Genomic DNA, 72,089 nt, shown 5'->3' with positions numbered 1-72,089 from the left:
ACCAGGGTGAGGTGACACAATGATCCTGGGTGATGGTACACAATGGTCCTGGGTGAGGGTACACACTGGTCCTGAGTGTGTGTACACAATGATCCTGGGTGAGGCTACACAATGTTCCTGGGTGAGGGTACACAATAGTCCTGGGTGAGAGTACACAATGGTCCTGGGTGAGGTGACACAATGATCCTGGGTGAGGGAGCACAATTATCCTGGGTGAGGGAGCACAATTATCCTGGGTGAGGGTACGCAATGATCCTGGGTGTGGGTACACAATGGTCCTGGGTGTGGGTACACAATATTCCTGGGTGAGGCTCCACAATGATCCTGGATTTGGGTACACAATGATCCTGGGTGAGGGTACACAATTGATCTGGGTGAGGGTACACAATAATCCTGGGTGAGGCTACACAAGGATCTAGGGTTAGTTGACACAATAGTCCTGGGTGAGGGTACACACTGGTCCTGAGTGTGTGTACACAATGATCCTGGGTGAGGCTACACAATGTTCCTGGGTGAGGGTACACAATGATCCTGGTTGAGGCTACACAATGATCCTGGGTGAGGGTACACAATAGTCCTGGGTGAGAGTACACAATGGTCCTGGGTGAGGGTACGCAATGATCCTGAGTGAGGCTCCATAATGGTCCTGGGTGAGGGTACACAATTGACCTGCGTGAGGCTACTCAATAGTCCTGGGAGAGGGTACACAATGATTCTGGGTGTGGGTAATCAATGTACCTGGGTGAGTGTACACAATGGCCCTGAGTGAGGCTCCACAATTGCCTTCACTCAAGCATTGTCTCTCAAGCTCATTCATTCTGGTGATGGGGTCCATTTCCATCCGCATTCCCTATAACTCACGTGCTCCACTTGCTGCATTTCCAATGATAAAGATAGTTGTAGCGTCTTTTTAAAGTCCAGCTGGACTTCAGCAAGTCGGCGCTTTTGCACGGTTACGTTATTTATCCCACATACCCATCCATCTCTCAGTTTCTCACTCAGGGTTAACCAAAATTACATACCTCTGCCAGTCATTTTAATCTCGTCAAAAAGCTTGAATTGAATTCCCCAATTCTCTGAGCTGAGTAAAACCAATAGCATCTCGGAATTAGTGGAGGCTTGGTGTTGTAAAATTCCTTAACTAAATCCATCAAATCTTGAAAGGTTTTAGTATCCAGTGCCTCTGGGGAAGTTAGACTTCTAATAACTGAAAATGCTACAGGTCCACAAGCAGTCAGAAGGATTGCTCGTTGCTCTTCATCTGTCCCAATGTCATTTGCACAAGAAAGATACCGCATTCTTTCCATATACAGGGCCGAGTCTCTGACAGCAGGATCAAACAAGTCAAGCTTCCTTATATGATGCCTTAAATATTTAACCTGACTGAAAGATGACTATTGAGAGTGAATTTTCTTCAGGTGCATACTGTTTTCTCAAGTTGCCACTGAAATAACAGCACAGAGGCCTTTATTTACACGTGCATGGTATACGGGCTCTGACCAGCCAGCTCAGAGCCAGCCCCGACAGCAAGGAGGCTCTCTGAATCTCCTGTTTATGTTTGTCATCCAGGGATCCCTGATTGATACAGGTTAACAGCTCCAATCAAGGGTCTAATAGTCAATGAGATCCACCTGGCCCTTTGTCCAATCACTACACAATATAGATGCTGATTTACGTTAGGGCTCGGGTGTCCTTGGAGAAGGAGCACGCGGTGTCCACCAACACCCTGGAGCTGTTCAGGGAGAGGTGGGCGCCGCAGGGAGTGGAGTGCATTATTTCTCCCTCCAACTCTATTTTGATTTAGTCCCTACCCTCCCCTTCACTGTTTTGATCACACAGCACTGCCCTTTGATGTGAAGGGCAGTGGTTGTCACTGGCCACCCGGGTGTTTTCCTATCTTCCTGGTGGTGGAATTTGAATAAAGATTCGTGCACTTTGTGTCTTCACTGTGTCTCACACCTATACACACACACCATGGGTGCTAAAAGGAAAGAAAAAGGAAAAAAGGAAAAAAAGAAAAAAAAGATGAAAAAAAAATATAGGTGCTGATTTACGTTAGAGCCCGGGTGTCCTTGGAGAAGGAGCACGCGGTGTCGACCAACACCCTGGAGTTATTCAGGGAGATTTGGCGCCGCAGGGAGTGGAGTGCATTATTTTTCCCTCCAACTCTATTTGATTTAGTCCCTACCCTCCCCCTCACTGTTTTGATCACACAGCACTGCCCTTTGATGTGAAGGGCAGTGCTTGTCACTGGCCACTCGGGTGTTTTCCTATCTTCCTGGTGGTGGAAATTGAATAAAGATTCATGCACTTTGTGTCTTTCACTGTGTCTCACACCTATACACAAACACCATGGGTGCTGGGGAAAAAATAAGCACTACCGCACTTAGGTGGTAGTGTGGGGGTTTAATAATAATAATACTGATTGGAGCCCGGGTGTCCCTCGAGAAGGAGCACGAGCTATTCAGGGAGAGGTGGGCATCGCTGGGAGTGGAGTGCATTATTTCCCCCTCCAACTCTATTTTGGTTTAACCCCTACCCTCCTCTTCACTTTTTTGATCACGTAGCATTGCCTTTTGATAAGAAGGGCATTGTTTGACATTGCTGAAAATGTGTTGCTGGAAAAGCGCAGCAGGTCAGGCAGCATCCAAGGAGCAGGAGAATCGACGTTTCGGGCATAAGCCCTTCTTCAGGAATGAGGAAAGTGTGTCCAGCAGGCTAAGATAAAAGGTAGGGAGGAGGGACTTGGGGGAGGGGCGTTGGAAATACAATAGGTGGAAGGAGGTCAAGGTGAGGGTGATAGGCCTGAGTGGGGTGCGGGCAGAGAGGTCAGGAAGAAGATTGCAGGATAAGAAGGCGGTGCTGAGTTTGAGGGTTTTGACTGAGACAAGGTGGGAGGGAGGGGAAATGAGGAAACTGGAGAAATCCCTTGTGGTTGGAGGGTTCCTAGGTGGAATATGAGGCGCTCTTCCTCCAACCATTGTGTTGCTATGGTCTGGCGATGGAGGAGTCCAAGGACCTGCATGTCCTTGGTGGAGTGGGAGGGGGAGTCGAAGTGTTGAGCCACGGGGTGGTTGGGTTGGTTGGTCCGGGTGTCTCAGAGGTGTTCTCTGAAACGTTCCGCAAGTAGGTGGCCTGTCTCCCCAATATAGAGGAGGCCACATCGGGGGCAGCGGATGAAATAAATGATGTGTATGGAGGTGCAGGCGAATTTGTGGCGGATATAGAACGTGGAAAAATACAGCGCAGTACAGGCCCTTTGGCCCTCGATGTTGTGCCGATCCAAGCCCACCTAACCTACACTAGCCCACTATCCTCCATATGCCTATCCAATGCCCGTTTAAATGCCCATAAAGAGGGAGAGTCCACCACTGCTACTGGCAGGGCATTCCATCAACTCACGACTCGCTGAGTAAAGAATCTACCCCTAACATCTGTCCTATACCTACCACCCCTTAATTTAAAGCTGTGCCCCCTTGTAATAGCTGACTCCATACGTGGAAAAAGGTTCTCACGGTCAACCCTATCTAAACCCCTAATCATCTTGTACACCTCTATCAAGTCACCCCTAAACCTTCTTTTCTCCAATGAAATCCGTGTGGGCGGCACGGTGGCACAGTGGTTAGCACTGCTGCCTCACAGCGCCAGAGACCCGGGTTCAATTCCCGACTCAGGCGACTGACTGTGTGGAGTTTGCACATTCTCCCCGTGTCTGCGTGGGTTTCCTCCGAGTGCTCCGGTTTCATCCCACAGTCCAAAGATGTGCGGGTCAGGTGAATTGGAGGCTAAATTGCTCGTAGTGTAAGGTAAGGGGTAAATGTCGGGGTATGGCTGGGTTGTGGGTCGGTGTGGACTTGTTGGGCCGAAGGGCCTGTTTCCCCACTGTGAAGTAATCTAATCTAATCTAAAAAACAGCCCCAAGTGCCTCAGCCTTTCCTCATACGATCTTTCTACCATACCAGGCAACATCCTGGTAAACCTCCTCCGCACCTATTCCAGTGCCTCCACATCCTTCCTATAGTATGGCGACCAAAACTGCACACAATACTCCAGGTGCGGCCGCACCAGAGTCTAAGACAACTGCAACATGACCTCAGGACTCCGGAACTCAATTCCTCTACCAATAAAAGCCAGTACACCATATGCCTTCTTCACCGCACTATTTACCTGGGTGGCAACTTTCAGAGATCTGTGTACATGGACACCAAGATCCCTCTGCTCATCCACACTACCAAGTATCTGACCATTAGCCCAGTACCCCATCTTTTTGTTACTCTTACCAAAGTGAATCACCTCACACTTAGCTACATTGAACTCCATTTGCTACCTTTCTGCCCAGCTCTGCAACTTATCTATATCCCGCTGTAACCTGATACATCCTTCCTCACTGTCAACAACTCCACTGACTTTCGTATCATCCGCAAACTTGCTCACCCAACCTTCTAGCCCCTCCTCCAGGTCATTTATAAAAATAACAAACAGCAATGGTCCCAAAACAGATCCTTGTGGAACACCGCTAGTGACGGCACTCCAAGATGAACCTTTGCCATCAACTACTACCCTCTGTCTTCTTCCAGCCAGCCAACTCCTAATCCAAACCTCCAACTCACCCTCAATGCCATACCTCCGTATTTTTTCCAGTAGCCTAACATGGGGAACCTTATCAAACGCCTTACTAAAATCCATATACACCACATCTACCGCTTTACCCTCATCTACCTCCTTCGTCACCTTCTCAAAGAATTCAATAAGGTTTGTGAGGCACGACCTGCCCTTCACAAAACCATGCTGACTATCCTTGATCACATTATTCCTATCCAGATGTTCATAAATCCTATCCCTTACAATTCTCTCTAAGACTTTGCCCACAACAAAAGTGAGACTCACCAGCCTATAGTTACTAGGGTCATCCCTACTCCCCTTCTTGAACAAGGGAACCACATTTGCTAGCCTCCAGTCTTCTGGCACTATTCCTGTAGACAACGAGGACATAAGAATCAAGGCCAATGGCTCTGTAATCTCCTCCCTTGCTTCCCAGAGAATCCTTGGATAAATGCCATCAGGCCCAGGGGACTTATCTATTTTCACCCTTTCCAGAATTTCCAACACCTCTTCCCTACATACCTCAAAGCCGTCCATTCTAATTAATTGTGACTCAGTATTCACATCGGCAACAATGTCCTGTTCCTGAGTGAATACTGACGAAAAGTATTCATTCAGTGTCTCCCCAATCTCCTCAGCCTCCACACGCAACTTCCCACTACTATCCTTGACTGGACCTATTCCTACCCTAGTCATTCTTTTATTCCTGACATACCTATAGAATGCCTTTGGGTTTTCCCTAATCCTACCAACTAAGGACTTTTCATGTCCCCTCTTTGCTGCTCTTAGCTCTCTCTTCAGATCCTTCCTGGCTCCCTTATAACTCTCAATTGCCCGAAATTGAACCTTCACGCCTCATCTTTACATAGGCTGCCCTCTTCCCTTTAACAAGGGATTCCAATTCCTTATTAAACCACGGCTCCCTCACACGACCCTTTCCTCCCTGCCTGACAGGTACATACTTATCAAGGACACTCAATAGTTGCTCCTTGAACAAGCTCCACATATCAATTGCGCCCTTCCCTTGAAGCCTACTTTTCCAAGCCACGCATCCTAAGTCGTGCCTCACCGCATCATAATTTCCCTGCCCCCAGCTATAACTCTTACCCTGCAGTGCACACTTATCCCTCTCCATCACTAGAGTAAAAGTCACTGAATTGTGGTCACTGTCCCCAAAGTGCTCACCTACCTCCAAGTCTAACACCTGGCCTGGTTCGTTACCCAGAACCAAATCCAGTATGGCCTCACCTCTTGTTGGCCTGTCTACATATTGTGTCAGGAAACCCTCCTGCACACATTGGACAAACACCGACCCATCTAACGAACTCGAGCTATAGCTTTCCCAGTCAATATCTGGAAAGTTAAAGTCCCCCATAACAACCACTCTATTACTTTCACTCTTCTCCTGAATCATCCTCGCAATCCTTTCTTCTACGTCTCTAGGACTATTAGGAGGCCTGTAAAAAACTCCTAACAGGGTGACCTCACCTTTCCTATTCCTAACCTCAGCCCAAACTACCTCAGATGGCGAGTCTTCATCCATCGTCCTTTCCACCGCTGTAATATTATCTTTGACAAGCAATGCCACACCTCCCCGTCTTTTACCCCCACCTCTGACCCTACTAAAACACTTAAACCCTGGAACCTGCAACAGCCAATCCTGTCCCTGTTCTACCCATGTCTCCGTAATAGCCACAACATCGAAATCCCAGGTACCAACCCACGCTGCAAGTTCACCTACCTTATGGAAGTATCCCTTGGAGGGAAGGGGGGAGGTGTGGGCGCAAGTTTTGCATTTCTTGCGGTTGCAGGGGAAGGTGCCGGGAGTGGAGGTTGGGTTGGTTGGGGTTGTGGACCTGACGAGGGAGTCACAGAGGGAGTGGTCTTTTCGGAACACTGATAGGGGAGGGGAGGGAAATATATCCCTGGTGGTGGGGTCTGTTTGGAGGTGGCGGAAATGACGGCGGATGATACGCTGTATATGGAGGTTGGTGGGGTGGTAGGTGAGGACCAGTGGGATCTGTCCTGGTGGCGGTTGGAGGGGTGGGGCTTAAGGGCAGAGGAGCGGGAAGTGGAGGAGATGTGGTGGAGGGCATCACCGACCACGTCTGGGGGACATTACGGCCTTTGAAGAAGGAGGCCATCTGGGTTGTACGGTATTGGATCTGGTCCTCCTGGGAGCAGATGCGGCGGAGACGAAGGAATTGGGAGAATGGGATAGCGTTTTTACAGGGGGCAGGGTGGGAGGAGGTGTAGTCTAGGTAGCTGTGGGAGTCGGTCAGTTTGTAGTAGATGTCCGTGTTGATTCGGTCGCCCGAGATAGAAATGGAAAGGACTAGGAAGGGGAGGGAGGAGTCTGAGACGGTCCAGGTGAATTTGAGGTCGGGGTGGAAGGTGTTGGTAAAGTGGATGAACTGTTCAACCTCCTCGTGGGAGCACAAGGCAGCGCCGATACAGTCATCGATGTAGTGGAGGAAAAGATGGGGGGTGGGGCCAGTGTAGTTGCGGAAGATGGACTGTTCCACATATCCTACGAAGAGGCAGGCATAGCTGGGGCCCATGCGGGTGCCCATGGCTACTCCTTTTGTTTGGAGGAAGTGGGAGGATTGGAAAGAGAAGTTGTTCAGGGTGAGGACCAGTTCAGTCAGTCGAAGGAGGGTGTCAGTGGAAGGGTACTGGTTGGTACGGCGGGAAAGGAAAAAGCGGAGGGCTTTGAGTCCTTCGTGATGGGGGATGGAGGTGTACAGGGACTGGATGTCCATGGTGAAGATAAGGCGTTGGGGACCGGGGAAGCGAAAATCATGGAGGAGGTGGAAGGCGTGGGTGGTGTCCCGAATGTAGGTGGGGAGTTCTTGGATTAAGGGGGACAGGACCGTGTCGAGGTATGCAGAGATGAGTTCGGTTGGGCAGGAGCAGGCTGAGACGATGGGTCGTCCGGGGCAGTCAGGTTTGTGGATTTTGGGCAGGAGGTCGAAGCGGGCGGTGCGGGGTTGTGGGACTATGAGGTTGGAGGCGGTGGATGGGAGATCCCCTGAGGTGATGAGGTTATGGATGGTCTGGGAGATGATGGTTTGGTGGTGGGGGGTGGGGTCATGGTCAAGGGGGCAGTAGGAGGAGGTATCTGCGAGCTGGCGTTTAGCCTCAGCGGTGTAAAGGTCAGTGCGCCAAACTACTACCGCGCCTCCCTTGTCTGCTGGTTTGATAGTGAGGTTGGGGTTGGAGCGGAGGGAGTGGAGGGCTGCACGTTCCGAGGGTGAGAAGTTGGAATGGGTGAGAGGATTGGAGAAGTTGAGGCGGTTAATGTCGCGGCGGCAGTTGGCTATGAAGAGATCGAGGGCGGGTAAGAGGCCAGCACGGGGTGTCCAGATGGATGGGGTATGTTGGAGGCGGGAGAAGGGGTCGTCAGAGGGTGGGCGGGAGTCTTGGTTGAAGAAGTAGGCACGGAGGCGAAGGCGGCGGAAGAATTATTCGATGTCACGCCGTGTGTTGAACTCGTTAATCCGAGAGCATAGGGGAATGAAGGTGAGGCCTCTGCTGAGGACTGATCTTTCATCCTCAGAGAGGGGTCGGTCTGGAGGGATGGTGAAAACAATGCAGGGCTGGGAGCTAGGACCTGGTGTGGGCTGGAGCTGGGTGTGGGGGCGGGGACGGAGATCGGCATGGGGGCGGAGTTGGGCGTGGTGATGGAGATCGGTGTGGGGGCGGGGTTAGGTGTGGGGGCGGGGACGGAGATCGGCGTGGGGGCGGGGTTAGGTGTGGGGGCAGGGTTAGGTGTGGGGGCGGGGTTAGGCATGGTGACGGAGATCGGTGTGGGGGCGGGGTTAGGCGTGGGGGCAGGGTTAGGTGTGGGGGTGGGGTTAGGCGTGGGGGCGGGGTTAGGCGTGGGGGCGGGGTTAGGCATGGTGACGGAGATCGGCGTGGGGGCGGAGGCGCATGCGGCGTGGTGGTTGTGCAGGTTATTGATGTCACTGGGGGCGGAAGTGGCTGCGGCGACCACAGAGACAGAGTTATTCCCGATAGCCGCGGAGGCCGCGAATCTGTCAGCGATGGTCTTCCTGGCGATCGTGGAGGCGGTTGTCTGGGCGGCGATCGCGGAGTCTACGAGGTCGGTGGGGGCGGAAGTGACATCATGGTCCGCGGCGGCGGTTGTTGCCGCGGGCGCTGTAGCAGCCGCGTGGTTAATGGCGCCGACTGATTTCGGAGGCGGATGGAAGATTCTGAAACAGTTGAGGAACCCAGAGTGTGGGGGTAAGTACATGAAGGATTTGACATTGGCCACTTGGGTGTTTCCTTTCTTCCTGGTGGTGGTACACCTGTTGTCTTTCACTATGTCCCAAACCTGCACACACGCACAACATGAGTGCTGGGGAAAATAATAAGTTAGGTGGTAGTAGAGTGGGTGGGTTTTGAGGGTGGGGGTGGGATAGTCTACAACTACAGGTAGTAGGTTTAGGGTGAGAGGGGAAAGATATAACGGGCAGTTTTTGCCCGCGGTGGTGCATGTATGGAATGAGCTGCCAGCGGAAGTGATGGAGGCTAGTGCAATTGCAACATTTAAAAGGCATCTGGATGGGTGTATGAATAGGAAGGGTTTAGAGGGATATGGGCCGGGTGCTGGCTGGTGGGACTAGATTGAGTTGGGATATCTGGTTGGCATGGACGAGTTGGATCGAGGGGTCTGTTTCTGTGCTGTACATCTCAATGTCTCCATGACTCTATGTCATACAACTGATGCAGTTTATTGAACAAACCTAGATTGCTGTTAAGTCTTTAATCACTTTGAATGGGTTTCAGGTTTCAATTCATTAATATGTAAATCCCAGAACTTCTTTCAGGTCACATTCCTGAGATAACTTAAGGTTTTATTAAAAAAACTCAGACAATGTATTAAAGGTGTGAGGCTAGAGTCTATCTATATTCCAATCTTGAGTCAGACTGTTTCCAAAGTCGGAATTTATAAGACATCACATGGAATGACTGGTTACAGATTGTGTGCTTATTGAACAAAATAGAATGTATCTGCAAATCCAAATCTGCAAACACAAATTCACCCCCTAGACATATCTGTGTGTCTGCAAGTGTGTGAGGGAGAGAGAGCATGAGAAAGAGAGAGAGAGAGAGACAGAGTGTGTGTGAGAGAGAGAGAGAGTGTGTATGTGTCTGTCTGTGTATGTGAAAGCGAGAGAGAGATAGAGAGAGTGTGTGTGCCTGTGTGTGTGTTTGCTATATCAATTGACTCATTTATTTTCTCCTCTGGAATATGATGCTAATTTCAGAAATGCTGTCCATAAAATTTACAAATCACCATGCACAACCACGTTCACATCCTTCTGTTACATACCCTGCAGTCTCTTTCTCACTAGTTTGCTCTCCCTCATGCTGGCACCCATAGCTTTCTGCTCCAACCGGCCTGAAAGAGTTTATTATCTCAAACAAATCAGTGTCTTCAGCTCCTTCCTATTTTTGTGGATGGTCCCAACGGCTATGGCCAGTAATCCACATTGCACTGTACTGAGCTTAAATGATGTTAGACCGAATATTGTTAAAGATAGGTAATAGTTCTCGATTTGAGCTGTCCTGGAGTACAGGTGCAGAATATAGAACTGGCACTCTCCCATACTTCAGATTTAACTTAGAACTAGTGATACTCGAAACATTTAGTTTCATGTCATCTCGAGTATCCTAGCTAATTTGGACCAATTTCTTGGAACCTCTTATTTTGTACTTACACCCACCTGTGTCTGTTTCGATTTCACTGACTGGCTGCTTCTCGTCCGCCATGCTCTTTTCTGTTCAGTGGATTTCTGTGAAGATATGAAATAGATGATGGTAACACATGAAATTAGCATTTTATCTACTTAAGATGGTTGCCCAAGTAATTATATTTTACTTTGGCAACGCTTTGTCTCTGAGCTGCACTACACAATATCAATTTTATGCTTAAATACTTCCTTCAATGACCACACATAAAAATTGAAACCAGATTATTTCCCTTTGTTACACCCATTTGCTGGAGCAGTATGCTCTTAGATACCTTCATGTTAATTCTCCAACATTGAAAATTCCTTCTTTAATCTGAAGAAAAGCATGTAATTTACAACACTTTATGGTTTATGGAATGCTTTGGTTTATTTCGTTTTAACTTCCAAAGTTGAATAATGCTGTTGGCAGACTTTTAAGTAGACCTCTCAAATGTTAATTCTTATCTCTCTCCATGACTGTAACACTGCATTCTGCACTCTGTTCCGTTACCCTGATGCACTTTGTATGGTACAAGCTCCTTGTATAGCACATAAACCAATGCTTTTCACTGTATCTTGGTACATGTTTCAACAATAAATCAAAATCAAGCTCAACCTGTCTGTTCTACCCTTACAGCAAGGAATGCAGATTGTACTCTTTGCCCAAAAAGCCCAGATTTAGATCATCTCCAGTTTGAAGCTCCTCCTCCTTCTGTTTTTTGATTCTGACCTTTCTCCTCTGATCACTTTGGTCAGAATGACCCAACCTCTCAATAGGCAAAGTTCATTGCTTGACTTAGAATTAAATCTTAAAAATGTGTTGCTGGAAAAGCGCAGCAGGTCAGGCAGCATCAAAAGAGAAGGAGAATCAACGTTTTGGCCCGAAACGTCGATTCTCCTGTTCCTTGGATGCTGCCTGACCTCCTGCGCTTTTCCAGCAACACATTTTTAAGCTCTGATCTCCAGCATCTGCAGTCCTCACTTTCTCCTTAGAATTAAATCTGTCTTGTTTGAGGTTGTTCTCTCATTAGAAGTGTTAACACTTTTAAATTAGGATTTGCTTATATTTCTCCAGTAATGCTTAATTCCAACTGAAAGCACAATGCATTCTAGATGAAGAATTAGTAAGCCTGACAATACAGGCATAAGATACAAAAATAAGGTTGTTGCAAGAAGCCTTTAGACCATATTAGTTTGCCATCAGCTGGGGTAACGATTAACTCTAGCAACTACAATTTATAAAGGATGAGAAGGTTTTAGAATGGATATGGAAACAATTGATGAGAATGCACCAGTCTGTCTTAACATTGGTAGTTGGTAAATTATTGGAGAGGATTCTGAGAGACAGGATTTATGATTATTTGGAAAAGCATGGTTTGATTAGAGATAGTCAGCATAGCTTTGTGAGGGGCAGGTCATGCCACAGAAACGTTATTGAATTCTTTGAGGATGTGACAAAATACATTGATGAAGGTAGACCACCTGAATTAGAAGGAGACCCCCTTCCAGTGAGATAGGGTGGTGGTGGGAACCAAAGCGAGCGTGAGAAAAGGGATTAGACTGAGGTTAGTACAGTAGACAAGTTATAAATAGGCAAGGTAGACAAGAGTTTGGCAAAGAACAAGGTAATACTGATTAATTAAACTGCACTTACTTCAATGCAAGATGCCTGACAGATAAGCCAGATGAACTTCATACATGGTTGGGAACGTGGGACTGGAATATCATAGGTAGTGTGGCAGTGGTTGGGAACCAAGTGAGGGGGGTTAGTGGACAGTAAGGAGGTAGTAACTAAGCTGGGAACTAAGCTGGCGAACAGAACCACAACAACGAGCACCCGAGCTACAAATCTTCTCCCAAACTTTGAGCATAGTAACTAAAGCCTGTAAGGAACTAGATTATGAAGTCAGCGTGACTCAGGTGAAGAGTAGGCAGGGAGCAGATGATGAACACAAAGGGACTGGTGGTCTGAGGTGCATTTGTTTTAATGCAAGAAGTGTAGTAGGTAAGGCAGATGAACTCAGGGTTTGGATTAGTACCTGGGAGTATGCTGTTATTGCTATTACTGAGACTTGGTTGAGTGAAGGGCATGATTGGCAACTAAATATCCCAGGATATAGATGCTTCGGGTGGGGTTAAAAAGGGAGATAAAAGGGGTGAAAGAGTTGCATTACTGGTCAGAGGGGATATCACAGCTGTGCTGAAGGAGGGCACTATGGAGGACTAGAGCAGTGAGGCAATATGGGCAGAGCTCAGAAATAGGAAGGATGCGGTAACAATGTTGGGGCTGTATTACAGGCCTCCCAACAGCGAGCGTGAGATCGAGGTGCAAATAGGTAAACAGATTATGGAAAGATTAAGAGCAACAGGATGGTGGCAATAGGAGATTTTAATTTTCCCAACATTGACTGGGATTCACTTAGTGTTGGATGTCTAGATGGACAGAATTTGTAAGGAGCATCCAGGAGTGTTTTCTAGAGCAGTATATGAATAGTCCAAGTTAGAAAGGGGTCATACTGGACTTGATGTTGGGGAATGAGTCCAGCCAGATGGTTAATGTTTCAGTAGGGGATTAATTTGGGATTAGTGATGACAATTCCATAAGTGTTCGAATACTCATGGACAAAGACAAGAGTGGTCCTAAAGGAAGAGCGCTATACTGGGAGAAGTCCAAATATCCCAAAATTCAGCAGAAGCTGAGGAATGTAGATTGGAAGCAACTGTTAGAAGGAAATCCACATTCGATATGTGGGAGGCTTTTAAAGAGAGGTTGATTAGAGTTCAGGAGAGAAATCGATGGAAGTGGGTACTGCAGATGCTGGAGATCAGAGTCAAGATTAGAGTGATGCTGGAGAAGCACAGCAGGTCAGACAGCATCCGAGGAGCAGGAAACATCAATGTTTCAGGCAAAAGCCTTTCATCAGGAATCAGATATGTTCCTATGAAAATGAGGGATCAAAATGGCAAGGTTAGGGAACCATGGATGACAGGTGAAATTGTGAGACTAGCTGAGAGAAAAAAGGAAGCGTACATTGTGGGCGGCACGGTGGCACAGTGGTTAGCACCGGGTGCTCCGGTTTCCTCCCACAGTCCAAAGATGTGCGATTCAGGTGAATTGGCCATGCTAAATTGCCTTAGTGTTAGGTAAAGGGGTAAATGTATGGGAATGGGTGGGTTGCGCTTCGGCGGGTCGGTGTGGACTGGTTGGGCCGAAGGGCCTGTTTCCACACTGTAAGTAATCTAATCTAATAAGGTTTGGGTGACTAAAGACAGACAAAGCTTTGGAAGAATATCAGGAATGTATCTGAAATGAGGAATTAAGAGGGCGAAAAGGGGTCATGAATATCTTTAGCAAATAGGGTTAAGGAAAACCCCCAAAGCTTTTTATTTGTATTTGTAAGGAGCAAGAGGGTGACTAGAGAAAGGGTTGGCCCACTCAAGAACAAAGGAGGAAAGATAGGCATGGAGTCAGAGAAAATAGGTGAGATTCTTAATGAGAACTTTGCATCGGTATTCACCAAGGAGAGGGACATGATGGATGTTGAGGTCAGGGGTAGATTTTTGATTATGCTAAGATCTGGATGTGATCTATCCCAGGTTACTGAGGGAAGTAAGAGAGGAAATAGCTGGGGCCTGAACAGATATCTTTGCAGCATCCTTGAACAGGGGTGAGGAGCTGGAGGACTGAAGATTGGCTAATGTTGTCCCCTTGTTTAAGAAGGGTAGCAGGGATACTCCAGGTAACTATAGACCGGTGAGCCTGACGTCAGTGGTAGGGAAGCTATTAGAGAAGATACTGAGGGATAGGATCTATTCCCATTTGGAAGATCTGTGATCAGCAGCATAGTTTTGTACAGGGAAGGTCACATCTTAAAAACCTAATAGAATTCTTTGAGGAGGTGACAGTGTTGATTGATGGGGGAAGGACTGTAGATGTCATATACATGGACTTTAGTAAGGCATCTGGTAAGGTTCCCCATGGGAGGCTGATGGAGAAGGTGAAGTCACATGGGGTCCAGGGTGTACTAGCTAGATGGGTAGAGAACTGGCAACAGGAGACAGAGAGGAATAGTGGAAGGGAGTTTCTCAAAATGGAGACCTGTGACCAGTGGTGTTCCGCAGGGATCTGTGCTGGGACCCCTGTTGTTTGTGATATACAGAAATGATCTGAAGGAAGGTGTAGGTGGTCTGATTAGCAAGTTTGCAGATGACACTAAGATTGGTGGAGTAGCAGATAGTGAAGGGGACTGTCAGAGAATGCAGCAGAATATCGATAGATTGGAGAGATAGGCAGAGAAATGGCAGATGGAGTTCAAGCCGGACAAATGCGAGGTGATGTATTTTGGAAGATTGAACTATACAGTAAATGGAAAAGCCCTGGGGAAAATTGGTGCACAGAGAGTTCTGAGTGTTCAGGTCCAATTGTACCCTGAAGGTGGCAACGCAGGTTAATAGAGTGGTCAAAAAGGCATACGGCATGCTTTCCTTCATTGGATGGGGTATTGAGTACAAGAGTTGGCAGGTCATGTTACAGTTGTGTAAGACTTTGGTTCGGCCACATTTGGAATACTGTGTACAGTTCTGGTCGCCACATTACCAAAAGGATGTGGATGCTTTGGAGAGGGTGCAGAGGAGGTTCACCAGGATGTTGCCAGGTATGGAGGGTGCTAGCTATGAGGAGAGGTTGAGTAGATTAGGATTATTTTCATTAGAAAGATGGAGGTTGAGGGGGCACCTGATTGAGGTCTACAAAATCATGAGAGGTGTCGACAGGGTGGATAGCAAGAAGCTTTTTTCCCAGAGTGGGGGACTCAATTACTCGGGGTCACGAGATCAAAGTGAGGGGGAAAAGTTTAAGGGAGATATGCGTGGAAAGTTCTTTATGCAGAGTGTGGTGGGTGCTAGACAGATACATGAATGGGTAGGGAGCAGAGGGTTATTGATTTTTAGAAAATCAGCAGCAGGTTTAGATAGAGGATCTGGATCAGCACAGGCTTGGAGGGCCGTAGGGCCTGTTCCAGTGCTGTAATTTTCTTTGTTCTTTGTTTTTTGTTTAATGCAGAAATGTGGCCCAGGGGTGGACAGGACTGGCAGCTTAATCTTCTGGAGTACAGATACAGTAGAAATGACAGAAAGGGAAGCAAGAGAGAATGAGGAGTGGTGTTTTTAACTAGGGATAAAATTACGGCTGTACTTAGGATATTCCCGGGTGATTGTCCGGTGAAGTTACACAGGTAGAGCTGAAAAATAAGAAAGGGATGATCACGTTGTTGGTATTGTTTTATAGGCCCTCCAATAATCAGTGGGAAATTGAGAAGCAAATATATAAAGAAATGTCAGATGTCTTTTAGAATAATAGTTATAACAAGAGGGGATTTTAAATTCCCAAACATTGATTGGGACTGTCATAGTGTTACGGGATTGGATAGGGAGGAATTTATTAAGGGTGTACAAGAAAACATTTTTATTCAATACTTGAATGTACCTACTAGAGAAGGAGCAATGTTTGACCTGTTAGGAAATAAGGCAAGTGACTGAGGTGTCAGTGAGGGAGCACTTTGGGAGCACTAAGTGACCATAATTCTATTAGTTTAAAAATACTTATGAAAAAGGATAGACCTGATTTAAAAGTTAAAGTTCTAAATTGGAGTAAGGCTTACTTTGACGGTACTAGACAGGAACTTTCAAAGGTTGATTGAGGGAGCCTCCTTGCAGGTAAAGGTACAGTTGGGAAATAGGAAGCATTTAAAAATGAGAATATAAAGAGCTTAGAGACAGTATGTCCCTATTAGTGTGAACGGTAAGGTTGGCAAGTGTAGGGAATGCTGGATGCCTCAAGAAATTGAGGCTCTGATCAAGAAAAAGGAGACTTGTATCAGATATGTGATATTGGGTGAATCCCTGGAGGAATATCAGGGTAGTAGGAGTATACTTAACAAGGAAATTGAAGAAGGGCTTATTCCCGAAACGTCGATTCTCCTGCTCCTTGGATGCTGCCTGACCTGCTGTGCTTTTCCAGCAACACATTTTTCAGCTCTGATCTCCAGCATCTGCAGTCCTCACTTTCTCCAAGGAAATTTGGAGGACAGCTTTGGCAAATAGAGGAATCCAAAGAGATTCCATAAAAGAAAAATAGCAAGTAGAGAGAGAATATGACCCCTTAAAGATCAACATGGTCATCTATGTGTGGTACAACGTTAAAGATCACACAACACCAGGTTATAGACTAGCTTTCGGAGTGCTGCTTCTTCATCAGGTAGCTGAAGGAGCAGTGCTCCAAAAGCTTCTGTTTCCAAATAAACCTGTTGGACTATAACCTGGTGTTGTGTAATTTTTAACTTTGACAACCCCATCCAACACCAGCTCCTCTACATTTTGTGTGGTGCCACGGGAGATGTGTGAGATACTAAACAAATATTTTGCATCAGTATTTACTGTGGAGAAAGACGTATAAGCTAGGTAACTTGAGGAAATAAATAGTGATGTCTTAAAAAGAGTCCACATTACAAAGAGGAGGTGGCAGATGCTTTAAAACGCATGAAGGTAGATAAATCCCCTGGACCTGATCAGATGTTTCCCTGAACTCTGTGGGAAGCTAGGGAAGAGGTTGCTGGGCTCCTTATTGAGATATTTGCAGCATCGACAGCCATGGTGAAGTGCCGGAAGACTTGAGGTTGGCTAATATTCCTTCATTATTGAGGAAAGGCGATAAGAAAAACCATGGAATTATAGACTTGCATCTATGTCAGTGATGGGTAAGTTGCTGGAGAACCTTTTGATGGGACAGGATTTACCTTCATTTCTAAAGACAAGGACTGATTAGGGATAGTCACCCTGGTTTTATTCTGGTCTCACTAACTTGATTGAGTTTTTTCATAAGGTGACAAAGAAGATTGATGAGGGCAGAGCGGTAAACATTGTCTCTATGGACTTCAACAAGGTGTTCGACAAAGTTCTGCACTGTACACTGGTCAGTAAGATTAGATCACATAGGATCCAGGAAGAGCTAGCCATTTGGATACATAATTGGCTTGAAGGTAGGAGACAACAGGGTAGTGGCGGAGAGTTGTGTTTTGTACTGGAGGCGGTGTGCCACAAGGATTGATGCTGGGTCCACTACTTTTTGCCATTTATATAAATGATTTGGATGTGAATCTCAGAGACATGATTAGTAAGTTTGCAGATGACACCAAAATTGCTGGACACGGGCTGAAGCATAGCAGGTGGAGTTTAATTTAGATAAATATGAGGTGTTGCATTTTGCTCAAACAAACCAGGACAGGTCTTATACAGTTAATGCTAGAGCCCTGGTGAGTGTTACCAAATAAAGATACCTTGGGGTGCAGGTGCATAGTTTCTTGGAGTTGCAGGTGGACAGGGTGGAGAAGAAGGCATTTAGCATGCTTCCTTCATTGGTCAAAACATTGAGTTAGGAGTTGGAATGTCATGTTGTGACTGTACAGGACATTGGTGACACCACTTTTAGAATACTGTGTATAATTCTGGTCACCTTTCTATATTGCTAAACTTGAGGGGGTGCAGAAAAGAGTTACAAGGATGTTATGGGAACTGGAGGGTGTGAGTGATAGGGAGAGGGCTGTATAAGCTGGGGACTTTTTTCCCTGGAGCATTGGAGGCTGAGGGGTGATCTTATAGAGGTTTATAAAACCATGAGGGGCATGGACAGCATGAATGTTCAAGGTCTTTTTCACCCAGGTGGACCAGTCCAAAACTAAATGGCATAGGTTTAAGGGGAAAGATGTAAAAAAGACCTGAGGGCAACTTTTTCGCGTAGAGAGTGTTGAGTTTATGGAACTAGCTGCCATCTGATGAAGAAGCAGCGCTCCAAAAGCTCGTGATTCCAAATAAACCTGTTGGACTATAACCTGGTGTTGTGTGACTTTTAACTTTGCCCACCCCAGTCCAACACCAGCGCCTGGAAGTAATGGAGGTGTGGATAATTGCCACATTTAAAATGCATCTGGATCAGTACATGAAGAGGAAGAATTTAGAAGGATAAGGGCCAAATCTGGCAAGTGGGATGAGGTCAGATGGGACGCCTGATTGGCACAGATGAGTTGGACCAAAGGGGTCTGTTTCTGTGCTGTATGACACTGTGATTCAATGAACAGATAAAAGAGATTTTTTTTAAAAAGCCCATAGCTAACGATCTCCATGAATTAATCTTACATAGACATACATGAAAAGGACTTTGTTTGAGTTTCCATTAAAATATTAGGTTTTCAATACACACAGGATCATCCAGCAAAGAAGCTTTTGTACAGATTCCCTGGAATGCAGACAGATTCCCATAAAGACGTCACTACTTTATAATTAATATTGCAGAATTGGTAGCTGTGTTCCCTTGGGAAATAACATTTGCCACCCTCCAAACATCTGGCACAACTCCAGTGGACAGTGAGGATGCAAAGATCATCGCCAAAGATGGAGCAATCTCTTCCTTCACTTCCTGTAGTAACTTTGGGTATATCCCGTCTGGTTGTATGAATTGGAACAATCTGACTCATGTCTCTCTTTAATTAGAGCCAGAGTCATAGAGACGTGCAGCACAGAACCAGACCCTTTAGTTCAACTCGTCCATGCCTGTCAGATATTCGAAATTAATCAAGTCCCATTTTCCCGCATTTGGCCCATATCCTTCTTAAACCCTTCCTATTCCTATACGCATCCAGATGCCTTTTAAATGCTGTAACTGTACCACTCTCCACCACTCCATCTGGAAGCTCCTTCCACATGCGCATCACCCTTGAAAAAGTTGCTTTTTCAGCCCCTTTTAAACCTTTTCCCTCTCACTGATTTACAAAACGGAAACAGACCTTCGGTCCAACTTATCTTTGCCATATCCTAAATTAATCTAGTCCCATTTGTCAGCATTTGGCCCATATCCCTCTAAACCCTGAGGAAAATACCTTGAATATGCACCAAATGCATGTCCCTCATGTCTTTATAAACACCTATAAAGTCACCCCTCAGCCTCCAATGCTCCAGGGAAAAGAGCCCCAATATCTCGCTGTGGTTCAAATCCTCCAGCCCTGGCAAGGTCCTTGTAAATCTTTCATAACTAGAAACTCTACAGTTTGGAAGCAGGCCATTCAGTCTACACCAATCCTCCAAAGGACATCACACCCAGTCCCACCATCTCCTCCATAAACATGTATCTCCCATGGCTAATCCACCTAGCCAGCATGTCTTTGGACTGGGGAAGGAAGGCTATGCAGACACATCTGCAAACTTCACACAGACAATCGCTCGAGGGTGGAATTGAACCTGGGTCACTGGCGCTGTGAGGCAGCAGTGTTAACCACTGAGCTGATCTGAAGCCTTTTCTGAACCCTTCCAAGTTTCACAACATCTTCCTTATAACAAGGAGATCAGGACTGGATGCAGTATTCCAAACTAACTGGGGAATTTACATGAAGTCTGACCCATCAGAACATTATTGTAAACATATTAGGAGAGTGGTGAGTGCATGGAATGCACTGCCAGCAGTGGTAGCAGAGTCAGATACATTAGGGACCGAGGACATGGAGGTCGTGGGCGTCCTTCACCGCTGCTCCCTCACCACCAGATGCCTCACTTCAACCCCAGGGCATCAATGTGGACTTCACCAGTTTCCTCATTTCCCCTTCCCCCACCTCACCCTAGTTCCAAACTTCCAGCTCAGCACTGTCCCCATGACTTGTCCTACCTGCCCAGCTCCTTTTCCACCTATCCACTCCACCCTCTCCTCCCTGACCTATCACCTTCATCCCCTCCCCCACTCACCTATTGTACTCTATGCTACTTTCTCCCCACCCCCACCCTCCTCTCATTTATCTCCCCACCCTTCAGGCTCCCTGCCTTTATTCCTGATGAAGGGCTTTTGCCCGAAACGTCGATTTTCCTGCTCCTCGGATGCTGCCTGAATTGCTGTGCTTTTCCAGCACCACTCTAATCTAGACTCTAGTTTCCAGCATCTGCAGTCATTGCTTTTACCTACATTTAAGCGACTGTTGGATAGGCACATGGATGATAGTAAAATTAAGGGCATTAGGTTAGTTTGATCTTCGAGTAGGATAAAAGGTTGGCACAACATCAAGGGCCAAAGGCGTATACTGTGCCTTATTGTTCTGTTTACAGTGGTACTGAAAATAATCTACGCAGGCAGTGTTTGTAAAAATATCAGTGAGGGGCGCTCTTTCTACTTGAAGGCAAATAATTGTGAGGCCCTTTGACATCTGAGTTTTGACTTTGTGTAGGGATGAAGGCGATTCCTACGTGTTTTGAACATTTGGCCATTAAAAGCCTTTCAGAAGATCATTACTGGCTGGGGGGGGGGGGGGGGGACATGAAACTAAACTTTCCAGTCGGTTTGGAAAATAAAAGTCTCACCAACAGGAATTTGTTACGGTTCTGCCTCATGTCACCCACACATTTACACAGCCCTTTCCAACTGCCGATGACAGACAAAGCTAAGATCAGGAAAGGCTGGCAAAATGAATCAAGGTCTGAGGTTGAATCTGAAGACAGGTTGATTTTCTGACTGGATTTGGGTTTTCAGGCGAACGTCCGCCTACTGGGAAAACCAGGGACGACCGGCCAGTGCTGTACGCTGACAGCTCAGCCAGCCTGGGTGTTTTCTCAGTGCAGTTGCTGTTTCTACCTTCCGATACAATCAATATTTACAGTATAGCAGGCTGTTTATTAAAGTTACAAAGAACCATGATCCCGTCTGTTTAAACAAATTGCAAACTCCGACATGGAGACGAAACATATTTACACCAGGGTTGTTGAAATAACTAGAGTTCGTGACCCAGCACGGCCCTTGATCTGTTTCAGCTTGATGCACAGACAGCAGATAGAAACTCTAGTGGCTCTGCAAACTGGAAAGTTCACACTCACAAACTAGCTGCACCCTTGACTCTAGAACCTTGGGGGAGAGACATGAGGAGAGAAATCGAACAAAATCAGAATTGAAACTTGGAACCTTACCATCATCCCGAAACAGGATTCTTTTTGCCTCTTTACTTCCTTGTGGAAGTTACTTCCAGGTTATTTCATTGGAACCAATTGAAAATAAGTTCCTGGATTTGTTTGAGCAAGTTGCAGTTTGAGATTGGCTCAGTTCCTTGAGCTCTACCTTCGATATGAAGCCTCCTGACTGCCCTCAGGTGGGATAATAGCTCCAACATTCCTCACTTGCTTTAGTTACAGCCCATTTGCTGGAATCTGACACAACCAGTTTGACAACACACAAGGTTGTGTTATAAAAAACACGTTTATAAAGTCGGCCTTATTTTGTAGTAAAAACTAATAAAATGGGTGGAAATAAATTCTTACAATTCCGCCTGAATTTTTGTCATAATTATCTCGAGTTCTCAAACTTTGAATATTATTCTCTGATTTATTTCAAAAATGTACTTTATTCATAAAAATATATTTATATACATACACAGTCACTAAAGCAGTTTGGTTCTGTGGAGTAGCACATCAAAAAGCAAATAAACATTGGAGTTTGACTCCATCTAACGAACAAACCAAAGGCATTGCTGACTTGTACAGGAGTATATCTACAGGTATTTGATGCACTGGGTGGGTCCAATAACCGAATGGACCCCATTTAACCTAATCTTTCCACACTGTGCCTTGGTGGCAGCTGCCCCAAGCTTTAGTGCATCTCTCATCACGTGGTATGCACCTGGGAATGTACCAGCCTGCAACACTCGGTCAGGGTTAACTCCTTGTTCTGGAAGACCAACAAGATTCGGGCAGACCGAAGAGCATCTTTCACTGAGCAGATCATCCTCCAGATGCAGTCGATACTTGTCTTGGTGTACATCCTGGGGGATGCACTGTAGAGCATCACGGAGCTGCTCGGGATGAACCTCAACAAAACCCATTGCATCTTTCGCCAGACTTCCTTTGCGAAGGCGTATTCCAGAAGGAGATGTATGGCAGTCTCATCACCCTCACAGTTGCTTCAAGGGCAGTGTGTGGTGAGCAGAGAGTCTGGGCTTACATAAAGGATCTCTCTTCATGCCAACAGCCAAGCGATGTCTTGGGGCTTGTTGGAAAGTTCCGGCAATGAGACATTCTGCCAAATCACTTTGACAGTCTGCTCAGGACTCACAACCCAACAGGATCCACCCTGTCCTATGGCAGCACATCTCAAGGATATTACATGCTGACCACTTTTTGCTGGACTTGTGCTCAAAGATGCTTTTCTTTGCAAAGTTCTCCACGAAGGACAGGGGAATCACAACAGTCTGATTACTTGGAACATTCTATTGCAACAAGGCCAGTCCTACCCTTCATAACTGGGGACATGTAGAGCTTCAGTACATAGTCACACTCAGTGTTTGTCCACCCAGGGTGGAATTACGGCTTGGTGCAGCTGCACACAAAGGTGGCCATCAGGATGATGGCAGCTTTGGACACATTCTTCCTCCCCACATCCAGTGTTTTGTACATGGCGTCCCTGCAGACAAGGTGCATCTTCACATGCTTCACAGTGATCATGCCTGCTGCACACTCCTCCCCGTCTGATTCACAGGGAAGCTGGCAGAATCCTGATCACTTTTGAAACTGCACGTGCAACACCCAGGATCTTAATGGTCTGTGAAACCAAGTGCATATCTACTACGAACAAGCTTCAGGGTCCTGGACATCTCTCTCTGAAAGCACGCTCAGAAATTTTCAGTGAATAGAGTTTGGCACAGAAGCTATTCATATTTCAGACTGAATCTGTGTTGTTTATGGAGCTATTATATTTTTTTATTCATCTGTGGGACTTGGGCGTCGCTGGCTGGCCAGCATTGATAGCCCATCTCTATTTGCCCTTGAGAAGGTGATGGTGAGCTGCCACTTTGAATCGCTTGCTGTGGGTTGACCCACAATGTCAGTAGGGAGGGAATTCCAAGATTTTGACCCAACAACTGCGAAGGAACGGGTGGCATATTTCCAAGTCCGGGTGGTGAGTGACTTGGAGGGGAACTTACAGATAACGGTGTTCCCAAGTACCTACTGCCCTTGTCCTTCGAGATGGAAGTGGTTGTGGGTTTGGAAGGTATTGTCTAAGGTTCTTTGGTGAATTCTGCAGTGCATCTCGTAGATAGTACACACTTCTGAGCACCAGTAGAGGGACTGAATGTTTGTGGATGTGGTGCCAATCAAGTGGGTTGCTTTGCCTGGATGGTGTCAAGCTTTTTAAGTGATGTTGGAGCTGCACCCATCCAGGCAAGTGGGGAATGTTCCATCACTGCTCGCTGTTACTCGCTGCAGTATCCCTAGTCTTTGACCTGCTCTTGTAGCCACTGTGTTCATGTGGTGAGTCCAGTTGAGTTTCTGGTCAATGGTAACCCCAAGGATATTGCCAGTGGGGGAATTCAGTGATGGTAATACTGTAGAATGTCAAGGGGTGATGGTTAGAGTGTCTCTTATTGGTGATGATCATTGTCTGGCATTTGTGTGGTGTGAATGTTACTTGCCACTTGTCGGCCCAAGCCTGGATATTCCCCAGATCTTGTTGCATTTGGGCATGTTTCAGTATCTGAGGAGTCGCAAATGGTGCTGAACACTGTAATCATTGGCGAATATCCCCACTTCTGACCTTATGACAGAGGGAAAGTCATTGATGCAGCAGCTGAAGATTGTTGAGCCTAGACACTACCCTCAGGGACTCCTGCAGAAATGTCCTGGAGCTGAGATGAATGACCCTCCTCAACCATAACCATCTTCCTTTGTGCCAAGTATGATTCTAACCAGCGGAGTGTTTGTCCCCAATACCCATTGATGCCAGTTTTGCCAGGGCTCCTTGATGTCATACTCGGTCAAACGTGGCCTTGAGGTCAAGGGCTGTCACTCTCACTTCCCCTCTGGAATTCAGCTCTTTTGTCCATATTTGAACCAAGGTAGTAATGAGGTCAGGAGCTGAGTGGTCCTGGCGAAACCCAAACTGGGCGTCACTGAGCAGGTTGTTTTTAGAATTAAATTCCCTACAGTGTGGAAGCAGGCCCTTTGGCCCAACAAGTCAACATCAACCCACCATAGAGTAACCCACCCAGACCTATTCTCCCTACCCTATAATTTACCCCAACTAATGTACCTAACCTACACATCCCTGAACATGATGGGCAATTTAGCATGACCAGTTCATCTAACCTACACATCTTTGAAGTGTGGGAGGAAACCGGAGCACCCGGAGGAAACCCACACAAACACAAGGAGAACATGCAAACACGAGGCTGAAATCAAACCCGGGTCCCTGGCGCTGCGAGGTAGCAATGCTAACCACTGAGTTACTGTGCCACCTCATGGGTTAGTAAGCCATGAGGTTGTTGCTGAGCAGGTGCTGCTTGATGACCCTTCCATCACTTTACTGATGATGGAGAGTAAACTGATTATCCAGCAGGAATTGGCTGGGTTGGATTTGTCCTACTTTTTGTGTACAGGACATACCTGGGCCATTTTCCATATTGTAGGGTAGATGCCAATGTTGTTACTGTACTGGAAGAGCTTGGCTAGGGGAGCAGCAAGTTCTGGAGCACACGTCCTCAGTACTATTGCCGGAATGTTATCAGGGCCATGGCATTGTAGATTGTGTTGATGGCCCACAGCACCTCATGGATGCCCAGTCTTAAGCTGCTGGATCGGTTCGAAGTCTGTCCCATTTAGCACGGTGATAGTGCCACACAACACGATCGAGGTTATTCTCAATGTGAAGGTGGGATTTGGTCTCCACAAGGACAGTGCAGTGGTCACTTTTACCAATACAGTCATGGAGAGGTGCTTCTGCACCCAGCAGATTAATAAGGATGAGGTTAAGTATGTTTTTCCCTCTTGTTGGTTCCTTCACCATCTGCTGCAGACCCAGTCTAGCAGTTATATACTTTAGGACCCAAACAGCTTGATTTTAGTATCCTGGGGCATAACTTCAACTGCTTGGTTAAATCTGAATTGTTATCAAAACAGCAACCAAAACTGAGGTATCCATTTCACAGCCAAATGTTACATATTTTCAATTTTCCAGCACATTCTGAGACTGCTGTCTATACATCACAGATGCTTGTAATCTCTCAGTTCAGAACAGCATTCACTCTCTAATAAAGGTACAGACCAAGCCCTCAACATTATAACACCCCCCCCCCCCCCCCCGCTTAAGAAAATAATAAAGCCATCATAATGAAAAGATGACTTCATTTTTTTCTGATTCTTAATCCTGTTACAAAGAAATACATAGGTCATTAATCTCAGTTATACTTTCATATTAATTTCTGTAGAATATGACATTGGAATCTGTCCAATCTTATCTATAGATTTTCCTTTAAATCCACGATAACGCATCTGCAATTACATTTTTATGACCCACAACATGTATAATTTGTAAACTGAAATTCTGTAACTTAAGACTCCAACAAAATAGTCTTATATTCTTGTCTTTAAATCTTTCCAAAAATGTAAGAGGATTGTGGTCAGTGTACACAACTGTCTCTGATTCATTGTTCATCACGTAAACATTAAAATGTTGTAAGGCCAGTACCATGCACAACAATATTAGTCGTCCCCATCTTATTCCTGCATATGGCCTCATACTGCTGTAACAAACCTTTCAACTGGATTCTTTGCTCCTGAGACAGATTCATTAGTCTATCCCACTCCTCAAGGATCCCCTCATTAGTTTACGTATTTTGAAGCACATCAAACTCCACAACATCTGGATTTGGTACTTCATGCTGTGGGGCAGTAACTAACACTGTTTCCCCACTTCCCAGTTTCTATTATAATAAGGTTTCAACATATTCACATGACATACCTGTTACATTTTTTTGTCCTATCCAGCAGCTTTACCCGATAGTTTACCTGACTCAACTTTTGCTTAATTTGATCGGGACCACGAAACCTGGCTTTGAAGGGATCTCCTATCACTGATAACAATATTAATACATCATCTCCATGGGAAAACGTCCAAATTTTATAGATTTATCTGCCATCATTCTATGCAGTGCCCTCTTCAGGTGCTGTTTAGCTAACTCACCAACCCGAATTAATCTCTCCCTCACCTCCAATACATAATCCAAGTGTGAGATCTCCTAGTTCAGCCCTGTCAATTTCTCTTTAATTAATTTCAAAGACCCTCTCACTTCAAGTCCGGATATAACTCATAGGGAGTAAACTGTGTAGATTTGTTTGGAGCATCCCTACTGGCAAACAATATGAATGGGATAACTTTATCCTAATCAGTTGGATAGTCCTGACAGTACACTCTTAACGTGGTCTTCAGATTCTGATGCCACCTTTCCAAAGCTCCCTGGGATTCAGGATGGTACGCACTTGATTTAAAGTGCTGTATGCCGAAGCTATCCATGACTTCCGTAAGCAGCCTAGCAATAAAATTAGAGCCTTGGTCTGACTGAATCTCTCACGGATTAATTCCAGACATGTGGTAGACATATCCATTATGGTTAGCAAATATTGGTTCCGACTCTTAGCTTTGGGGAGGGGACCTACACAATCAATCATTACCCACATGAAAGGTTTTTCGAATGTGGGAGTTGGCAACAAAGGTGCTGGTTTTATTACTGCCTGTGGCTTACCTACCATTTGGCACGTATGATATATACTGCAAAGTTTAACCACATCCTTGTGCAGTCCAGGCCAATACAAATGCTGTTGTAACTTAGCTTGAGTCTTCCTCATACCTAGGTGACCTCCTACAGGTAATCCATATTCTACCCAGAACACTTCCTGTCTGTATGCTACCAGCAACACGATCTGGTGCACCTCTGCCATTTCTCCTCTGCACTAACCTGCCATGGTCTCCATTTTTGTCTTAGGATTCTATCTTTAAGATAATAACCTCAGGAATACAATCTGATTCCTTTTCTGAGTATGTATCAATATATATATATCTTTAATGTCTTGTCTGTCTGTTGTAAATCCATTAGCCTTTCAAGACTAAACACTTCTACCTGACCCAATGCTGTTCAGATTTTTCCTGCACCATTACATCAAACTGGACATCAACACCTTTGTTTTTGCTTCATGCTGTAACCTATGGTAGTGAGATCCTGTTAGTACACAGTCTGGAAGAATTCCAGAGTGTTTTTCTTTTAACTCCTCAGTTTCTTGGTCTTCCTTTGGCTTCTCCACAACAATGCGTGTCACTCCCACCTTGGATCCTGTGAAATCATTCAGAAGAACACACTGTATTCCTGAAAATCTGTCAGTCATTCCCACTGTTACTTTCCCAATCTTGATTCAGCTCTCCAACCTGATATTACACAGATTAATGCTAAATTTCTGTCCATCTATTCCACAAATTACCAATCTCTCAGGTAACATGTCAGAAAAAGTACAAATACTTTCATCTCTTAGTATTAGAGACTGATGAGATCCGATATCTCCCAAAATAGAACATAGACATAGAACATAGAAAAGTACAGCACAGAACAGGCCCTTTGGCCCACGATGATGTGCCAAGGTTTAATCCTAATGTAAAATAACATAACTTAACCTAAACACCCCTCAACTCAATGCTATCCATGTGCATGTCCAGCAGTCGCTTAAATGTCCCCAATGACTTCGCTTCCACCACCACCGCTGGCAAGGCATTCCATGCATTCACAACTCTCTCCATTAAGAACCTACCTCTGATGTCTCCTTTATACCTTCCTCCTAATATATCTTCAAACTATGACTCCTCATACCAGTCAATCCAGCCCTGGGGAAAAGTCTCTGACTATTGACTCTATCTATTCCACTCATTATCTTGTACACCTCGATCAGGTCTCCTCTCTTCCTCCTTCTCTCCAGAGAGAAAAGTCCGAGCTTATTCAACCTTTCTTCATAAGGCAAACCCTCCAGTCCAGGCAGCATCCTGGTAAACCTTCTTTGCACCCTCTCCAAAGCCTCTGTATCTTTCCTACGTAGGGCAACCAGAACTGGACACAATATTCCAAGTGTGGTCTCACCAGGGACTTGTAGAGCTATAGCAAAACTTCGCGGCTCTTAAACTCGATCCCCGTTAATGAAAGCCAAAACACCATATGCTTTCTTAACAACCCTATCCACTTGGGTGGCAACTTTGAGGGCTCTATTCCAGATCCCTCTGTTCCTCCACACTGCCAAGAATCCTGTCTTTAATCCTATATTCAGCATTCAAGTTTGACCTTCTAAAATGCATCACTTCACATTTATCCAGATTGAACTCCATCTGCCATTTCTCAGCCCAGCTCTGCATCCTGTCTATGTCACGCTGCAGCCTGCAGTAGCCCTCTATATTATCAATGACACCTCCAACCTTTGTGTCATCTGCAAATTTACTAACCCACCCCTCAACCTCTTCATCCACATCATTTAAAAAAACTACGAAGAGCAGAGGCCCAAGTACAGAGCCCTGTGGGACCCCACTCAACACTGACCTCCAGGCAGAATATTTTCCATCTACAACTACTCTCTGCCTTCTGTCAGCCAACCAATTCTGAATCCAGATAGCCAAATCTCCCTGTATCCCAAACTTCCTGACTTTACGAATGAGCCTACCATGGGGAACCTTATCAAATGCCTTGCTGAAGTCCATATACATTGCATCCACTGCTTGACCTTCATCGATCTGTCTTAACACCTCCTCAAAGAACTCAATAAGATTTGTGAGGTATGACCTGCCCCTCACAAAACCATGCTGACTGCCTTTAATCACACTATGCTTTGCCAAATAGTCATAAATCCCATCCCTCAGAATTCTTTCCAAACATTGCTGACCACAGATGTAAGACTGACTGGTCTGTAATTGCCAGGGATTTCCCTATTACCCTTCTTGAAAAGAGGAACAACATTTACCTCCTTCTAATCCTTCGGTAGAACTCCTGTGGAGAGTGAGGAGGCAAATATCCTCGCCAGCAGCTTAGCAACCTCGTTTCTCGCTTCCCGGAGCAGCCCAGGATAAATATGAACTGGCCCAAGCCTGTATCCCAGCTCCTCAAAGTTTTCATTCACAAGTTCTCTTTCCTTGGTGAAAACCGAAGCAAATAACTCATTTAGGGCTTCCCCTATCTGCTCAGACTCCACGCACAAGTTCCCTCCGCTATCCCTGATCAGCCCTACCTTCTCCCTGATCATTCATAGCATCATAGAGATGTGCAGCATGGAAACAGACCCTTCAGTACAACCCATCCATGCCAACAAGATATCCCGACCCAATCCAGCCCCACCTGCCAGCACCCGGCCCATAACCCTCCAAACCCTTCCTATTCATATACCCTTCCAAATGCCTCTTAAATGTTGCAATTGTTCCAGCCCCCACCATTTCCTCTGGCGGCTCATTCCATACACGTACCAACCTCTGTGTGAAAAAGCTGCCCCTTAGGTCTCTTATATCTTTCCCCTCTCACCCTAAACCTATGCCCTCTAGTTCTGGACTCCCCGACCCCAGGGAAAAGACTTTACCTATTTACCATATCCATGCCCCTCATAATTTTGTAAACCTCTATAAGGTCACCCCTCAGCCTCTGACACTCCATGGAAAACAGCTCCTGCCTGTTCAGCCTCTCCCTATAGCTCAAATCCACCAACCCTGGCAACATCCCTGTAAATTTTTTCTGACTGATCGCCTGTGCCACTGTCGCATTATTATTGGGTGGCCTATAGACTACTCCCAGCAGTGACTTCTTCCCCTTACATTCCTGATCTCCACCCAAACAGATTCAACATTTTGCTCCTTAGATCCTATAAGGTCTCTCCCTATTGCTCTCATTTCATCCTTAATTAAGAGCATGACCCCACCTCCATTAACTTCCTGCCTATTCTTCCTAATTACCTGATACCCTTGGACATTTAATTCACGAGTCAGGATAGTCATCACCATCTTGCAACCACATTTCTGTAATGGCAACTAAATCATACCCCTTTTGTACTGATTTGCCCAACAAGTTCATCGACTTTGGAGTATTCAGATAAAGTGCCCTTATACCCACTGTCCCTTTCGAGTCTAGCAATCTTCCTGTCTTCTGCATACAATTCTATCACCCAATTTGACTTTTTTCTTTTCTAAGTTTTGCTCTGATCTCTGCATTACATCCTTCTGCCTTTCTGCCTGGACTCCATCCTCTTGCCATTTCAGCCTTCCCTTCCTCACAGTCTCTCTACACATTTACACCAACTGCTGCATCTTCTTACCTGGCGGTCTGGTTTCCACCCTGCTGGCAACCTGGTTTAATGCTTCCCCAACAGCTCTAGCAAACCTGTGCACAAGGATATTGGTCTCCCTCGAGTTCAGGTACAACCCATCTCTTTTGTACAGATCATACCTTGCCCAGAGGAGGACCCAATGATCCACAAATCTGAAACCCTGCCTCTTGCACCAACTCTTCAGTCACACGTCTATCTGCCATATCTTCCTATCCTTGCCCTCACTAGCATGTGGCACAGGCAGCAACCCAAAGATTACTACCCTTGAGGTCCTTCTTTTTTGCTTCCTTCATAACTTCCTAAATTCAATTTTCAGGTCCTCATCCCTTTTCCTCGCTATGTCATTGGTACCAACTTGTACCATGACTTCTGGTTGGTCATCCTACCCTATAAGAATGCTGAGATCCCTAACCCTGGCAACCCAGAAGACAACATATCATCCAGGAGTCTCATTCTCATCCACAGAATCTCTTCTCTCTTCCCCTAGCCAATGAATCCCCTATCACTATTGCTCTCCCCATCTGGCCCCCTTCCCTTCTCAGCTGCAGGGTCAGAGTCATTGCCAGAAGCCTGGACATAGTGGCTTTCCCCTGGTAAAGTTAAAAATCACACAACACCAGGGTTATAGTCCAACAGGTTTAATTGGAAGCACTGGCTTTCGGAGCGCTGCTCCTTCATCAGGTAGTTGCGGAGTACTCCATAAACATCTGATGAAGGCTTCCAATTAAACCTGTTGGAGTTGGGAGATCATGCTGCAGCTGTACAGGACTTTGGTTCGGCTATTTTTGGAATATTGTGTGCAATTCTAGACTCCCTGCTAGAGGAAAGATGTTGTGAAACTTGAAAGGGTTCAGATTTACAAGGATGTTGTCAGGGTTGGAGGATTTGAGCTACAGGAAGAGGTTGAACAGGCTGGGGCTGTTTTCCCTGCCATGTCAGAGGCGGAGAGGTGACCTTACAGGTGTCTATAAAATTGTGGGGGGGCATGGATAAGGTAAGTAGATCATGTCTGGGGTTGAGGAGTCCAGAACTAGAGATCATAGGTTTAGGTTGAGAGGGGAAAGATTTAATCGGTTACTAAGGGAAACAAGAGAGAAAATAGCTGGAGCTTTAACAGAAACCTTTGCACCATCCCTGACCATGGGTGAGGACTGGAGAATTTGTAGGATTGCTGTAAGAAGGGTAGCAAGGATACTCCAGGTAATTATAGACAGGTGAACCTGACATCAATGGTAGGGAAACTGCAGGAGAAGATAATGAGGGATAGGATCCATTTACATTTGGAAGAAAATGGGCTTATCAGTGATAGGCAACATGGTTTTGTGCAGAGAAGGTCATGCCTTTCCAACTTAATAGAATCCTTTGAGGAAGTGACAAAGTTGATTGATGAGGTAAGGGCTATAGATGTCATATATATGGACTCAGTAAGGCGTTTGATAAGGTTCCCCATGGTCAGCTGATGGAGAAGGTGAAGTCACATGGGGTCAGCGTGTACTAGCTAGATGGATAGAGAACTGGCTGGGCAACAGGAGACAGAGAGTAATAATGGAAGGGAGCTTCTCAAAATGGAGACCTGTGACCAGTGATGTCCCACAGGGATCCGCAGGGACCACTATTGTTTGTGTAAGTGGTCTGATTAGCAAGTTTGCAGATGACACTAAGATTGCTGGAGTAGCTAATGCCTGGTATGGAGGGCATTAGCTATGAAGAGAGGTTGAGTAGATTAGACTATTTTCATGAGAAAGACAGAGGTTGAGTTGGGACCTGATTGAGGCCTACAAAATCATGAGGGGTATAGACAGGGTGGATAGCAAGAAGCTTTTTCCCAGAGTGGAGGACTCCATTAGTTGGGGTCATGGGTTCAAGGTGAGAGGGGAAATGTTTAAGGGAGCTATGCATGGAAAGTTCTTTAGGCAGAGAGTGGTGGGTGCCTGGAGCACGTTGCCAGCGTAGCATAATTTAAGGTGTATCTAGACAGATACATGAATGGGCAAGGGGGAGAGGGATACAGATCCTTAGGAAATGGGTGTCACATTTAGATAGAGGATCTGGATTAGCGCAGCCTTGGAAGGCTGAAGGGCCTGTTTCTGTGCTTTCATGTCGTTTGTTCTTTGTTCCTTGTTCTAGGTACCTAGGTGGCAATGTTTTCAAGAAATGGGTGGTGCTTGTATGGAATGAGCCACCAGAGAAAGTGGTGGAGGTTGGTACAATTGTAACGTTTAAAAGGCATCTGGATGAGTATATGAATAAGAAGGGTTTATGGGGATACCGGCCAAGTGCTGGCAAATGGGACCAGATTGATTTAGGATACTGGGTCAGCATGGATGAGTTGGACCAAAGGGTTTGTTTCCATGCTGGACATCTCTATGAACTCTCTGACTCTATGAGATTTCTAAGAGTAATAATTGGGAAACTATGTTCCAGGATTTCAACCTTCCCAACATCAGTTGGAATGGGAACAGTTTTAAGGATTTAGAGGGGGCAGATTTCTTAAAATGTATCCAGAGAAATATTTTTGTATCAATATGTAGAAGGCCCAACATGGGATGATGCAATGCTGGTACAGGTTCTGGGGGAAGAGGCGAGACAATTTATCAATATGGCCATAGAGAAACATTTTAGTAGTAGCGATCACAGCACAGCACAAATTTGTTGTGGACAAGGAAAAAAATGGCCTGCAGACTGGGAGTAGGCAGATTTTATTAAAATATAGCATGATCTGACAAAAGGTGAGTGGGAAAACCTCCTTGGGGGCAAGTCTCCAATGGAGCAGTTGGGGGGGGGGAAACGGGGCATTCAAACAGGAAGTGGGCAGCTGTTCAACATGTATCTTTTAAGGGAAAATTGAGCAGCAATAAGTTGAGAGAACCCTGGATGTTGAAGACAATTCAGGACTGGATAAAGCAGAGAAGTAGAGACTTTAACAAGCCCGAGGGAAGCAATTTAGCTGCAGCCGAGAAGGAATATAGGGAGTGCAAGCTGGAACTAAAGGATGCAATTAGAACAACATGAAAAAGGACTTGTGAACAGAATTAGGGAGCATCAGAAGATATTTTACAAACCCATTCAAGGGAAAAAGTTTAACCAGGGAAAGAGTAAGGCCCAGGGGAGAAACAATGTGTGAAGCTACAGGATATTGGTAGGGAGCTAAATGAATAGTTATTTTCAGTCTTCACTCTGGGAAAGGAATGGAATTCAGAAAAAGGATCCTACACAATTTGACATCGGAAATAGAGTTTTTGGAAGCAAGGTCAGGCTTAAAACAAACAAATTGCTCGCCCGGAAGAATGACATCCGAGGGCAGGAAATTGCAGAGGCTCTGAGACAAAGTTTTAATTCTTCCCTGGCCATAGGACAATGCCAGAGGACTATGGGGATGGTTAATGTGGTTCCACTTTTTTAAGAAAGATGGCAGAGATGAACAAGGAAATTACAGACCGATGAATCCATGTCAGTGGTGGGGAAAATTGGAGAAAATTCTGAAGGAGCAAATTAATATCCACTTGGAATTCCTGATGAAGGGCTTACGCTGAAACCATCAATTCACCTGCTCCTCGGATGCTGCCTGACCTGCTGTGCTTTTCCAGCACCACACTGTTCGACTCTGATCTCCAGCTTCTGCAGTTCTCACTTTCTCCATATCCCACGAAACCTTTCCTATCTATGTATTTGCCCAAACATCTTCTAAATGTTGTTAATGTACCCACCTCAAGCAATTCAGTTGGCAGCTCATTCTCAATGCGTACCACCCTCTGTGTAAAAACGTTGCCCCTCAAATTCCATTTTATTCTTTCCCCTCTAACCTTTCCCCTCTAGATCACGATTCTTCAACCCTGGGAAAAAGACTGAGTGCATTCACCCTATCCTTGCCTCTCATGATCTTATACATCTCTATAAGGTCCCGCTCAGTCTCCTACGCTCGAGAGAAAAATGTCCCAGCTTGTCCAACCTCTTCTTTTCACTCAGATCGTTGAGTCCTTGGCAACATCCTTGTAAATTTCTTCTGCACTCTTTCCAGTTTAATAACATCCTTCCCACAACAAGGTGACCAAACCTGAACACAATTCTCCAAATATGGCATCACCAACGTCCTGTAGAACTGCAGCACAACTTCACAACTTCTGTACTCAGTGCCCTGACTGATGAAGGCTAGTGGGCCAAAAGCCTTCTTCACTGTCCTGTCTACCTGTGACCCTACTTTCAGAGAACTGTGCACCTCAACTCCAAGGTCCCTCTGTTTCACTACACTCCATAAGGCCCTACCATTCACTATGAAACTTCTACCTTGATTTGACTTTCCAAAATGCAAGGTCTAGATATTTTAAAACCCATTTGCCATATAAGAATATAAGGATTGAGAGCAGGATTAGACTAATTAACCCTACCAAGCCAAATCTGCCACTTTCTCCAACTATGGCTGATCTTGTATAAAAGCAAATCACTGCGGATGCTGGAATCTGAAACCAAAAGAGAAAATGCTGGAAAATCTCTGCAGGTCTGGCAGCATCTGTAAGGAGAGAAAAGAGCTGACGTTTCAAGTCTGACTGACCCTTTGTCAAAGCTAGACAAATGGTCAGTGAGACTCGAAACATCAGCTCTTTTTTCTCCTTCCAGATGCTGCCAGAGCTGCTGAGATTTTCCAGCATTTTCTCTTAAGGCTGACCTTGTGTCTGCTCCAACTCCCCTTTCCTTGCCACTTTCCATACCCTTCAACTCATCGCTCATAATTTGCTTCTCTTCATTCTTCCTTCCAAAATAAACACTTGCACATCTTCCCAGATTGAAGTTCATTAGCTTGACATTTTTTTCACTGACTTAACTATTCTTCATAGCCCTTTGAGGTGACATTGTATCCACTTTGTAATTTATGTTTCGCTATATGTTTGCTTTATGAGCAAATCTAGCAGCCCCTGCCTTCTGATCCATGACAAATATATACTTTATAAAAGGCCTGTGGTCCCAGGTTTTCTTCCTGCAGATTTGCTAACCCAAATAACACCCATGAATGCCCACTCCCAGTGTCATTTAACACAGTGAATTGTCTATCCATGCTGATAGACTACAACATCATCCACACACCATGATGGCTGATCAAACACAAAGACAGAGACCATGATGAGGAGTGAAATCTGGGGAGGGGGTACTTGAGTCATTGGAGTGAGTTCCATGAGTCATATTCAAGAGTAAGTGAGAACGAGAGGATGGACAGAGTGAAATAAAAAAGACAGAGGGTGAATTATAATGGTGGGGGGGTGGGTTTATGTGTGAGGAAAAAGAAAGATAATTTGGTTATAATGGAAGGAAGACAAGTCTCAGTCGAGTGTTTCTAAAAGAAAAGGGAAGAATAAATGGATACACATATCAATTTCCAACATCTGCTTCCATTTGATTTGCATTTTGACTTCCGTGAAGAGAGGTTTATTCTACTTTCATTTTATAATTAAAGTAAGATGAGATTCGAACCCATTGAGAGGGTTGAGATTTCATGGTAGACTTTTCCTTTCCCCTTATACAGCCAGCACTGTACCTGCTCCGGCCTGGAGCACAACTGCTACTCCAGTTATTCACATGTTGCCAGATTGCATCACTCCTGCTTTTGGTTCTATTTCGAGTCTTTAGACAAACATTTCTCCAGTGAATTCAAATCACTGGAACCTGCCTCTTGGCTGCTGCTGGTTGGTTTGCTCATGAATGACTTGAATCATTGATGCAATCGGGTATTTCACCAGGCTCTTGAATTGCTCTCGAAATTTCGACTGAGTAGCCACATAAATAAATGTATTTGTGCAGCAACTTAAATTTCGCAGCATAAATCCAACTCTTTGAAATGTGAATTGTGAGTTGTTGTAATCTCTGGTATTTGCACCAACAGTGTAATAATATAAGAAATGTAAGACATACACCATCCACAGAAGGATGAAGCTGCCCGATATGCTGAAAAGCAAAACTATGGATTTCCTTCTGCTCTTCATCTCAGGGTCAATATGATCCTCTACGTTTCTTCCACCCCTTAGTCCCTTACGGACTCGACTGGCGACTAAGATGTGTCTGACTGTCAGAGCGTTGAGTAACACAATTAAGGTGAATGGCAGTAATGGGTTTATAATCTTGTCAAACCAATCAAATCCTATCCATCCACGCTCAGAATAAAAGTTTGGTTTTATGTAACAAAACTATGGGACGTTGTTGATTACTTCACCAGCTTCAAGTTTAAAGTAAAGGGGAACACTTTTTAAACAGAACAGAATACAAGGTACTGATAGAACCATTAGGGCTACTTTATCAGTGCAGTAACTTGTTTTCAGGTTTTGGCAACATATAGCCACAAATCGATCAAAGGAGAAAGTGATGGTAAACCAAACAGAACAGTCAGTCGCTGCACACCTCAGGATATTCATGACACTGCATACCGATGCAATGTACAGAAAAGAACCTGGGACATAATAATAAAGGATGCATCATAGCATGACCTCAGTGATAATGACCAACAGGTCTGCAGATACCATGGCAATCAGGTACCGAGAGGTGCAGGTGCACAGGCCACACTTTCCCCGGGCAAGAATGATAATCGCCAGTAAATTAACTGTAAAAGAGACAGGAGACAAAACAAAACTGTAACCTATTTAGGAATACACACTGTAACTGATTCATACAGGAAGTATAGAAATTTGATGCAAAATAAAAGCATAGGATAAATTCCAAAAGGATAAACCAAACAAAACATTCAGTTCAAAGTGCAATGTACCATAATCCACCCTCATCTCTGTTTAATACTATGATATTGATTACAACAAGCAAGGTTAGTGAAATAAACAATTCAAAATTCCTTACTCACAGGATCAGTCATCAAATGGATCAGATCTTGAATGAGATCAAGCCCATGTGCTGAACGGAGAATGACCCTGGAAAAGGATTGGAACTAATTCAGAGCCAAATCAATCCCAGGACCATACCAGATCAGATACCATCTAGATCAGAATGCTCCTAGTATTTGGAGTGACGATATTCACATGATTGCAATTTTGTACAAACTGAGATGTGAATATAACTTGGATTGGACATTCTTCTTCAATCAGAACCAGAAATCATCCATCTTGCTGATTTTACACAGGAACACCCCTGATCTGTTCCCCCTGTATCCAGATTCCATACATAGTAGCATTGAAACATAGGAATTGGGAGTGGGAGTATGCAATTCAGCCCTTTGAATCAACTCCACCTTTTAACATGATCATGTTTGATCTTATCCTGGCCCTAACTCCACTCCCTCTAGCCCTTTATCCCACTTTTCACCAGAAACATGTCTATTTCCTTCTTGAATCTGCCTCGACTGCACTTAGTGAGCTCTGCAGATTTACAATCCTCTGAGAGAAATAGTTACTACTCATACCGATTTTGAACCTACATCCTCTCACACTATATCTTTTTTGAGACTGTCCCACAAGGGGGAACATCTGTTTAATGTCAACCATATCAATGCCCTTTAGCATTTTATATACTTCAATCAGATCTCCCTCATTCTTCTAAACTCCAGTGAGGATAAACCCGAGCGATTCAACTGTTTCTCATATGACAGCCCTTTTTCCCCTGGAATCAACATTGTGAACCTCCTCTGAACTGCCTCCTGTGCCACCATATCCTTCCTCAGGTACGGAGACCAATTCTGGACACAATATTCCAGGTGTGGTCTCATCAATGCCTCATAAAATTGCAACCACACTTCTTTAGTTTTATAATGCTCTCTTTTTGCAATAAGTGCCAGGATTCCAATTGTCTTTCTTATTGTATGGTGTACCTGCATATCCACTTGCTGTGTTGCTTGCACAAAGATGCCCAGATCCCTCTGCACTGACAAACTTTGAATCTGCTTCCCATTTAAATAATAACTTGCCACGATCATTGTCTGGCCATGATGGTTAATCTCTCACATTAACCTCCATCGGCCAGATTTAGCCTATTCTCCTAGCCTCTCAATGTACACCTGTAAATGCTTTACCTCCTCATCAAAGCTTACTTTCCTACCTATTTTCGTATCAGTCACGAATTTTGCTGTTATTGAGTCGTAACCATCCAGTACGGGATCAGACCTTACAGTCCAATTCGTTTATGCCTATCAAGTTTCCCAAATGATTTGCCTGTGTTTGGTTTTTCCTATGCATGTACCAATCCAAATATCTTTTAAATGTTGTAACCATACCTGCATCACCCACTTCTTCAAGCAGTTCATTCCACATATAAATCATTGTGTGAAAAACCTGCCCTTCTGGTTCCTTTTAAATCTTTCCTTTCTCACCTTAAAGTTCTCTCCAGTTTTGAACTCCCCTATCACACGGAAAAGACCTATTCACTTTATCGATGCCCTTCATGATTTTATAAGCCTCTACAAGGTCACCCCTCAACCTCCTGAGCTCCAGTGAAAATAGTCCCAGCTCATCCTGCCTCTCCTGATACCTCAAACCCTCCAGTCCTGATAGCGTTCTGATATATATTCTCATTACCCACTCCAATTTAATAATATCATTCCTACAGCAGGTGACTAGAACTGCACACAGTATCTCAAATGTGACCTGAACAACATTTTGCAATATGAAGCCCCAACTCCTAAACTCAATGGTTTGAGCAATGAATGCACGTGTGCCAAATATCTTCTGTGATGCAACTTTCAATGAACTATGTTCCTGAATCCCAAAATGTCTCTGTTCTATAACACTCCCCAGGCCCCGAAATATCAGACTCAGTTTTGAATAGGTTCAAGTCTGGGGCATTTGCAGTAGAACATTTCAAAAATGTACACGCCTTTGAATGAAGAAATTTCTCCTCATCTCAATCCTAAACCAGTAACCCTTTATCTCGAGACTGTGCTATTGTGCTTTGGAATTCCCTGTCAGTGCAATACAGGGGAACCTCGATTATCAGAAGGACACGGGTGGAGGGTATTTTATTCGGATAATCAAATACCGGATAACACAGTTTAGCCAAGCATAAGGACCTTGCGATCTTGTTTGAATAATTCGGAATTCAGATAATTGAATGTTGGGTAATCGAGCTTCCTTTGTAACGCCTCACATTCTGTCAAGCTCCATCTGGATCTAACATGTTTCAATAGAATTAGAATTAGGATATCCTTTGTTATCACATTGTATCGATCACTCATTCTCATAAACTCCAGGAATTATGGATCCAATTTATTTATCCTCTTATGTTAAGGATCATCTCATCACAAGAACCAAATTAGTGAACCATCTGTGGTACCTTCTTCAATGGAAATGTATCCTTCAATGGATAGAGACCGAACTACACACAGTATTTTCCTGGCAATAACTATTAGGTTAACTGGTCTAGAATTTCCTTGCTTTCTCATTTTCTACATCTTTCAATAGCAGTGTTACATTTGGCAACTTCCAAGTTGCAAGGGTTGTTCCGGAATCTGTGGAACTTTAGAAATTCTTAGATAACACATCCATTATCCCTTTTAGAAAATAGACTGTAATCCATCAGGTCACAGAGTCATAGTCATAGTCATTCAGGAGGAAACAGACCATTTGGTCCAACTTGTGGGTGGCACGGTGGCACAGTGGTTAGCACTGCTGCCTCACAGCGCCAGAGACCTGGGTTCAATTCCCGACTCAGGCGACTGACTGTGTGGAGTTTGCACATTCTCCCAGTGTCTGCGTGGGTTTCCTCCGGGTGCTCCGGTTTCCTCCCACAGTCCAAAGATGTGCAGGTCAGGTGAATTGGCCATGCTAAATTTCCCGTAGTGTTAGGTAAGGGGTAAATGTAGGGGTATGGGTGGGTTGCGCTTCAGCGGGTCGGTGTGGACTTGTTGGGTCGAAGGGCCTGTTTCCACACTGTAAGTAATCTAATCTAATCTAATCCTAATCTGATCTCATTCCACTTGCCAGCATTTGGCCCATGTGACTCTAAACACTTCCTATTCACGGACCCATCCACATGCTTTTTTAAAAGTTACAATAATACCTGCACTTCCCCTGGTGACTCGTACCCATGAGTGCACCACCCCATGTCCTTGCTAATCTTTCTCCTCTCATCTTAAATCTATGCTGTTTGTTTTAGATTCAACCTATTCAGTCAGGTGTGAAAGGTCATTTGGAAGTCTAAATATATCACTTCCACTGGATCCTTATTGTCCACCTTGCTAGTGACATCCTCAAAGATCTCCAGTGAGTTTGTCAAGCACGATTCACCCTTCGTGAAACAGTGCTGACACTCACGAATTGAGCTGCACTGAAGTTCAGTTGGGCATTCCAACTCCTCATGCACCAGATCTGAATACCCTCCAAGTTATCACACTTCCCAGATATTGGAATCCCAGGTTTCAATCAACATACTTTAATGTTTTGGACCTGATCGCTTTACTTCTCATCCTTCAAAAATCTGACCAAGTGGCAGGGTAGGCGAGCCTCCCTGGGTTGATGGTTCAGGCAGTCCATTCTCCCCTTTCCATTCCAAGTCCTGCTCCATGGCTTCATACCACACTCTAGGATAAAAACGTCTTCCTGCAATGAATAAGCAGATTTCCCTGGATCCCTCCCATTATTTCCATAAGTCAGAACATGTCACACGATGGGAATTAACTGATCACTATTCACAGAATCCCGACAGTGTGGAAACCGGACTTTGGCCCAACAAGCCCACACCGACTCTCTGAAGAGTAAAACACCCAGACCCCTTCCCCTACAATATTAGTCTACATTTACCCCTGACTGATGTACCTAACCTACACATCCCTGAACACTATGGGCAATTTAGCATGGCCAATTCACCTGACCTGCACACCTTTGGAGTGGGAGGAAACTGGAGCAAACCCACGCAGACACGGGAAGAATGTGCAAATGCCACACAGACAGTTACCCGAGGCAGGAATCAAACTCAAGTCCCTGGTGCTGTGAGGCAGCAGTGCTAACCACTGAGTCACCGTGCCAACCTTAGCCATAAGGAATGTTTATATGTGTTTATAAGATATGTGTTTATAACCTTTCCAGCTGTTATAGCGGCAAATCTTGGGACATAGAGGGAAGCAAGGTGAATGTCTGATTGGATGGGATGCAAGAGAGATTGAATGTTGCAACTCATCATGTCGCAAGAAGATTGAGGCAATTGAATATTTCATATTTGCATCTGAATGAACAAGTGCATCCTCACATCAGCATGACTGGAATGGGGCACATATGGGAAATGTGGTTAATGGTAGAATTGTAGAATCATATAGACATATAGTGCAGGCGAGGCCTTTCAGCCCATCCAGTTTGTGCCATCAAACGACGTTATGACTTGCTAATGCTTTTTCATACTTTTTCCACACTGGGCTCATAGCTTCGAATGTTATGACATTTATCCAAGATTTTTTTTACAAGTGGTGAGGCTACCATCTCAACTATTCTCCCAGGCAATGCATTCCAGATTCCCGACACACTTTAGGTGAGAAGTACTTTTCCTCAAATCCCCTCTAAACTTTCTGCCTTTCACTTCAAAATGATGCTGCCTTGTTATCTATTCACCCTGTCCATGCCTCTCATAATCTCATCCACCTCTATCAGGAACCCCCTCTCCCCCCCCCCACCGAAACTTTCTCTGCTCCAGAGAAAGCTGCCTAAGCTTAACCGATCTCTTTTTTTCGGGAAATGTTCCAACTGAGACAACATCCTGGGGCATCTCCTTTGCACTTCCCTGCCCCCCAGTGCAATCACATCCTTCCTATAGTGTGGAGCCAGAACTGCACATAATACTCCAGGCTGTGGCCTCAACAAAGTTCAGTACAGCTCCAGCATGGTCTCCCTGCTCTTATAATTTATGCCGCTAATGATCAAGGCAAGTTTCCCGTGTGCTTTCTTCAGGTAGCCTGTTAGCCTGTCCTGCTACTTTCAGGAATCTATGAACCAGCACCCCAAGATCCCTTTGTTCCTCTGAGCTTCCTGGTATCCCAACATTCATTTAATGCTCCCTTGCATTTTCTCTTCTTCACAAGTGCATTGCTTCAGGTTTCAGAATCCTTGCTCAGTTTTACCTCCCATCTGCCATTGTTCTCCCCATCTGACCATTCTTTTTATATCTTCTTGTAATCTAGCACCTTCCTCCTTACTGTCAATCACAAGGTCATCATTCGTGCCATCGTGAACTTACTTAGAATCCTCCAACATTCACCTTTTCAGAATTTATGAATATCACAAACGATAAGGAATTCAACAATGATCCCTGTGTGTGCCATTGCAGACTGACTCCAGTCACACAAAGAGTTCTCTACCACACTCTGTCTCCTGTCACAAAGCCAATGTTGGATCCAGCTTGTCAATCCACTCGATACCATGAGCTTTTCCTTCCTTCCCACGTTCCCATGTAGGATCTTGTCAACGATATTGCTGAAATCCATAAAACCAACATCAACAACCCTACCCTCATCTCCTATAACATTCCACTAGATTTGTTAAGCATGACTTCTATCAGAAAAAACCACACTGACTATCCCTGATTAAACCTTGTCTCTCCAAATGGCAATTAATTTTCACCTTCACTATCTTCCGCAATAGGTTCGACTCATTGGCATCTAGTTCCCTCGTCTATCTCTTTGACCCTCCTTATAAAGGGGATGACCTGAACTGGCCCCCAGCCCTCTAGCATCTACACTGTGGACAGAGATGATTTGTACATTTGAGTCAGGGCCACCTCTAATTTCAATCTTGATCATCCCCAACATCCTGTGATACAACTTGTCCATATTGCCGATTCTAAATCTACCAAAACCTCCAATCCTTCCTTGCTTCTTAAATCAGTCTGCTCCAGAAGGTCACAGTCCATCTTCTCAAATTCTGTATTTTCACCCTCCTTCTCCCAAGTGAAGGCAGATGTAAAGCATTAATTTCACAATCGACCAGCGTCCTCTGGCTTCATGCATAGATTACCACCTTGGTCCATAATAGACCCTAATCCTCCCATGGTTATTCTTTCTTCTTGACCTACTTGTACAACATCTTGCCCACCAGTGTTTTCTCGAACCCCTCTTTGCTCTCCTGATTACTTTCTTCAGTTCCTCTTGCATTTTCTATACTCCTCTCGGACCTGTGTTACTTTGCTTTCATTGTACACGTTACACATTATTTCCTTTCTATCTATTCCTGAATATTCTTAGACATCAGTGTTTCTCTGCGCTTGTTGTTCTTATATTTTACCCAAATAGGGATCTGTACCACTGTCTCTGATTTGATGAATGCCTCCCACTGCACTCCTGTAGATTTACCCCCAAGTAGCTCTTCCCAGCCTAGTTTGTTAGATTGTGCTGTATTTTAATAAAATCTGCCTTAACCAATCCAAATGCTACCTCCCCTCCTATTTGTGTAGAATATCTTCCTGCTCTTCCATAACAAACTTAAAATGAATGGTGTTGTGGCTGCTAACGGTGAAATGTTCCCCCACTGTCACATTGAACACCTTTCATGTTTAACTCCCTCGAATTAGGTCCAGCTCTGCACTTTCCCCTTAGAGGGCCATCTGCACATTGGTATAAAAAGTTCTCCTGTATAAATTTCAAGAAACTTACCTCTAATCCTGTTATACTATGATTATCTCTATTAATATTAAGCGAGTTGAAACTCTTTACTACAATTACACAATCATTATATTTATATCCTGTGTCAGAAATGTCCCAAAAAAATCATTATAGAAAAGGTTTACAAGGATGTTTCCAGGGTTGGAGGATTTGACCTTTAGGGAGAGGCTAAATAGGCTGGGGCTGTTTTCCCTGGAGCATCGGAGGCTGAGGAGTGACCTTATAGAAGTTTATAAAATCATGAGGTGCATGGATAGGGTAAATAGACAAGGTCGTTTCCCTTGATGGGGTAGTCCAGAACTAGAGGGCAAAAGTCAACTGGATACGTACATGAATAGGAAGGGTTTAGATATTGACCAAGTGCTGGCAAATGGGACTTGAATAGGTTAAGATATCTGGTTGGCATGGATGAGTTGGACCGAAGGGTCTGTTTCCATGCTGTACATCTCTATAGCTTTAAGACTGAAGTGAATAGCCCTGATTAAATTAAACTCTCCATTCAGTGACACTCCCAGAAATACATGGTCAATCACTACAGTCAGACCTGCTCAAATGGCTGAATGGTCATCACTCTAGATTAGATTCTCTAGAGTGTGGAAACAGGCCCTTCGGCCCAACAACTCCACACCGACCCTCCAAAGAGAAAGCCACCCAAACCCATTCCCCTACCCTATATTTATCGCTGACTAACACTGTGGGCAAATTAACATGACCAATTCACCTGATCTGCACATCTTTGGACTGTGGGGTGAAACCGGCACACCTGAAGGAAACCCACACAGACACAGGGCGAATGTGCAACCTCCACACAGGCAGGTGGAAATCGAACCCAGGACGCTGGTGCTGTGAGGCAGCAGTGCTAACCACTGAACCACCATGCCGCCTGCTGGTTATTCCTGGTGAGAGACCTTCCCAGCGATAACTTCACTCAAAGCATTGCTGAGGTTTATAAAACAGTACAACAGAGAAAGCATTTCTCCTCAAGGCAATCAACTGCTGTGAGAACACAGGATCAACAAACATAATGTTTGTTAGGAAATGAGGCAACTTAATGAAATAACCTCGATAATCCAGTACACTTCAGTCTCCAATATAATGTCACAGACTGGGTGACTTTAGAAAGGTGCTTAGCAGATTAATACATGACAAGAACAAGTACAGAATAACACAATGACCAGTTCAGATACAAACTTATACAACAGCAATTGTAATATCCACTTACCAGGAACACCAATGATAGCAAGGATCAGGTAGTATATGTTCACTATACTGTCAATTGGATAATGCATTTTCTACATGAACTGATCTCTCAGTCTGCGAGGTCGGCAGTCAGTTTGCATTGAACCCTGTGTGGTTGCATTTGATGCCATTTCATTTATATACTGTGGGAACTCCATGGGGATATTCAGGTTGCAACATCTTTCTAAGTATTTATTTTAAATTAGACACAAATCATTGAAGCAGTTAATTTTCTATATGTAAGATATACAGAATAGGATAGGACATATTTGGCAACACAGTTCACTTAAATAATTCAGGTCACAATTGTGAACTAAAGCAAAATGTGATGTTTTGTTCCCCCCAAAAGTCCAGCTTCTCTCAAACACAATCAGCACAATACCCAGATCAACCATTTTTCTCAGTGATGTCATCCCCTCAACTCGAAACACTGCAACATTAAGTGAGAATGTCTCAGCCCCAAAGGTTCGACGCCATTCTCAGATGAAGCTGTCCTCTTTCATCATGGTTCGGTGACAACAATGGATCCCAGAGATCATGTTTGCAACATTAAACTATTACAACATGTGAAATTAGTTCCACACTACAGACTGACACAACATTTTAACCTGATGCAGTGTGCATAAGTTTGTTTAAATCTTTACATTTTAAAATGAATGTAACACCTCCAGTAATAACCCTCACATCGCACAACCTTGCAATAAACAAGGTACGATTTATACAATTTTTCCAACTGATACAACTGTCTCAATTTGGTACAGCTTCTCCAATTGATGAAGACATATCAACATATACCAGTACTCAGAACTAATTCTATCTACAATGTGGAGGGACTAGTTAATTGTTTACTCTTCTGTTATATCAACTTCCATCCTCCTCTCTATCAGAAAATACCTTCAATCAATCTATTGATTCTGAGTCAACTTCACACCTGCATGAGTGGGAGGGTACATGAGTGTGAGGGTGGTATGTGATAATCAGCAAAAGGTTCCCTTGTCCCCAACCCATGGTTCATCTGATGCCAGGTGACTTCATTGGCTCCAGAATCATTTCTGAGCATCTGTCCCCCATTGACATTATACCATTGTGCTGTCACCTGTGCTTGGTCTTTCCTGCCACTGGAACAGGACATACTCAAGGACGGTGACGTGATGGTACTGTCTGGGACATTGTGAGGGACGGGTTTAGAGTATGGAAGATGGAATATGGTAGGGGAGATAAGAATGATTGAAGCAAAAATGGATGTTAAAGATCCAAATGTTGGTGCAGAGAAAATAAGGGCTTGAAGCAAATAGGTCAGACGTCCAAAATAAAGGTGAAAGAAATATCGAAAAGACATGGCTTAAAGTACTATATCTGATTGGATGGAGTTTCCTGACTAAGTTTGATGAATCAGCAATACAAGTAGTTGGACATGTGTGTATTGATTTTCGGGATTCACAAGTGCAGTTACCTAATGTAGGCAGTGGACAGTTTGTAAGTAATTTTCTCATAGTTTATTGAGTTTGTTAAGAAGCAGCAGTCCAGACATGATAGGTTCGTAAATTAGATACAAGAAGTAGACAACCGTGCCAATTGTGGATTGTTCACTGATACCAGAGGACTAACAGGCTCTTGCTGCAGAATATTTCAGTCTCATTAAATTGTTGGGGGCATCTTTCTCCTGACTATCCGGGGTGTGTGTGAACTCTTCCCTTGGTCATCCTCTTCTCCTTTTGGTCTGTGTTCCACCGGGCTGGTGATGCCTGATCAATGAAGACTTTCCAATGAGAACTGCTGCCTACTGGGTGTGCTTGATGAGAAATGCCCCCTTTGTTCCTCAGTCTATTCTATTCTTTCTCCCTTCTCCAGCATTTATTTGACTCAGTCCTTCCCCAGCACAGAATATTTCACCTTAATACTCTTGGCTCCTGCATAGATTTTCCAGCATAATTTGGTTTTTGACACTTCCTTGTCCCCAGTGCAGTTATCCCAATGCGGAATTGATCCAGCCCCTACAGCCTTCCCCTTGTAGCACATATCCTGAGGACCTCCTCTCTGTGCCTGGCCCTCATTGTTCTTATTTCTCAGGGCAGGTTATTTTCTCTGTGTCAATTACCTGTGCCAAATGTCATCGAGCAGCCATTCATGATGTTGGATGATCATTATCCCCTTGCCTGTCTTCATCTGAGAGTTAGTCCACCATTCTTTCTAAGAACAAATGCTTCCTATTTTCATAAACAGCTCCTTAATAGGAGGGTGTGTTTAGCACCAAGTGATTTGTTGATGGTAGCTCAACGGGCATCATGATGTCTGTGCTTCTTTTTGTTATTCCTCCCTTTGTATTTGTGTGCTAGAAATTTGGAAAGCTGAGCACCGCTATACTTTCTGTGTAATAATTCAGGAGGTCTCTCTGGAAAGCAACATCATTCATTGTTGAACACAAAGATAGAGCCACTACTCGTGACTTGCACAGACTAGTCCATGACCAGGGCGCAGTTTTGTAGACCCATCTTTTCACCTGCTTTCTGACAATTTCGAATCAATCTGTTCAGGGATGTTATTACACTCCTCTGAAGCAAGTGGGACCTATATTCCAGGGAACCCATACTCAACAGGATCTGTGGGGGGAGATTAGCCTATGGCCTTGTCAAAAGTTATCATGGCTATGTCTAACCTAATACATATCAACACTGTGCTCTCTCAATCTCTAAATCTCCAAGGAAATCAACCCAAGTCTGTCCAGTCTCTTTTTGTAATTAGATCCCCCAGGCAGGGAGCACCCTGATAGATCCCCTGTCCACTCTCTCCAGTGCAATCACGTCTTCATTATTATGTGGATCCCAGACAGCTCATAATAGTCGAGCTCCATTTTATATAAGCAACATTTTGTACTGTTCCATTCCAGTGAGCTGACAGAAAGTGAGATATCAGTGACTGGAATACAAAAAAAGTAAATCTTTATTTGTGGAACAATATGAGAGCAACAAACCATTGTAATTCTGCAGAGAAGTACTTGCTTCCTTCTGTGTAATTTTAGATTGTGATGCTCCAACAATCAAATTCCCTGCTAGCATTCACTCACAAATTACTAATGTTTTACTCATAGCATTTTGAGGAAAGGAAATGAAGGAAAACTAAAAACATGTGGAATAATTGAAGTGTTTTTGATCATTTACATAATGCATGTAATGTGCATTTTGCAAATAAGATGGGGATATAGTTATCACAAATGACACATTCATTTATTTTCAGAAGGATGATATGTGTGAGAAGTGTAGAAAATCCATGAAAACTATTGCTGATATGACGCACAAAAGTTCTGAACAGGTACTACTGAATGTCCTTTATAGTCAGCTTCTACAGGAGTTTATTGTACAGAGGCGTACAAATTGAAAAAGAGGGTAGTTCACAAATCCAACAAATTGATGCACTTCCTTCATGTTCGTTGGCCACCTCTTCTCTGAATCTTGAAATACTTTCCCTCTGTTATCTTCAGTCCCATGTTCTGTTTTAGCTTGTTCTCTGTTTCTCTTCGGAACCACAGACTATGAGATCATTCCATTCTGGCAGATCATTGATTATTTCAGGCTGCCTGCAGAAATGCTCATCCAGAGCAATGGGAATGCACATTGTTACAATGTGGAGGTCGAACGCCTCTGCTAACTCAAGCCAAAACACCCAGGAAAGCTTTTCTCATCTCGTAATCTGTTAAAATCAGAATCAGTGAAAGTAAACCCCTGACTTCCACTGTTTAAAGATAAAAAACAATTTATTATTCAAACTCTAACAGTGAACACCACACAGAAACTATTAATAAATCTGAGCCCCACATTTCTTAACTATTTACTATCTGACCTCAATAACACAATTACTAAAAATTGCATTAATTCAATCACAAATCCACACAGTCACTCATGCTGTCTTTCTTCCAGTCTTCCGAAACTGTTACTTCCTTCTGTCCATCTCATTCTGCTGTCTTCTCCCTGGGTCATCTTCTTACTTTTTACTGCTTTTACAGGAAATCATGCCTTTTGATAGTCAGTGCCTTCTGAGATTTCTTTGAGAGCAAAATGCTTTAATTTCTTCAGATGACAGTTGCGCGACTGTCGTTGCTCTGACCAATTTTCAAAATGCCCCCCAACATCATACCTTCTCATTGATCCGATGCTGTCAACACATTAAATTCAAACTCAATTGATTTTTGGAGTCCTGGGCATAATTTAAATTAATTGGTTAAATTTGAATTGTTGTCAAAACAGCAACCAAACCTCAGAGGTCCATTTAACAGCCAATTGTCACATGTATCCATTTTGGAACAGTCCCTCTCCAAGCTGCTCTGTATACTGGCAGCTCTGACTGTACTTTAAATCCAGAAAACACTTTCTATGTTAAAGTGACCACACACTCTTTGAACTTTCTAACACCTCCCCCACCTTAAGAAAGAAATGAACCATCATCATGAAAAATGCCTTCATTCTTCACTTCTGTTTCTAAACCTCAATACAATTATCATGAAACACATAGGTCATTAATCTAAGCTATGCCTCTTATATTAATTCTGCACACAGATATAACTTTGGAATCACCACTGTCCAATCTTATCTACACTTTTTCTTTTAGATCTGTGATAACACATTTGAAATAACATTTTTATTACCCACAACATTACAATTTATAAATTAAAATCTGTAACATAAGACTCCATCAAAATAGTCTCATATTCTTGTCTTTAAATCTTTCCCAAAATGTGAGAGGGTTGTCATCAGTGCACACAGCCGGCTCTGAAACATTGTTCCTCACAGAAACATTACAATGTTGGAAGGCCATTACCAAACTCAATCATTCCTTTTTGGATAGTGGAGAATTTCTCCGAGTAGATATTGCGTTTCTTTGAAAAGTAGTCAATTGGATGCTCAATTCCATCACCAACTTCCTGCATCAATACAGCACCAACCCCTAGATCGTTAGCATCGATTGCAACTTTCAAGGGTTTTTAAAAGTTTGGTTTAGCTAAAACTGGTGCAGTGGTTAATACAGCTTTTAAATTCTCAAATGTCTCCTGACATTGTTCTGGCCACTGAGATTTTGTGTTCTTCTTCAGTAAACCTGTCAGCAGTGACACCATGCTGCTGATTTTTGGGAGAAACGTCCGGTACAATCTGCTCAGTCCCAAATCTTCGAGGATGGTCATGGAACTTCCTCGATGGCCTTCATCTTCGCATTCCTTGAGGTCACCTTTCCATGTGCGATATTATGGAACATAGAACATAGAACAATGCAGCACAGTACAAACTCTTTTGCCCTCGATGTTGTACTGGCCTTTTATTCTATTCTAAGATCAAACTCACCTACATATCCTTCATGGTACTATCTTCCATGTGCCTATCCAAGAGTTGCTTCAATCTCCCTAATGTCTCTGACTCTCCTACTGCTGCTGGTAGTGCATTCCACACACCTACCACTCTCTGTGCAAAGAACCGACCTCTGACATCTCCCCTTTCCTCCAATCACTTTAAAATTACGTCCCTTTCTTATCGTCATTTCCACCCTGGTAATAAGTCTCTGGCTAACCACTCTATCTATGCCTCTCAACATCTTGTACACCTTGATCGAGCCATCTCTCATCCTTCTTCTCTCCAATGAGAACAGTCCCAGCTCCCTCAACCTTTCTTCATAAGACATGCCCTCCAGTCCAGGCAACATCCTGATAAATCTACATTGTACCATCTCTCAAGCTTCCATATCCTTCCTATAATGAGGTGACAAGAAGATCACCTCTGCCTTCGCGAATTCTCTTTTCTTTAAGTTTATTACTAGTTTTGCTTTTTCTAATCATTCAAAGAGCTTTGCCAACTGCACCATATGATCTTTCTATGAATGGCTAAAGATCACTACATCATCCAGATAAACGGCATGAGGTGGGGGGTGGGGAAATGAGGAAACTGGTAAAATTGACGTTGATCATGTGTGGCTGGCTTTTGTTGATTTCACTAAATCAAAACTCCCTCACACCAAAGATAGTCAGCGGGAAATTGAGAAACAAATTTGTAAGGAGATCTCAGTTATCTGTACGAATAACAGGATGGTTATGTTAGGTGATTTTAACTTACCAAACATAAGGGTTAAGGGTTTAGGTGGAGAGGAATTTGTTAAATGTATTCAAGATAATTTTCTGACTGAGTATGTGGATGTATCTACTAGAGAAGGTGCAAAACTTGACCTGCTCTTGGGAAATAAGGCAGGGCAGGTGACTGAAGTGTCAGTGGGGGAGTACTTTGGGGCCAACGACCATAATTCTATTTAGTTAAAATAGCGATGGAAAAGGATAGATCGCATCTAAAAGTTAAAGTTCTAAATTGGAGGAAGGCCAATTTTGATGGTATTAGGCAAGAACTTTCAAAAGCTGATTGGGGCGGATGTTCGCAGGTAAAGGGACGGGTGGAAAATGGGAAGCCTAACAGTATGTTCCTGTTAGGGTGAAAGGCAAGGCTGGTAGATGTAGGAAATGTTGGATAATGAGAGAAATTGAGATTTTGGTCAAGAAAAAGAAGTAAGCATATGTCAGGTGTAGACAGCAGAGGTCGAGTGAATCCTTAGAAGAGTATAAAGGAATATACTTGAGAGGGAATTCAGGACGGCAAAAAGGGGACATGAGAAAGCTTTGGCAAATAGGGTTAAGGAGAATCCAAAGGTATCTAATGAACACAGTAAGGACAAAAGGGTAAAGAGGGAGAGAATAGGGCCCCTCAAAGATCAGCAAAGCAGCATATGTGTGAAACCGCAGGAGATGGGGGAGATATTAAACGAGTATTTTGCATCAGTGTTTACTGTGGAGAAGGACATTGGAGATATAGAATGTGTGGAAATAGATGGTCACATCTTGAAAAATGTCCATATTACAGAGGAGGAGGTACTGGATGTCTTGAAGAGCATAAAGGTGGATAAATCCCCAGGACTGTGGGAAGTTAGGGAAGCTATTACTGGGCCCCTTTCAGAGATATTTGGATCATTGATAGCTACAGGTGAGGTGCCAGAAGACTGGAGGTTGGCTAAAGTGATGCCACTATTTAAGAAAGGTGGCAAGGAAAAGCCAGGACACTATAGACCAATGAGCCTGACATCAGTGATGGGCAAGTTGTAGGACGGAATCCTGAGGGACAGGATTTGTGTGAATTTTGAAGGACAAGGACTGATTGGGGATTGTCAACATGGCATTGTGCATGGAAAATCATGTCTCATAATATCGATTGAATTGTTTAAAGAAGTAATAAAGAGGATTGATGAGGGCAGAGTGGTGGATGTGATTTATATGAACTTTAGTAAGGCATTGGCAAGATTCATCATGGTCGACTAGTCAGCAAGATTAGATCGCATGGGATACAGGGAGAATTAGCCATTCGATATAGAACTGGCTTGTAGGTAGAAGATAGAGGGTTGTGGTGGAGGGTTGTTTTTCAGACTGGAGGCCTGTGACCAGTGAAGTGCCACAAGGATCAGTGCTGAGTCCACTACTTTTTGTCATTTCTATAAAGGATTTGGATGTGAATACAGGAGGTACAGTTAGTAAGTTTGCAGATGACACCAAAATTGAAGGTGTAGTGGACAGCAAAGAAGGTTACTTCAGACTACAACAGAATCTTGGTCAGATGGGCCAATGGCCCGAGGATTGGCAGATGGAGTGTAATTTAAAAAATGTGAGGTGTTGTATTTTGGAAAGACAATTCAGGGCAGGACTTATACACTTAATGGTAAGGTCCTGAGGTGTATTGCTGAACAAAGAGATCTTGGAGTGCAGTTTCATAGTTGAGTCTCAGGTCGATAGGATAGTGTGCTATGGACTAGGCCAGACCACTCAAAACATTCTTAAGTGGGCAGCCCAGACCATAACTTTGCAAAGTATTTCAGTAAGAGTACAGTGACAATTACCTGGAGTAAGTTAACAAGGTTGACTACCAGGTTTTAAATCAGCAAAAGTTTATTCACAAAATCATGGAATGAAACACAAAGAATAGAATAAAGAATGCCTCCAGAACTCAGTCTGCCCAAAGCGAGACTTAATGATGCTGTTCCAAATATACACAACAGTCCCAATAAACAAACCCTCTTAAACCCAGTAAAATGAAACAAAGCCTTACAGGTCGAAGTTAGGAGAGCCGAAGGAGAGAGAATGGAGCAGCCTGTTTCCACACAGCCCACTGCTGAACTCCCTAACTAGTTCTGGACCGAACTGCTCAGCTGGAGAGCTGGCCACGCCCCCTTGACTGAAACAGGTTACTTCTAAAAACATAAAAGCTTTGGCCTAAAGATTCATCTGTTTAGGTATAAACAAAAGGGCCTCTCAATACTACTTTATGTCTGTACCAAACGCAGCCACTTCAGAGCCTGGAGTGGTCCTTGAGAAAAGGAATAGCTTTTAGTGAAAAAGGGACCAGTTTTGTGAGAAGTAAAGAAGGCGTTAAGTATGCTTTCCTTTATTGGTCAGTCTGTCCAAAGCTAGATTGAAGGAGTTGGGAGCTCATGTTGTGGCTGTACAGGACATTAGTTTGGCCACTTTTGGAATATTGTGTGCTATTCTGGTCTCCCTCCTATCGGAAGGATGTTGTGAAATTTGAAAGGGTTCAGAAAAGAAAAAGATTCCCTACGGTGTGGAAACAGGCCCTTTGACCCAACAAATCCACACCGACTCTCCGAAGAGTAACCCACCCAGACCCATTCGCCTATCCTGTACTTACCCCTGACTAATGCATCTAACACTATGGGTAGTTTAGCACAGTCAATTCACCTGACCTGCACATCTTTACATTGTGGGAGAAAACCCACATACACACAGGGAGAACATGCAAACTCCATACAGACAGTCACCCTAGGAGGGGATTGAACCCAGGCCCCAGGCACTACGAGACAGCAGTGTTAACCACTGAGCCAACATGCCATCCGAGCCAATGTGCTTCCCTACAAGGATTTACAAGGATGTTGCCAGGGTTAGAGGGTTTGAGCTATAGGGAGAGGCTGAATACACTGGGGCTGTTTTGCCTGGCATGTCAGAGGCTGAGGGGTGACATTATAGAAGTTTATAAAATCATGAAGGGAATGGATAGGATAAGTAGACAAGGTCTTTTTCCCTGGGTTGGGAGAGTCCAGAGCTAGTGGGCATAAGTTTAGAGTGAGAGGGGAAAGATATAAAAGGGACCGAAGGGGCAATGTTTTCACACAAAGGGCAGTGCGTGTATGGAATGAGCTGTCAGAGGAAGTGGTGGAGGCTGGTACAATTACAACATTAAAAAGGCATCTGGATGGGTACATGAATAGGAAGGGTTCAGAGCGATATGGACCAAGTGCTGGCGAACAGGACTAGATTAATTTAGGATATCTGGTCAGCATGACCGAGTTGGATTAAAGTGTCTGTTTCTGTGGTGTACATCTCTATGACTCTCTGACCCTATAACCCATCCCCAGACTTTTTGCCTTAACATTCTGTAATGGAATTGCCTCCAGAAATCTGCTCGACATGTCCATTATGGTGAGCAAATATTGGTTCCCACTTTTACTTTTAGGGAGTGGTCCTATACAATCAATCATAATCCATGTGAAAGGTTCTTCAATGTGGGAATTGGCAGCAAAGCTGCTGCTTTTATTTCTGCCTGTGCTTTCTCTTCCATTTCGCACATTTGGCATGTACGGCAAAAGTCAACCACATCCTTGAGCAGTCCAGGCCAATAGAAGTGCTTTTATATCTTAGCCTGAGGCTTCCTCACATATAGATGACCTCCGACAGGTAATTCATGTGCTACCAACAATACTTCCTGTCTGTATGCTTCGAGTAACACAATCTGGTGCACTTCCTCCCATTTCTCCTCTGCACGAACCTGCTTTGTCTCTATTTTCACCTTAGGATTCTATCTTTCAGATAATAACCCTTGGGAATACTTCTCTGAGTATGCATCATGATGTAGATCTTTTATCATTCATCTTTCTGTTGCAAGTCCATTAGTCGTTTGGTTGTTTCCAAGAACAAGCTGTATTCCTGGAACTGACACTCAGTTAATCACTCCCTCTGTCACTTCCCCAGTCTTGATTTGGCTCTCCAACCGAATTTTGTACAGGGGGACGTTAAATTTCTGTCCATCTATTCCATACATTATCACTCACTTGGGTAACATGTCAGAAAGAGCGCAAATATTTTCATCTCTTACTATTAGAGACTGACCAGATCCTCACATCTCTGAAAATTGGAACCTTTTTCCCTTCTTACGCCTGTTCTTCCTAAGTAAACTTTACCCACAGAGGTGAAGTCTTTATAGAGATCAGGCACTAACTCCACACCCAGTCCCTGGCCTAGGCTGTGCACTCTCTTGCAGCTCCTTGACTTTTCTTGGGGTTTCCTTTACTACTTCCACTAATCCCACTGGTTTAGCCTCTTTTACCACATCCTTTACCACAATGCATTTCTTTAACGACCAGCACTGGGACTTTACGTGTCCCATGTTACCACAGTGGAATCACCTGAGGACTTTCACCTCCTTTTCACCCCCTTAGGCTTGTTTTCTAACTTGTGGTAAACTATTTCCAGGGTGATCTTCTTTTCCTTTTGTAGTGCAGCATCTCCCCTTCTCCCCCAATTCCTAACCCTCACAGGATGAAATTCTTGCTGGAAGCTAAATTTTGCTTTATGCACTAATGCATAGTCACCTGCCATCTCTGTAGCTCTTCTCACATCTTGATCTTTCTGTTCCTCCACAAAAGTTCTTATCATCTTTGGAAGTGAGTTTTTAAACTCCTCCCAAAGAATAATCTCTCTTAGAGCCTCATAGGTCTTGTCTATTTATAAGGCCCAAACCCATCAATCAAAATTGCCAAGTTTAATTCTTTCAAGTTCAATGTAAGTCTGATCTGGTTCCTTCTTTATGTTTCTGAACTATATGCTGTCTGTAGGCTTCTGGTACTAATTCATAGACACTGAAAGTAGCCTGATTGACACCTGCATAATTTCTTGACCCCTCATCTGACAGCGCTGCAAACACCTCACTAGCTCTGCCTACCAGCTTAGTCTGAACTCACATTACCCACAAGTTCTCTGACCACTACAGCTGCCTAGCCAATTTTTCAAATGAAATAAAAAAGACTTTGACATCTTTCTCACGTGGCAATGTTTTAACAGATTTGTATGCATCGTTATCTTCTCCCTTCATGTCTATCCTGTAAACTTGACTGTCTTGACTAATTGCTGAAAATGTATTGCTGGAAAAGCGCAGCAGGTCAGGCAGCATCCAAGGAACAGGAGAATCGACGTTTCGGGCATAAGCCCTTCTTCAGGAATTGTCTTGACTAATTCACAACTTCTGAAGTTCAAACTCTCTCTCTCTCTGTCTGTCTCTCTTCCTTCTCTCTCTCTTCTCTTTGCTCCACTAAGAATCTTCTCTCCATTTCTTTCTCCTCTAACTCAAACGGCTTCATTTACAAATGAATTTTAGCCATTTCCAAAGATTCTAATGGCCTTCCCAGCACATTTAAATGTTGAGTTATTTTGGAAATAATCTCAACCTTTCTCTGAGGCTCAGGCAACCCCAGCTCCAGCTGGTCTGCCATTTGCAGCAGTTTTTCCTTGTTCGCCTTTCGTAAAACTCCCAAAGTCACTTCTTCCACCCCCAGAAAACATTTCGTAACCGAAAGTGCCATTTCTCTCACTTTTAATCTAACCAGCTACAAGTAACCAACATTAAACAGATTTTCCTCACCTAAATTTTATTTAAAGATCAAGGACATTAATCCGCAAGTGTTTAAAATCTGCTGTGGCCTTTTGCATCCTAAATCTGTTCAAATCCCAGACCTGATCCATCCAGATCTACCTAAACCTGTTCAAATCCAGGATGACGAGCCCCCAACCTGTTATAATGTTGAGGTCGCACCCCTCTGCTAATTAAAACTAAAAGAACCCAGAAAAGCTCAACTTGCCTCATAACCTGTTAAAATCTGATTGGCTGAAAGAAAACCCCTGACTCCCACAAAAAGTAACCATTTATTTTCTTACTTTGGTTCCTTGAGTTAGAGAATAGGGCCCCTCAAGGACTAAAGTGGTCATGTATGTGTAGAACTGTTAGGAGATAGGTGAAGGTCTCAATGAATATTTCTCCTCTGAGTTTGCCACGGAGAAAGAAATGAAGACTTGAGAACTTAGGGAAATTAGTGGTGATATTTTGGGGACAGTAGAGGAGGTGTTGAATGTATTAGAATGTGCGAAGGCAGATAAATCTCCTGGTCCTGATCAGATATAGGAGAAAGTGAGGACTGTAGATGCTGGAAATCAGAGTCGAAAAGTGTGGTGCTGGAAAAGCGCAGCAAGTCAGGCAGCATCCGAGTATCCAGTGCTCCGGACATCCAGTCCCTGTACACATCCATCCGCCATGACGAAGACCTCTAAGCCTTCCACTTCTTCCTCTCACGCCAACCCAACTAGTACTCTTCCACTAACACACTCATCCGCCTGGCTGAACTGGTCCTCAACTCCACACCTCTCATTCAAATCCTCCCACTTCCTCCAGACAAAAGGGGTAGCCATGGGCACTCTTATGGACCCCAGCTACATCTGCCTCTTTGTTGGGTACATAGAACCATCCATCTTCTGCAGCTACACAGGGACCATTCCCCACCTTTTTCCTCTGTTACATCGATGACTGTATCAACAGTTCATCAACTTCACCAACACATTCCACCCTGACCTCAAATTCACCGGGGCCATCTCGGACACCTCCCTCCCCTTCCTGGACCTCCCCATCTCCATTTCTGGCAAGCCACTCAATGCAGACATCTACTTCAAACCCACTGACTCCCACAGCTACCTATACTGTACCTCCTCCTACCCTGCCTCCTGTAAAAACAATATTCCTTATTCCCAAATCATCAGCCTCCAGCGCATCTGCTCCCAGGACGACCAATGCACCACAAAACATCCCAGATAGCCTCCTTCTTCAAAGACAGCAATTTCCCCTCCCACATGGTCGACAATGTCTTCCATGGCATCTCCTCCACTTCCCGCACCTCTGCCCCTGATTCCCAACTCTCCAACTGCAACAAGAACAGACACCTCTGGTCCTCACCTTCCACCCTACTAACCTTCGGATACAATGCATGAGCCTCTGCCATTTCTGCCTACTACAAACAGACGCCACCACCAAAGATATATTTCCCTCCTCACCCCTATCACCATTCCAGAGAGACCATTCCCACTGCAACTTCCTTGTCAGATACGCACCCTCCCATGGTTTTGTGAGTGGGAGATCATGCCTCACAAATTTGTGAGAGTTCTTTGATGGAGTGACCAGGAAGGTTGACAAGGACAGGGTGGTAGACATAATCAGTATGGATTTCAATGAGGCCTTTGATAAGGTTCCACAGGGTTGGCTGCTCTGGAAGGTTAGATTAAATGGAATCCAGGGCCAGTTGGCAAATAGGATACAAAATTGGCTTGATGGTAGGAAACAGAGAGTACTAGTGGAAGGATGCTTGTTGGACTGGAGGCCTGTGACTAGTGCAGTGCTTCAGAGATCAGTGCTGGGCCCACTGCTGTTTGTTATCAATATCAATGATTTGGATGAGAATGTACAAGGCATTATTAGTAACTTTGCTGATGACTTTAAAATAGTCAGTATTGTGGACAGTGAGGAAGGTTCTCAGAAATTGCAGCAGGACATTGCTCAGCTGGGGAAGTGGGCAGAGAAATGGCAAGTGTAGTTTAATATAGACAAATGTGAGGTCTTGCATTTTGGAAAGTCAACTCGAGGTAGGATGAATGGTAGGGCCTTAAGGAGTGTAGCAGAACAGAGGGACCCTGGAATTCAGGTGCACAGTCCTCTGAAAATGGAGTCACAGGCAGATAGGGCAGTGAAGAAGGCTTTTGGCACACTGACCTTCATCAGTCAGGGCATTGAGTATAGAAGTTGGGAGGTTATGTTGTAGTTAGACAGGACTTTGATGAGGCCGCACTTGAGTATTGTGTTCAAGTTTGGTCACCTTGTTATAGGAAGGATGTTATTAAACTGGAAAGAGTGCAAAGGAAATTTACAAAGATGTTGCTTGAATTCAATGGTCTGAGTTATAGGGAGTGGCTGGACAAGTTAGGACTTTTTTTTGAGTGTGGAGACTAAGGGGGGATCTTATAGAGGTTTATAAGATCGTGAGAGAAATGGATAGGTGAATGCACTCAGTCGTTTTCCCAGGTTTGGGGAATCGAGGACTAGAGGCCATCAGTTTAAGGTTAGGGGAAAAATAATAAAAGGGAACCTGAGGGGCAACCTTTTGACACAGAGGGTGGTATGCAGACGGAATGAACTGCCAGTGAAGTTGTTGAAGTGAGCACATTAACAACATTTAAAAGGCATTTGGACAAATACATGGAAGGGAAAGGATTAGATGGATATGGACCAAGTGCAAGGAAATGAGGTTAGTGTGGATGGACATTTTGGTCGGAATGGACCCGTTTGCGCCAAAGGGCCTGTCTCCATGCTGTAGGACTCCATGATTCTATAACTCTAACAGTGAACACTAAACAGAAACTATTAACAAATCCAAGCTCCCTTTTATTCTTAACTAATTACTATCTGCCCATTTAAATGCCCTTAACGTCGGTGAGTCTACTACTTTTGCAGGCAGGACATTCCATGGCCCTACTACCCTCTGAGTAAAGAAACTACCCCTCATACCTGCCCTAAATCTATCACCCCTCAATTTAAAGCGATGTCTCTTCGTGTTAGCCTTCACCATCCGAGGAAAAAGGCTCTCACTGTCCACCCGATCCTCTCTGATGCCTTAAAGTCACAGCTCCCCAGCCAGAGAGGACTGTGTTCTGAGACCTGGACAGAGATGAGGCGATGAAAGGGATGATGCCGATTGGGAATCAGTTGAAGGTGAAGCCATAAACGATACATCAGGATAGGAAATATGATTATAACCCCGATCCCGGCTCACCTCCGACATACTCGGAATGCTGTATTCACCTATACCAATCTGGTACAATCCCAATGTATAGCCCAATAATTTAATGACAGTTCAACAACATAACTGAGGGTAAACACAATTGCCCAGTGATTGGGCCATAAACCAGGGGTTTGGAAAAGTGAGATGAACAAACTGCAGAACATGAAACTACGTTAGTTAAGAGTGAGAGTCAACGCAGCCAGGAGAAGCTCTCTGACCTATGGAGTGTCAGAGGGCTGTGACATGCTTTTCTGATACACCTGAGCTGAAGATGGACTGGAAAGAGAATTTAGAGAAAGACGGACCCCAACCCCAATTGATTCCCAAATCACTGTCATGAACCCTGGAGAGAGAGAGCCACACAGAGAGAGAGAAAGAGGGAGAGATAATAGCAAGAAATAAAATTAAGTTTGAACTGTAATCCTTTGTTTGATGGAGTAAGACCACATGAGTAAATGTGTGTTTGCAGAAATAAATTGGTTAAGTGTGTGTATATAATATTTCACAGGCAATAAGGACAATGAGTACAATTTTATTTGTTCATTCATGGGATGTGGGCATCTCTCGTCAGGCCAGCATTTACTGCCCATTACTTAATTGCCCCCTGGGAGTGGGGGATGGGGGTTAAGTGGTGGTTAAGTGGCAACCAGATTGCTGTGGGTCTGGGCTCACACATAGGCCAGACCAGGTAAGGATGGCAGATTCCCTTCCCTAAAGGATTTTACTGAACCAGATGGTTTTTCCTACAATTGGCAATGATATCATGGTCATCATTAGACAGCCACGGCTGACAAAGGAAGTCAGGAAATGTGTCAAAGAGAAAGAGAGAGCCTATAAATTGGCCAAGTGCACTGGGAAATCAGAAGACTGGGAAGACCACAAAAACAAATAGAAGTGTTCGAGGGGAGCTACTGGCATGGATTGAGGATTGACTGTCTGACAGAAGGCAGAGAGTTGGGATAAAAAGGTTCTTTATCAGAATGGCAGCGAGTGACAATTGGTGTCCTGCAAGGTTCAGTGTTGGGGCTGCAGCTGTTCACTTTATATAGTAATGAACTGGACAAAGGGACTGGGGGGCCTTCTGGTGAAGTTCACCGATGATACGAAGTTAGGTAGACAGGAAGGTAGTACTGAGGAGGTGGGGGGGCTGCAGAAAGTTTTAGACAGTTTAGGAGAGTGGTCAAAGAAGTAGCTGATGAAATTCAACGTGAGCAAATGCGAGGTCTTGCACTTTGGAAAAAAGAATACAGGCATGGGCTATTTTCTAAACGGTGAGAAAATTCATAAAGCCAAAGTACAGAGGGATCTGGGAGTGCTCGTCCAGGATTCTCTAAAGTTTAACTTGTAGGCTGAATCCGTCATTAAACATAGAAAGGGGTCTGAGCAGACAGATTTACAATTCCCTGAAAGTGGCAAAATGGTGGATAAAGTGGTCAAGTTTGCATTCAGCGGCTGGGACAGAGAGTATAAAAATTGTCAAGTCATGTTACAGCTGCATAGAATTTTAACAAAGCCACAGTTGGATGGTTGTCCACGGCTCTTGTCACCAAATTACCAGAAGGATGTAGAGGTTTGGAGAAGGAACAGAAAAGATTTGCCAGGATGTTGCCTGGGTCAAAGGGTCTTAGGTCTGAGGAGAGGTTGGACAAACTTGGTTTGTTATCATTTGAACTTTAAAGCCGGGGGAGGGGGGGTGGGAGTGGGGTTAGGGGGTTGGGAGTGGGGGACCTGATCTGATTATGATTATGAGAGGCATCGATAGAATGGATAGTTGGAGTCTTTTCTAGCCAGGATAGAAATGTTAATTACGAGGCAACATTGGGTGAAGGTAAAAGGGTAAAGGTTTGAAGAAGATGTGAGAGGCAATTTTTTAATATACTGAGAGTGACAAATGCCTGGAAAGCGCAGTCAGAGGAGGTGGTAGAAACAGATACTATCACAATGTTTAAGAGGCATCTTGGCAGATGCATGAATAGTCAGGGAACTCTTTCTCTTCCCTCTAGTTACCTGATGAAGAAGCAGCACTCTGAAAGCTAGTGCTTCCAAATAAACCCGTTGGAGTATAGCCTGGTGTTGTGTGATTTTTAACTTTGTCCATCGCAGTCCAACACTGGCATCTCCACATCATTGTTAAAGTAGGGAGACCAGAACTGTGCACAATACTCCAGGAGCAGCCTCACCAACACCTTGTACAATCGCAGCAGAACCTCCCTGCTCTTAAATCCAATCCCTCTGGCAATGAAAGCCAATATTACATTCACCTTCCTGATCACCTGTTACACCTGCAAATCAATTTTTAGCGACTCATGTACGAGCACTCTCCAGTCCCTCTGCACAACAGCATGCTGCAATCTTTCACCACTTAAATAATACTCCGACCGACTATTGTTACTTCCAAAGTGGATAACCTCACATTTACCAACATTGTACCTCCTCTGCCAGACCCTTGTCCACTCACTTAATCTGTTGAAATCTCTCTGTAGACCCTCCACATTCTCAGCACAGTTTGCATTTCCTCTCAATTTAGTGTCATAGCAAACTTGGATACATTCCACTTAGTCTCCTCTTCCAAATTATTTATATATATCATGAGCAGCTACGGGCCCAACACCGACCCCTGTGACACCCCACTCACCACTGAGCTCCAACCAGAGAAACACACATTTATCCCAACTCTCTGCTGACTATTAGTGAACCAGTCCTCTTTCCATTTTAGTACATTCCCTGTACCTCCACGCATTCTTATCTTATGGATCGGTCTTTTATGTGGCACCTTATCGAACTCCTTCTGGAAATCCCAGTATACAATATTCACCTGTTCCCCTCCATCCACCGCGCTTGTGACATCCTCAAAGAAACCCAGTAAGTTTGACAAACACTACCTTCCCTTCTTGAATCCATGCTGTGTCTGCCTGATGGAACTCCTTTCATCCAGATGTCTCACTATTTCTTCTTTAATGATAACTTCTAGCATTTTCCCAAACTAACTGTCCTATAGCTACCTGCCTTATAACTGCATTTGGGCAGGTATGTGAATAGGAAAGGTTCAGAGGGATGAGAGCCAAATGTAGGCAAATGGGGCTCATTTAGTTTGAGAAACTTGCTTGCCATGGGCAGGTTGGACCACAGGGGCTGTTTCTGTGTTGTATGACTTTATGACGCGATAGCATAGCAAACTTCTTAGATGATCTGAAAGGAGACGGGAAAGCAGGCTGTGGTGAGGAGGTAGAGTTTACAGGTGGATATTGACAGGCTGGGAGAATGGGTGATAATTGGGCAGATGGATAAAAGCAGTTGCCATGGAAAAGGCAGGAGATGTGCATTGGATAATAAAGCTAATTCAGGTCAATGGCCTCCTCCTACACTGTCATTATTGTGCGATGCTGATCCCAGGAGAAATGGGGAAGCAGAGAATGGAATGTTATTTGTTTAATGGGTGGAAGTAATGTTCCACATGATGTCACTGACTGGTCTCACCTGGGCACAGAGAGAGCCATAAATGGGACTCACGTTTGGGTCGGATCTACAGTTTCCCTGGAACCTATCAGGGCAAAGTGAATTCTTACTCCCTTGAAAATAGAATGGGACGGCCAGCAATCCTCCTGATAAAGGATATTTATTATCCCGTTTTGGCAGCCTTTGGTGTACCTGGTAAGTCAGTCAATCTTTATTGATGAAACTCTGACTCTCTCCCTTCTCCTCCAGCCCCTTGTACAGCTGCAGTGTCTGTGTTTGAATCTCATACTCACATCATTCACTCTGTTTAATGTGGACAATGCAGTCCGAGGCAACTCCACAGTGTTTTTTGGGGGACATTTTATGAAATGTTTTTGTAAGACACAATGAAGGGGTTCTGAGAAAAGTGATCAGTTCGAGTGATATCAGGAATGTGCTTGTGTCATTAATGAGAGACAAGCAAATGATGTAACCACTTTACTGTCAGGCAGTCAATAAGATGAGGAAAATAGAAGTCAGAACTCTGAAGAAAGCTCATAGACCTGATAAAGAAATATTTAATCTCTTTCTGAACTGTCTTGACCTGCTGGGCATTTCCAGTGCTTTGTTAAAAAAAATTAGAGTCATAGAGATGTACAGCACTGAAACAGACCTTTAGGTCCAACTCGTCCATGCCAACCAGATATCCAAACCTAATCTTGTCCCATTTGCCAGGACTTGCCTTCTTTCTATGCATATATCCATCCAGATGCCTTTTAAATGTTGCAATTGTACTAGCCTCCACCACTTCTTCTGGCAGCTCATTCTGCACACGCACCATCCCCTGTGTGAAACAATTGCCTGTTAAGTCCTTTTTAAATCTTTCCCGTCTCACCTTAAACCTATGCCCTCTAGTTCTGGACTCCCCCAACCCAGGGAAAAGAGCTTGTCTATTAATCCTAACCATTGCCCCAATGATTTTATAAACCTCTATAAGGTCACCCCTCAGCCTCCAATGGAAAACAGCCCCAGCCTGTTCAGCCTCTCCCCATAGCTCAAATCCACCAACCCTGGCAATATCCTTGTAAATCTTTTCTGAACCTTTTCACAACACCCTTGCAATAGGAAGGAGACCAAAATCGTACGCAATTTTCCAAAAGTGCCCTAACCAATGTCCTGTATAGCTGCAACATGGCCTCCCAATTCCTACACTCAATACTCTGACCCATAAAAGAAAGCATGCTAAACACCTTCTTCACTATCCTATCTACATACGTCTCCACTTTCAAGGAGCTATGAACCTGCACTCTAAGGTCTCTTTGTTCAGCAACACACACCCAGGACCTTACCATTACGTGGATAAGTCCTGCTCTGATTTGCTTTTCCAAAGTGCAGCACCTCGTATTTGTGGTATTTCTACCCTGCATTTGGAATCCAGTGAGCAACAGGTTATCACTGGCCGAGTGACAATACTCCAGACCGTCCCCACCTGCTACATTCACTATTTCCAATTGACGATCAATAATATTCCTGCTGACTTGCCTTTTGTCCCTGATCAATATTGCCCCTGCTCTGCTGCCTCCTGGAAATGATCTACAGAGCCTCATGTTGTCTCATCCCCAGCACCTTCTGCTTCTTGATCAATCAAGCTCCTGCTGTCTTTCCCCTTGTCCTGGGTTAAGTGGAATCCTTCAATGGTCCCCCATGTCCATTTTCTAGAAGACTCCTGTAGTCTTGCCCTCAGTCCATGATCAAGAGGGCTTGCCCCCTATCCTGGGTCTACAGGAATCCTTCTCCCCCTACAAACTCTCCATGATCATACTCCTGCATTCTTACATCTTGTCCTTGATCAATAGAGCTCATACTTTCCTACTCACTGTCTATGATGATTGTTATGAAGTTGACGGTGTCTACTGTACCTTGAAGAGAGAGTGAATGCTGTTTTGTACTGAGACCATACAAACACTAACTAGTTGTATCAGAGGGTACTGGAAAATTGAAAATTTGTAACATTTGGCTGTGAAACAAAAACAAGATTTTAGTTGCTGTTTTCACAACAATTTGAATTTAACCAATCAGTAAAAATCATGCCCCAGGATACTAAAACACAATCAAGTTTGAATTTATTGTTTTTGTCAACCTTGAACCGATGAGATGATCCGATGTTAGGGGTACAAAGAAGCAGCCATTGGGAAAGTTAGACAGGGAGGCCAACTGCTATCAACACAGTAACTGCCAGCAACACACTCTCTACCAAAGGAACCTTTTTCATGTGAAACATCTTCGCAGTGAAAGACAGAAGACAACCCAGGGAGATCTTCAGCTGAAAGAAGGACACCAGAGACAACAGCTGCTGTGTGGTTTTAAAATTAAGTTGATGCAATTTGAATACGACTTTTTATTTTTATGGAAGGCTGAGAGTTGTGAAAAGATGTTGTTTAATGCTTACTTTTGGAGTTAAGGAATAAATTGATGTTTAAATTGACATTCCTTTAAATAGTAAAAATTGGGAGTTCTCTGTCACTCATACTTTAATATATTACAAGGCAAGGTGAGCTTTTCTGGGCGTTTGGTTTAATTAGCAAAATTACTGCCGTGTTGTAACAATATTAAGGCTCCTGCCCTATTTCCCACTGTCCCTGAACAATAAGGGTCCTGCCCTATTTCCCACTGTCCCTGAACAATAAGGCTCCGGCCCTATTTCCCACTGTCCCTGAACAATAAGGCTCCTGCCCTATTTCCCACTGTCCCTGAACAATAAGGCTCCTGCCCTATTTCCCACTGTCCCTGAACAATAAGGCTCCTGCCCTATTTCCCACTGTCCCTGAACAATAAGGCTCCGGCCCTATTTCCCACTGTCCCTGAACAATAAGGCTCCGGCCCTATTTCCCACTGTCCCTGAACAATAAGGCTCCGGCCCTATTTCCCAAGGTCCCTGAACAATAAGGGTCCTGCCCTATTTCCCACTGTCCCTGAACAATAAGGCTCCTGCCCTATTTCCCACTGTCCCTGAACAATAAGGCTCCTGCCCTATTTCCCACTGTCCCTGAACAATAATGCTCCTGCCCTATTTCCCACTGTCCTTGAACAATAAGGCTCCTGCCCTATTTCCCAAGGTTCCTGAACAATAAGGCTCCGGCCCTATTTCCCACTGTCCCTGAACAATAAGGCTCTGGCCCTATTTCCCAAGGTCCCTGAACAATAAGTCTCCTGCCCTATTTCCCACTGTCCCTGAACAATAAGGCTCCGGCCCTATTTCCCACTGTCCCTGAACAATAAGGCTCCTGCCCTATTTCCCAAGGTCCCTGAACAATAAGGCTCCTGCCCTATTTCCCACTGTCCCTGAACAATAATGCTCCTGCCCTATTTCCCAAGGTCCCTGACCAATGAGGCTCCTGCACTATTTCCCACTGTCTGTGACCAATAGGTCTCTTGCTGAATGGCTCCTTGTCCGACTCCCTTCTTGTTACACACTGTCAGCATTTCAGTTTTTCCTCTCACCCTCCCTGCTCCTCAATACAGTTTGTGATGACTGCATTGTGTCTTGCCCTTCTGGTTGAGAGAGATTGTGGGTTTGGAACCTGCCTTCAAAGGAGGCATGGTGAGTAACTGCAGTAAATCTTGTAAATGGTACAGACTGCTGACACCATGTGGAGGCAGGAAATGTGTACCTGGTGGATTTAGCATCAAACAAATAGGCACTTTTCTCAACTTCATGATTTCCTTAGAACTGGGATTTACTCAGACAGTCAAGCAGAGCCTATTCCATCTCTCTTCCTAATTACGCTTTCAGGAGTGTGGAATTTGGAGAGCTATTAAATGAATTGCTCACCTGAAAATTCTGTATTCATGACCTTCACACAAACCCACAGTATGTGCATGGTTAGTCCAATACAGTTTCTCATCCACCTGAAATCCAAGGATGTGGGGCAGCATGGTGGCTCAGTGGTTAGCACTGCTGCCTCACAGCACCAGGAGCTGGAAATGTGTTGATGGAAAAGCGCAGCAGGTCAGGCAGCATCCAGGGAACAGGAGAATCGACGTTTCGGGCATAAGCCCTTCTTCGGCTTATGCCCGAAACGTCGATTCTCCTGTCCCCTGGATGCTGCCTGACCTGCTGCGCTTTTCCAGCAACACATTTCTAGCTCTGATCTCCAGCATCTGCAGACCTCACTTTCTCCTCACAGCACCAGGAACCAAGGAACGATTCCAGTCTTTGGTGACTGTCTGTGTTGTGTTCACACATTCTCCCCATGTTTGTGTGGATTTCCTCTGGGTGCTCCAGTTTCCTCCCTCAGTCCAGAGATGTGCAGGTTGGGTGAATTGGCCATGCTAAATTGCCAATAGTGGTCAAGGATGTGTATGTTAGGTGCATTAGTCAGGCATCAATTTAGAGTAATCGGATAGGGGAGATGGGTCTGGATGGGATAATCTTTGGAGGGTCGGCATAGACTTGGTGGGCAGAAGGGCCTGTTTCCACACTGTAGGGATTCTATGATTTCTATGATTCTATGTTGATTGTGGGAGTTTAATTACAGTAGTCTGATTGAATGATAAGTAGAGATGGTGATATTCTCTGTTGCTGGTGACAGTAAGTAGCACAAATCTACTCCACTTGAGTAGCACAAATCTACTCCAATCAGGCTAATCTGCCAAAACAGCACGTGAAATGCGACCCTGTCTGGAGGATTGGACAATTCATCTCATTTGCGAGTATCTGCTGAGTGAATATATCTTTGAAGATCGCCACCCTTATGCAGCAGGCTACAAACTCAGGCATGAAGAGACAAGGCAGAAATCTGCCCCATTACCTGAGCCTTCAGAAGTCTGCCACCATTTGCCCTCCTGTTTTGGCTGCAGGATGTGGATATTTAATCTGCTTTTGATTCCACGAACACTTTGGATTTTGACCTTCCCATTAATGTTCAAGATTAAATGGTACGCCTGAAAGTCTAAGTGAGGAATAAGATATAGACATTCCATGTAGGCCACAATAATTTTCCACTTCTCTGTCCTTTTCTTGCAGCAAATGTTATGACAATTGTGATTCTCTCCAGAGGAAATTGTGGCCTTTCAAAGTGTATCTCTGTCTACATGGTGAGCATGGCAGTAACGGATCTACTCGTCATGATCTTCAATGTGATTGTGTACTTGATATTTAATTATCACTTTCCATATTCCTTTCTGTCTTATACTGCTGTATGTAAGTTTGTCTTGTACATAACTTTTGCTACTCTGGATATGTCAGTGTGGTTCACAGTCACATTCACATTTGATCGATTTGTAGCGATCTGTTGTCATGAGTTTAAAGAAAAGTACTGCACCAAGAGAATTGCAACTACAGTTATAGCAACATCTTCAGTGCTGACTTGCTTAAAGGGTATTCCAATGTTCTTTTCATATGAAGCTGAACAAATAATTAATAGTGTGCACTGGGGATGCAGGACAAAAGCAGCTGTTTATACAATTCCTGCATGGTCAGTGTATAGTTGGATGCAGTCAACGTCACTCGTTTTGCTTCCTTTTGCTCTCATGACCTTGTTGAATTCTTTGACCGTCAGACGCATTTTATTGGCTAACAGAACACGCAAGGGACTCCGAGCTAAAAGCACCGAGAGTCAGACTGATCCAGAGGTGAGAGGTCGGAGGAAATCCATCATATTACTCTTCACTGTGTCAGGCAGCTTTATTCTGTTGTGGTTAACATCCGTTGGAAGTTTTTCAGCCACCAGATTATCAAATAGTGTCTACTATCAAGGTGATTACTCAAATCCTGGATATATCGCCACGGAAACTGGGTATCTGCTCATGTATTTAAGTTCCTGTACAAACACGTGTATTTATGCAGCAACCCAGAGGAAATTCAGAGAAGAGCTGAGAAATGTTCTGAAGTCTTCGTTTGAACAATTTCTTAGTTTTTTTTTAAATAAGGAACCGATGGATTCAAATAAAAGGAATCATAGAAACATAGAAAAATACAGCGCAGTACAGGCCCTTTGGCCATCAATGTTGCGCCGATCCAAGCCCACCTAACCTACACTAGCCCACTATCCTCCATATGCCTATCCAATGCCCGCTTAAATGCCCATAAAGAGGGAGAGTCCACCACTGCTACTGGCAGGGCATTCCATCAACTCACGACTCGCTGAGTAAAGAATCTACCCGTAACATCTGTCCTATACCTACCACCCCTTAATTTAATGCTATGCCCCCTCGTAATAGCTGACTCCATGCGTGAAAAAAGGTTCTCATGGTCAACCCTATCTAAACCCCTAATCATCTTGTACATCTCTATCAAGTCACCCCTAAACCTTCTTTTCTCCAATGAAAAGAGCCCCAAGTGCCTCAGCCTTTCCTCATACGATCTTCCTACCATACCAGGCAACATCCTGGTAAACCTCCTCTGCACCTGTTCCAGTGCCTCCACCTCCTTTCTATAGTATGGCAACCAAAACTGCACACAATACTCCAGATGCGGCCGCACCAGAGTCTTATACAACTGCAACATGACCTCAGTGCTCCGGAACTCAATTCCTCTACCAATAAAAGCCAGTACGCCATATGCCTTCTTCACCGCACTATTTACCTGAGTGGCAACTTTCAGAGATCTGTGTACATGGATACCAAGATCCCTCTGCTCATCCACACTACCAAGTATCTGACCATTAGCCCAGTACCCCATCTTTTTGTTACTCTTACCAAAGTGAATCACCTCACACTTCACTACATTGAACTCCATTTGCCACCTTTCTGCCCAGTTCTGCAGCTTATCTATATCCCGCTGTATTCTGGATCAGTGGTGCTGGAAGAGCACAGCAATTCAGACAGCATCCGAGGAGCTTCGAAATCGACGTTTCGGGCAAAAGCCCTTCATCAGGAATAAATGCAGAGAGCCTGAAGCGTGGAGAGATAAGCTAGAGGAGGGTGGGGGTGGGGATAGTTTAGCATAGAGTACAATAGGTCAGTGGGGGAGGAGATGAAGGTGATAGGTCAGGGAGGAGAGGGTGGAGTGGACAGGTGGAAAAGTTGCTGGGCAGGTCGGACAAGTCCGGACAAGTCAAGCTGTAGTAGCGGGTTTGTTTCAGGACATGGTTGAAGAGCTTCAGGGCAGAGGAAAGGACCTGGGAGTTGCAGTGGGAGAGAGACTGCCTGAGATTCTTGTAGAGAGAGGAGGAAAACTTCTTCAAGGCAGGCATCCTTGCAAGAGGATTCGCAGTAGGGTTAAAATCAACGAGGTAAAAACAATGACTGCAGATGCTGGAAGGGCTTTTGCCTGAAACGTCGATTTTGAAGCTCCTCGGATGCTGCCTGAATTGCTGTGCTCTTCCAGCACCACTGATCCAGAATCTGGTTTCCAGCATCTGCAGTGATTGTTTTTACGTTATATCCCACTGTAACCTGACACATCCTTCCTCACTGTCAACAACTCCACCGACTTTCGTATCATCCACAAACTTGCTCACCCAACCTTCTAGCCCCTCCTCCAGGTCATTTATAAAAATGACAAACAGCAATGGTCCCAAAACAGATCCTTGCGGAACACCACTAGTAACTGCACTCCAAGATGAACCTTTACCATCAACTACCCTCTGTCTTCTTCCAGCCAGCCAATTCCTAATCCCAACCTCCAACTCACCCTCAATGCCATACCTCCGTATTTTTTGCAGTAGCCTACCATGGAGAACCTTATCAAATGCTTTACTAAAATCCATATACACCACATCTAACGCTTTCCCCTCGTCCACCTCCTTAGTCACCTTCTCAAAGAATTCAATAAGGTTTGTGAGGCACGACCCGCCCTTCACAAAACCATGCTGACTATCCTTGATCACATTATTCCTATCCAGATGTGCATAAATCCTATCCCTTACAATTCTCTCTAAGACTTTGCACACAACAGAAGTGAGACTGACCGGCCTATAGTTACTAGGGTTATCCCTACTCCCCTTCTTGAACAAGGGAACCACATCTGCTATCCTCCAGTCTACTGGCACTATTCCTGGAGACAACCAATTATCTTGTATCTAAAACAACGTTTCATCTGGTTTGCTGTACGAGAATGTCAATTGTCCTGAGAATCTGACAATGGGAAATGTTTGGAATGACATGAATGATCTTCAATAAAAGCTAAAATGGTCCATTTGAAAGTCATGTTTTCAATAATTTTCCATTGATTCCCCAAAGTAAGTGTTGGATGACATTGACATCAAGTCTGGTCTGGTCTGACCTGAATGTCGACAAGCAAGTATCTCTCAATGTTTCAGGAACCTGTCCCTCTTTGCAGTTGTAGTCGGCCGAGTTGTGTGTCTCGGGCTATTAATGTGAGGGGTCCAACAACGAGAATGAACTCAAAGCTCAGGTTTCCCATGCAAACA

At 44.3% G+C, this 72,089-nt stretch overlaps 1 pseudogene; it reads right to left on the bottom strand.

Annotated features, from left to right (window-relative positions):
• Window positions 1-36,172: 36,172 nt before the first annotated feature.
• LOC148148727 (putative G protein-coupled receptor 139) lies at window positions 36,173-45,377 on the bottom strand (annotated as a pseudogene).
• Between the last annotated feature and the right edge of the window lie 26,712 nt (window positions 45,378-72,089).

The sequence above is a fragment of the Chiloscyllium plagiosum genome, unplaced genomic scaffold (assembly GCF_037043375.1).
Source record: "Chiloscyllium plagiosum isolate Xiang-an unplaced genomic scaffold, Cpla_swu_hap1 HiC_scaffold_12, whole genome shotgun sequence".
Taxonomy (NCBI): domain Eukaryota; kingdom Metazoa; phylum Chordata; class Chondrichthyes; order Orectolobiformes; family Hemiscylliidae; genus Chiloscyllium; species Chiloscyllium plagiosum.
The sequence above is the reverse complement of the archived record's forward strand: the minus strand, read 5'-3'. Positions and strand labels throughout refer to the sequence as shown.